A 59,644-nucleotide genomic window follows, 5' to 3' on the forward strand; every position below is an offset into this window, starting at 1 on the left:
CTTGTCTGTCTCATCCTGGGCTATGGAAGGCAAACAACAGCAACCACCGAAGACTATAAATCCCAGACAACAAAACACGGGTGTGTGAGGTTTTAAAATGGCCCACCAACATACTCTAGGAATCCTGTAAACAACAGGACCACCTTCAGTAATTCTCACAAAAACAGGCATAAAATTATTCTGGGAAAGGCCCACCAACCTCAGACCCAACAGGATCTCAACAGCTAAAGTTCTGCTAAAGATGATCTCACAGCCCTAAAATACAAAACACGTGAAGAAAGAATCGCGGCAATAGGAGTCGAAACAAAGAGTACACAGACAAGTGGAACGCCTAGAACAGCAGGTAACAGGACACTTTACAGAGACCATCACACGGGGATACTTAAACAAACAAGATGTCCAAGAATGTCTTATAACCTTATAAAGAATGTGCAGTACTTACAGGAGCCAACGAAAACTTCCACAAGTAAAAACAATGATTAGAATACAAAATTCAATAGGTCCAGTTGAAGATTACCCACAGGTTAATGAAAAAGTATTAAGTTAGAAGGTTTGAGGAAATTATCAATAATGAATCATACAGAGATATAAAGATGGAATTTATGAAAAAGAATGAAATAAATAGATCCAATTTATATTAGAAGCTTAAAGAACTTCTTGAACTTAAAGAACTAGCAATCATTCCCTAACGTGTTATTCTCTATTCCAAGTACTTCTTTTGTCTGTATTTTCAGCAAGATCTAAACATAAGTTCCAGAAAGAACTTGAACATGAGTTATAGTCCTAAATGTGAGACACAAAAAACTTGACAAATGCATAAGAGCTTATCTTTATGATACTGCAGCATGGAAAACTTACTTAAAACAAAAAAATCATAAAAAGATTAACACATTTGATGGTATTAAAATTAAAACCTCTGGGAGACTTCCCTGGCCATCCAGTGTTAAGACTCTGCACTTCCAAAGCAGGGGGGCATGGGTTTGATCCTTGGTCGGAAACTAAGGTACCACACGGGGTATGGTGTGGCCAAAGATAAATTTTAAAAGAAATAAAAACCAATTTAAAAATAAAAGTAAATTAAATTAAAACTTCTTCATGACAAAAGATACTACAATCAAAGTGAAGAGCTAATCCACAAGAGAGAGATATTTACAATTCAAACCATGTAACTCACAAAAGATTTTTTATCCAGGATATATAAGAATACAACCAATCAATATGAAATTAACTCAGCAATAAGCAAATTATATAAAATCAGAATTTCAGAGATGATGAAAGCCCAAAAAATGCCACAGAAGTAAATATTTCAAGCCCTCTCTAGTAATCTAGGAAGCCTGGTGTGCTGCAGTCCATGGGGTCACAAAGAGTCAGACATGACCAAGCAACTGAACTGAACTGAACTACTAATCGGGGAATGCATGCTACAGGAAAGAGAATACCTACCTCTGCCTGATTGACAAAACTTAGTGGGTCTCACCCCACACAGTGCTGCAGGGACAGGAAGACAGGCTGGCTCCCAGGCCTTCTGCCAGAGTGCCACTGGTTCAAATTCTTAGCGATTTGGCTGGGTCAGCATTAAAGATGACCATGTACTTCCCAGTGCAATTTCCCTCTGGTTACCAACCCTCACCACACTCATACTCAAATCCTATCAGAAAACCACAGGAACGCTCTGCAATGTGGACAGCAATAGCAAAACCATCTGTCCATTGGAAGGAAATGGATAAAAGTTGCTGATTAATATTAGGGAATATTATAGAGCACTTAAAATAAATGGATTATGTTTATATATATCTATCTCAAAAAATATCACATAAAGTGAAAACAAGTAGCCAAATCATATAGTATCAATTAAGCATATCAATAACATATTTATGTGGATATAAACTTAGGGGAAAGTCCCAAAAGATGTATGGAAAGTAATCAATGCCAGGATGTCTCTGGTGATTTCAGGATGGTTTTCCTCTGTGAAAGGCAAGAGGAAGAAGGATGAGAAAGAAGGTGGCTTTAAATAAATCTTTATATCTTATTTATTTTTAGTGAGAAATTATAAGTTAACAACTCTTTTATCTTGGTGGTGCCTTCCCAGGTGACTCAGTGAATAAAGTATCTGCCTACAATGCAGGAGAGACAAGAGACATGAGTTTGATCCCTGGGTCAGGAAGATCCCCTGGAGGGCATGGCAACCCACTCCAGTATTCTTGCCTGGAGAATCCCATGGACAGAGGAGCCTGGAGGGCTACAGTCCATGGGATTACAAAGAGTTGGACAGGACTGAAGCAACTAAATTCACACATGGGCCATCTATTAAAATATTTACATTTCATGATTGAAATGCTTTATCATTCAAAATGATTTTAAAACCTAAATGATTACAGATAAAAGGAATAAGGAACTCAGCTCCATGTAGAAACCCATGCTAAGGAGAGGAGCTGGTCCTCCAAAGATAAAAAGTGGGCAAGCGCCAGTCAGATGAAATAATCACTGACTTTATATATAATGCTCCTCTTATTTGTCTCACATCTGACCTTAAAGCAACTCTGAAGCACTTAACAACAAATGACCCTCTTATAACTGACCTGTCAAAGAATTATAAAAGAACCAGACTATGAATGATGATGTTGTGACAGAGGACCCAGGCTGAAGGAGGTTCAGGCACTGTTATGAGCCCAGGACTTGGGATAGGCTGCTAGGATCTGAACATGGGCTCCAACACTAACTAGCTGTCACCCACACAAGACAACTGCCTCAGTGACCCTCAGCTCTATCGCCTGCTGAATAGGGATTGTGCTGGTCTTACCACAGGGCAGTAATAAGGCTTAAATGACAGAATTATGTAAAGTGTTTCCTTAGTACCTTGGAAGAAGCCTAGTAAGTACTCAATAAATCTTAACTATTATAACTATTATTTTTGTTACAGAAGTTGAGCATATAGCTTCTAAGTTATAAACTTAACTCTCAGTTTTCCGTCAGTTAGGCTAAGCAAAAAAGTAAGTCAACCAGTAACATATATTCCATAACTTCAGATGGATGGATGGGAGGATGGATGGGTGGATAGATGAAGGATAGATGGATAGATGATGGATGGATGGAAAGATGAATGGATGGATGGACAGATGGATGGATGGGAGGATGGATGGACAGATGGATGAATGAATGGGTGGATGGATGGATGGACAGATGGATGGATGGATGGACAGATGGGTGGATGGATGGACAGATGGATGGATGGGAGGATGGATGGATAGATAGATGGATGGATGGACAGATGGATAGACAGATAGATGAACAAATGGATGGATGGGAGGAAAGTAATATCTTACTAGTGTGAAGGTTTTAATATATTTTCCAGTCTGAATTCTAAAAGGGTTTTGCATGGTTCTCCACAAAATGTACGTCAATCAATAAAGAAGGTATCCAATTCAATACAGAGAAACTCCAACTTCCTATCCCACTGAACTTGGCCCTGATCAACGCTCCAAAGCCCTGATGCACTGAGAGAGTCTCTGAGGCGCACACACTGATCAGCCACGACAGACATTTTACTGGAGGTTCTGGAAGGCGGGGTAGCTGAGTACGAGCATGAACAGGTGGACTAAAGCTTCTCTCCTTGTCCCTAGTGTGTTTCCATCACTAGAAAATGGTTTTCAGTGAGTAGCAAAATTGCAAGAGAATAAAACTTAAAAGATCACTGCCTTTCCAGCCTCCTCCCCAGAAAGTATCAAATCTTGGAATTTTATTCTTCCAAAGTTTTTCCATTGGCTTCATCACTCTAGCATTACATACAAGAAAAAATTCCTTTGAACAGGTGCCCTATTTAAGAAGACATTTATAGCTGCCATAAAAAAATACAGGAAATTTATTATTCCTCCTCCTTTTTTCATTTTTTTCCCCAAAAAGTTAGAACAGTAAATTGGGTCTGAATCACAAGACTTGCTGTATTTACTGTCCCTAAATCTTCACATGTACAGAAAACAAAGTTCATATTTCTTTTCCTTCCTTCATTCCCCCAGCAATTCTGACATACTTTCCCGGGGTTAACTCCAATTCTGAATTTGTAACGAGTCCTTGAAATGGCCAAAAATAATAATGAAATGCTCTCTTCAGGAAGCCCTGTGCTCAGTTTCACACGTATAAGTTACTGCTGCTGGCCGTAGAAGACTGAGTAATCAGGTGTTATCTTTACACTGAAAAGCACTGTACTCAAGACCTTAAAAGCCATCATTACGGGGACGGCCTCGTGAACTTGACAGTTACTTTCTTCATAATTACCTCTATCTCATAAAATCACAAGGACTTGATGACATTATTATATTTAAGGCTCTATTTGTGCTATGGTAGGGAGTTTTAAAAATTCCCAGATGTTCTACAAGCCATAGAAAAGGATGGGGAAAAGCAAACGTACTTGACTCATCTTGTTATTAAAGCAAACTTCTGTCTCCCCTTGGGCACGGCCATACACCAACCCTGTGGGAAGTGGACACTTGGAGAAGACCTGACTGGTGTTGAAGAGTGAGTCCCAAACTGCCTCCAGGCCACACGTCTGCAACATGCAGTGTGGTATCCCCATGGTCTGATTCCCAGTCATTTCTTCTTGTGTTTGGACTTGGCGACAGAGGCTGCAACCCAGAGAACAAGCAAACTTCCTTTCTTCTCAGAAGACGGCTTGGAAAGGGCCAGAGTCAAGACACTGTTTTAAGAGGTGAATTATCTGTGGAAGAAAGAGGGGCGGTGGTGGGTTTGGGGTTTCTGCATTGAGAATTCCACAGCACACTCAGGCGATTCCCCCCCGCTGTCCTCCTCCCAGGAAGCCCAGCATGTCAGAACAGAGCCTGGGTCTCGTCTAGAAGAGCTCAAAGGCAGCCGGCCCACAGACAAATAATCCGAAATAAATATTACAAACGAGAGGGTGAGACATGACACCTTGGCTAAGCCTGGGCCAGGGAGAAAGGCCGAGAGGCTATGTGAGTGAGGCGCGCACCAGCTGGGAAGCGGGGCTCGGGCGGAGGGCCTGACCCCAGGCTCAGAGCAGGCAGGCAGGGCAAGGATGTGCTCTGTTTTGTAACCTTATTTTATGGCTATCTGCTGGTGGGCCGCTTCGCCTGGTTCTGGTCTATTTCAACATCCATTTATGCTCTGCAGCCAGTTCCTAATAAACACATTCTTTCGTCTACCTTGCCAAGCAGGAGTCCTCAGACCTGGACCCACCCCCGTAACTGGAGAAGGTCTCTTCTCTTGGCTGGAGGAGCGAGCGCCCCTCCCCGCCGAGAGCTCCCTCCCCCTCCCAGGGCAGACCCGGACCCCAGCAACTTGGAGAACTTCGCCCAGTGGAATGCACGGGATGTGATCTAGTGCTGAAAGAATCCACCTTGACTCTCAGAGCCGAAAATGAAATCAACTAATGTTACTGGCAATTCCTATTCAATATTTTGTTCCTGATCTAAATCACAAAATAACTTAAGACACAGAAGAAAAGAATACTGCTCAGAGAGGTCAGTTCACAAAGAACAGCTAACTCCAACAAACGATGCCACTCAAATATCATGGTGCCTCCTTGATGGAGCTTGGGGGGCCATCTGGTAAGAGGCAGTGGCCCCAGTGTCAGAGCAGGGAACCTACACAGGTGACCGACAAGCTCTACGAAATGAAGTGGCTGGGGCTTCAAGTCTAGGAGATTGTTTATGGACTTGCCTCGGCCAGGAATAGAAGTTCTGACATCTAGGGTGAATAGGTGGTTTAACAAATGATATCATCTAGTATCTTTCCTCCATAAACAGGATTTTTGTGAAAATCATTGTTCCAGAAAAGAGGTACCTAAGAGGTTGTTAGGTTTAATGGGCACTGGACATACCAGGCTCTCGCCAAGAGACAAACACACTGAAAGAAGGACAAGGATGTAGTGGCGGAGACAGAGAAACAGATGTCAGAAACAGCCATAAAAACAAAGGAGTTACGGGAACACAGTTCAGAAAATGAAGGCCGCCTCCCCACGTATCATGGGCCCTGCCCTCCCTGGCCAGCGCTGATCTGCAAGGCCACGCTATGACCACGCCAGAGCATAACAAAGGGGACTGGAGAAGACTTCACACCGTTGAGTGGGCACAGATGTCATTCCCCTCTACTGGCTGAGCTAATGAACTACACCACTCACTCTCACGTAATTGCATGAAAAAAACAAGTCTGAGACCAAAAAACAGGAAAAGAAGCAGCAAGAATAGAAAAATGCAGTTCATTTCTGGGAATTCAATGTTACTTTCTGTTACCAACTTCTCTTAATCTAACTGGTTTCAAAAGGAGAACAAAATAAAAATGAAGCCATGGAGGCATGGTTCATGCCCCTACCCACCACCTGGCTCACTCCCCAAGTTCCTTTCCATTTACCATTTTAGTTCTTCCTACCTCCATAGTTGATGTGTTTGGTTTCAGTTGAGCCGCAAGATACCTTTGAATTTTTTTCTTCCACATCACATTTACAGCAAAACATGGGTTCCTTACAATTTAATCCAGAAATCAGATGACTTCCAAGTACCATGTTTTCAAGGACCTGTATTGAAAACAAAGTGTTTTGTCCTGAAAGGTGGGTACACCAGCTAGAGAGTCTGTGGCACCAACACCCCCACACTGAAATCATGGCTCCAAGATGGCGATCCCAAATGGCTCAGAACTGACCGCTCCACCGAGGTCTCACCAAAGGCACGAGTCAACTCAACAGGGCAAGATGCTAACCCTCCCTCACAGCAGTTACAGTGAATCCATTTTCTCTTCAGTGCTCATTTTCTCCATAGCATTAGAGCCATGTTATGTGTGTGTGTGTGTGTGTGTGTGTGTGTGCATGCGCTAAGTCACTTCAGTCGTGTCTGACTCTTTGTGACCCCATGGACTGCAGCCCACCAGGCTGCTCTGTCCATGGGATTCTCCAAACAAGAATACTGGAGTGGGTTGCCATGCTCTCTTCCAGGGGATATTGCTGACTTAGGGATCAAACTCACATCTCAGTCTCCTGCATTGGCAGGCCACTACTACCACCTGAGAAGTCCATGTGATTTATATTCTCAATCATTTTTTTTTAATTCCTTGATTTTATTTTACACAGCGATTTACTAGAACGTAATATAAACTCAGAAAAGTAATGAGAAGGTAGAGTAGGATACTGTAATTGTAAAGAAAGTAGCTGAAAGAGGGAACCATACAGACCTGGACCACTTTATGCATCTCCACAACGACACAGAGCTGCTCGTATCTGAGATGGTATCAGAGCGGTTTACTCTAGTAAAGAAAGCAAGACATGGTTGACACTTTAGTCTGAGTCCCTCTTTGGGAGCAGAGGGATCACCACACAAAAACTACACACAATTAATACTTAAGTAAGATAAAAAATATTAGTATAGGAGGCAAATCTGTGATTGAAGACACTAAGACAAAGTCAACTGACATGTCTAAATGTGTGATGTGTCCCAGTACCACTAACAATCAGATGAGTGCAATGTTCTCAAGGCTCCCTGGCTCCACGGGCACACGAGGTGATCATGTCTACCCAGATCTCTCTGAGGCCAAAGGCGAGCAAAGGACAGCTCTTTGAACTTCTGGTGGACTCAGAAACAAGGCGACGTGTGGACAAGCCATCAGTCGCCTCAGAATCTCAAAGAGTAGAGCAAGACTTTGAAGCAGTTGAACACATAATGATTCGTTATGATGAAAAAACGTGGGCCCCTTTATCACTCACTGGTGGAGAAATTGTACAAATTTCTCAATTCCCTTTCACAAAGACCTGCAGCCCGTGACAGATCCACTGCAGAAAAGTCAGGCACTCCCTGTGGGACAAACTCGTTGGTTCTTTACGATCTGCCCAGATTCTAGCTTTGAGGCACATGGACACTTGAATCTGCAACAATTCACCAGCTACACCCGTGAAATCCAGATCTGGGCACACAACACACTTCCATGTTCACAGCACACATCCTGTCAGCCAGCATCAGGCATCAAGTCTTAAAATCCCTACCAGGAACGGTAAAAATATTTAAACCTCATTTACTCGGGATCACTCAGTCATACAGTCATTCAACAAACAGTCACAGAATATTTTGTCCCCTAGAAACTATAGAAGGGACAAAGATGAATCCGACACAGACCTTGTCTCTAAAGAGCTGGCATTAAATGCAGAATAAACCACAAGGCAGAAAGTCACAAAGCCTCCAGAGAGGACCCCGGAGAGGCAATGGGGTCTCAGGGGAGAAGGGCCTCCTGCTGCCGGGCATTGTGTCAGCCGGCATTATACAAAGGCCACCTCCTCTAACTCTAAACCTCACAGTGGGACAGTTTTTCTCATCTGACAGCCAAGGACACTGACTAAGTTGTGTGATGCGGCCAAGGTCACCAGGCAGGGAGAAGAAAGGGCCAACCCTGAACCTTGGCCACCGCCGTGGTGACAGCCCGTGGCCCCATCCACCCAGGCCACTCCCATGGCCACCTCTCCCCAAAGCCCTGCTCAGCTCCAGACCCATACACCCACCTAGATATTTGGATAAAATCTGTAGCCTCTAGGCAGCCTGTCAGTTTTATTTGCTTTTTTTTTCAGTTACAGAAATCATCAAAGATTGGATTCGTAGTTGCTGCTCTCAGAGTTAGCAACAAACAGACTAAACAAACACCACATTTGATCAAACTCAATGTGTTCAAAAAACTCTTTCCTTCTCTTATACAAGCTTCACCATTCATTACTAAAGATGGACAAGGTGAAGGAATTCACATATTCAGGTCCAGTCTGGTCAGGGTTATTTATTACACGTATACACCATGATCTGCACAGGAAAAGTAACTTCAGGAGATAAATATGGTAGACTAGGATTTAATCCAAATAGTTAAACCAGTGACAGCAGAAACCAGGGGCCTTTCTTCAGTCAATGCAACAGAAAATGAAAGAGAGAGGGGTCTGGAACACGAAAATCAAGGTTTGAAGGTCGCTCTACTGAGGCAGAAAGACAAGGAATTCTGTAAGCAGTTTCACAGACAGACTAGATAATATTCTTCAGAAATAATGCAAGTACTTGGAGTGTTTAAGACAACAGGTATTTAGAGAATGGTGCGATTGGTACACCCATAAAGCACAGTGATAAAGAACTGACGGAGACCATAAGATCATGCATCTGGTCCCACCACTTCATGACAAATAGATGGGGAAACAATGGAAACAGTGAGAGACTTTATATTCTTGGGCTCCAAAATCACTGCAGATGAGGACTGCAAACATGAAATTAAAAGACACTTGCTCCTCAGAGAAAAGCTATGACAAACCTAGACAGCATAAGAGACATTACTTTGTCAACAAAGGTCCATATAGTCAAAGCTATGGTTTTTCTAGTAGCCATGTAGGGATGTAAGAGCTGGACCATAAAGGCTGAGATACAAAGAATTGATTTTTTCAAATTGTGGTGTTGGGAAAGACTCTTGAGAGTCCCTTGGACTGCAAGGAGATCAAACCAGTCAGTCCTAAAGGAAATCAACCCTGAATATTCATGGGAAGGACTCATGCTGAAGAAGAAGCTCCAATACTTTGGCCACCTGATTCAAAGAGCCAACTCACTGAAAAAGACCCTGATGCTGGGAAAGATCAAGGGCAGGAGGAGAAGGGGGCGACAAAGGATGAGATAGTTGGATGGCATCACTGACTTAGTGGACATGAGTTTGAGCAAGGAGATGGTGAAAGACAGGGAAGCCTTGTGTGCTGTAGTCCATGGGGTCATAAAGAGTTGGACATGACTGAGCGACTGAACAACAGTTATGTGCTTAGAAGACCATCGAGGAAGAGAATTGTGGATATTTTCACACAAATACAAAATGTTAAAAATCCATTTTTGTTGAATACTTTAAAACTTGTTTCCAAAATCCTGAAGTAAAATTCTTCTGGTGACAGGCTCCTCTGTCCATGAGACTCTCCAGGCAAGAATACTAGAGTGGGTTGCCATGCCCTTCTCCAGGAGATCCTCCCAACCCAGGTCTGCATTGCAGGAATTGACCTGGGGATGCATTGCAGGCAGATTCTTTACCATCTGAGCCACCTGGGAAGCCAGTCTTCTGGTACCAAATACACCAATTCAGGCAAAGCCAAAGTATTTGGGAAGCATTTTTGAGGAGGGTTTCTGTTTTCCTTTTCCTGGCCAAAGGTAGGGTTGGATTGTGGTGGGGGATGGGAGTTTGGGTTTTATGTTGTATTGTTTTTTTAATCTTTACATCTACAAAACAAAGGGACAGACAGCTAGTAAACCTCTGAAATGATACATTATTCCCTGCTGGTAAACCTCGGGATAGCTGGATAACTGATTGGAGGCTGGGCACACACATCCTGACTTCCCGCATCCGAACACCCTCAGGAGGAGGACCTGCGGACAGACAGCACGGCCCAGGCTTCTTCCCACTCTGGCATCACGACTGATCTCTCCTCACAGTGTACATACTTTAACAGGAACTTTCTTTCAGAGACAAGCAGCCATGCAACAACCTTCCAGACGTTCCACAGAAGCAAGAGATCCATAGAATAGACACACGGTCCCACGGACAGAAAGTCCTAAACTGGTAGGCTGCTTTCCTATCATGTATCCTACTAGATATTATATTATACTTTTTGCCTTAATTCCTTTTCATCAATAGTTTGACAAAGTTATTCATTTATGCAACAACTCGCATGTTCAAACACATGTATTTGTTTCAACACAAGGCGGAGCCCAAAGTCCCACCACCCCCTCCCTTCTATGGGCAGGACGCTGGTTTGTGTGACAACCCCCCCCACCTCCGCCCACCTTCTCCACTGGCCCTGCTGCAGCGACAAGGGGCCCCTGCAGGTATGTGTTCCCACCCACCAGAGCTCCTGGAAGGTTGGGAGCAAGACCCACACAGCACCCAACACCTCCCGGGCCCTTCATGAGGGTTTAGGATGACGACCTGCCCTGATGCGAGTCCCCAGGGGTCCCAACCAGTCAGAGGAGAATGGAGACCGCGGGGTTGGTGGGAGGAGGGGCTGGCGCTCAGAGGAGAATGTGGAAGGATGAGGGCTCTGGAGAAATCCCAAGCAGAAGCAGTGTTGTTGTCACTGCGAAGGCCCAGGTTCAAAGTTTCAGCATCACGGAAACACATCCCTGCGCCAGGAGGACACCACTGAGAGCTGCTGGCAAAACCCAAGGCCAGAGAAAGTCACCACACCCTCAAGACAGGCATCTTCAGAGAGGCACTGTCCCAGCTGAGTGGACAGCAGGCTGCATTCACAAGAAATCACGAGAAATCAACCAGCAAACAGGAGCTGGGAGATATCTGTGTTCCATAAACTGCATGGTTAGTTGACAAAACTGTGGACACCGCCTTCCCCATAAAGGGCACAGGTAAAACATCTAAACAGCATCTAAATTAACACAATACAGATAAAAGGGAGGAAATAATCATTAGCATCCAAAACAAAGCCATCTCGCTGTCTCCAAAATCAAGACAGTCACATTAAAGAGCTGTTTCATATAAGAAGACCTCACAGAGGCTCCACCTCTCTGCTAGAGAGACAAGCCCTAACGCAGCCTCCCTCACAACGCGGCCTCCCTCACCATGTGACCTCGAGACTCAGAGCATAAATTTATCCACATAAAGGGCTCGTGTGCCATTTTTTTCCCCTGGTGAATGCCACAATTTTGGCAAAAATGAAATTCATAGCACCAACTATTTTTGTTATGCAAACACACTAAAAAGAATTCTGGCTATTTTTCATATTGAATCAAAGCACGTTTTCCATCTTGGCATGGCTCTATAACTGAATTCACTTTCTCTTCTCAAACCCGACTAAGCCATTGTGAATTCACTTTCTCTTCTCAAACCCAACTAAGCCATTGAAACCTATTTTTTAATAACATGTGAAAAACTAGTCCAAGGCAAGCTTAAGTACCAGCCCTCTGAGACGCTAACCTGACCAGGCTGCTTGTGAGTCCGTAGGCGAGCTGAGATGTTCTGCTGTGAGTGAAAGCGCTCAGATATATTCTAAACTGCCTGCAGTATTCTGAAGGACACCTTCCCATCAGCCTCAAATTATCTTAGATTTAGAAGTTTAGAAGCACTGACCTGGCCATTTACAGTGGAGGTCTTACCAACTTTCGTGTTATGAAATAAGATTTTTGCCAACTTAACTAGCAAGGCATTCACTTAAGGTCACTCCTCATAATAATTTTATGAGAAACTTGCATTGTAGCTAGTCTCAGAAAACATGATTTGGCCCTTAGAAGATTCATATTTGTGTTGTGTAGCTGTGCTACATAAAGCTAAACAATAATTTTTAAGGTGGAAATTGAATAGGTTTTTTCCAGATTCTCCACCACTTTAGTCATTTACAGTGAGATGGTTCTATGTTTCAAGCTGTTGTTTCCTTTTCACAATTAGGACATTATAACTTCATAATTTTATGCAAAAAAAAAAAAAAAACCTATGCTGAAGGAGTGAAAGGCATGAACATTTTAACTAACTAAATCTTGAAAAACCTCTGCTTGTGCAAAGGAAGAAGCGGAACAAGTCATCTGCTATTACGTGGTGAAGAGAGACACTGTTCTTCCAAATGTGTGTAATCCTCATCTGAAGACTTCTCAACATCCAGGGTCACTTCTGTACATAGATACCGTAACATGTGCACTTCGTAAATATTGGCGTCATTCCCTGACACCTATCAATATCCTTAGGTGGAAAACGCTGTACAAAATGAGAAACGCAGTGTGCGCCAGGAACCAACATGGTTCTGCATCTGCTGCCGGCTTACCACGCCTGCCCGCCTGCAGAGACACCCAGCAGGTGGACTCTCGCCCGGTAATCCTGGCCCACGAGGACATCCCCTCTTGCCGGGCTGGACCACTCTCCCCCTACCACAGTCGTGGACCCTGGCTCTCCGAACAAGAGAGAGGCAAGCGGCACCTAAACATCAGAACAGGAATTTCTGAAATGACTTGACAGCTGTTATTGTTTAAAGCTTAGGAGAAATGATGAAGAAAAATCAGAATTTTGTCGTGTTCAGGTTTACAAGTGCTTTCATCCTGATGTACACGTTGCTGCCCAAAGGGGGTCATTGAGACTCCCTCCTCACCACCGAGGAGCTCTGGGGCCAGCCCTGTGTCCCCTGTCAAGTGCCATCCTGGGCCCTAGAAACCAAGAGCCCACGAACCTCCACAGCGAGCTCCCATGTTTATTCAAAAGATATGGATGGAAAATTCCATTTATCTTAGCTGAAAATCTTAACAGCTTACTTATTGAACAAAAATAGGACTAAAATTATAATATTCATTCATTTTGAATATACCACCATTTTTTAAATTCATTTATTTAAGTATTTCCTATTAAACTTAGAGTCTGCACTGTACTGAAACAGCAAAGAGTCTAAGAGACACTTCGAGCCATCAGGTGCATGAAGGGTATCACTTCCTACCAGTTGGAAGTGACCTACACACGCTCATACAAGCACACACACGTGCCAAAGAGACAGCAAACATGGTCGGAATATGTTGCCATGATCTCTCCTAAAGCCTCGCAGATTAAAAATGGATAACACACAAAAATCCAAAGTTTGGGGACCACGGTGACTTCTTCAATTTCCTTCAGCTTTTTTTTTTTTAAGCCAGTGTCAAAGTAACTGAGATATTGAATAAACAATCAAAATAAAGAAGCATTAGCACTTAAGCTCAAAAAACACATTCCTTCTCACAGACAGGGAAACGAAGCCCACAGAACCAAAGTAACTTGCTGGAAGTTGTATATAAATCAGAGACAAGAACTTGGAGGAACTGTTACATTTCCATCGTAATTACAATTTTTGAAACTTTAACATCTCTCTTAATCATAAAGTACAGTACTTCTTTCACTAACATGTTTTTATAAGTTCAGAGAGCTGAAGTAACTGTGAACTCCTTGGATTCCATTCCCTGTGATAGAATTGGAATGGGCCTTTTACAACGTGTTACAAATTCCAAAGGCAGGAAGGAGGGACGGTCGGACATCTCAGCTGGAAGGGGGAAGAGAGGTCTCCTGAGAGCGCCCTGCAGTCAACATGTCACTTAGATAAATTAATACTTCACTCCCCAAAGCTCAGCCAGATATTTTTATTTTGTTGGGGGGTGGTAATTTCTGATTTATGGAGAGTCTCAAGAATTCGTTGCTTAATTCTACTTTGGTAATAAAAATCTTTGGATATCCCTGTTTTGAAATCCCTCAGACAGTCCATCATGGAAAGCCCTCACCTCCTGAAAGGCACTCGGCCACCTCCTACTGCCTGCCTTCTCACTGACGGTCCCTCGAGAAGATGTCTGAACTGTAAACAGTCGGGATTTAAGGCCGTCACCATCAGGGAAACGTCTGTGTGCAGCACACCCACCCAGACCCTGAGCTCTCGTGTGCTGGCGTGGTTCTCTTGATGACTGTGCTATTGAAAGATGTGTGCTGTGGGGTCTCCAGGGGCTGGCAGCTTACTTTTGCACAGCACTCTGGATACACAGACTTGACTCTATACATTCCAAACTCAACATGGTAGGTGCTTCACTCGACACAGGAGACCAAACGGTGCAGCCAGACCTGGGGTGCCAGAGTTGGGGGGTGGGGGAGGCTCCTAAACAGTCCATGGAATTCTCCAGGCCATAGTACTGGAGGGGGTAGCCTTTCCCTTCTCCAAGGGATCTTCCCAACCCAGGAAGCGAACCAGGGTCTCCTGCATTGCAGGCAGATTCTTTACCAGCTGAGTTATCAGGGAAGCCCCAAAGGTCGTTAAATATGTAGTTAACTAGAGATTTCTGCAACCAAGTGGCACACACAAAGGGTGCTATTTTGATTAACCTAAGTGATCTGGGCTCCCCACATGGCATGGAAGCTACCAAAGAGACTGCCTGCGTGTGACGTACATTTCTAGTGAAGCATGTTGTTTGAGCTGAACACAAATGAAGACAGCAAACGATTACTTTCAGAAGTGAACACATACACAGCAGAGAAAATCCTCCGTGAGCTTCCTCTTCTGATAAATGTGAGCAGACGCTCTAATAGGAATCTCTGTTTTCATAACCCGAATAGGAAAATTACCTGAAACTGACACAAGAGAACTCAACATTATTTTGTTTTCAGAATGTGTAACTTTTGGGGGCTTGTCAAGTTTGGATGTTTCCACAAAACAGGAGACTTTTCAACAGTGTGCACCTCCCTCTGTGACCTCCTGACTCCACACCTGCCACAATTCTGCTTCCATTCACCTGCTCCACCTCAACTATTCCTTCCCAGAGGTCTCGTGCTGGAGACCCTGCACAGTGAGGACTGAGAAAGCCAAATGCAGGTGGGAAAGGTCCCCAGAAGCAGAAGGGCTGGCTCCCAATAGCTGGACACGAAGGCTGGGAGCAATGGACGAAGTGGCTGGACTTTCAGCACCTTGGACTGATGGTGGCTTGACTTCCACCAAAATGGTGAGGAGATGACCATTCGAATAGAATATGACCCCTTAAAAATGATAAAGGGCTTCTCAGATAGCTCAGTTGGTAAAGAATCCACCTGCAATGTAGAAGACCCGGGTTCGATTCCTGGGTTGGGAAGATCTGCTGGAAAAGGGAAAGGCTACCCACTCCAGTATTCTGGCCTGGAGAGTCTCATGGACTGTATAGACCATGCAGTTGCAAAGAGTCCAACATGATTGAACGACTTTCACTTCAAAAATGATAAAACAAAGCCTAAATTTTAAATTAATATTATAACTCAAGGATGGGAAAAAAGTGATAGATTAGTATCTTTTTAATTGTACTAATGTGTTAAGGAAAGAAACACACACCTGAACAGGTGCTCCCCAATAAGCCGGTGAGCCAAGGTCCAGAGGCTGGTTTACATGCAGAAGGCTGACTGGCAAACGGAGGCACTTGGCCTGGAAATGACCTCAGACACCTCACTGCCAGGCGAGCACCAGCTCCAGACACATGGGAGACAGCACCCCAGCCCTGCCCTCTCACACGATGGGATTCTGAAGGAGAAGGATCGTAAGAATTGGTCCCTGGGCTCTGGGAACCACGCGCTCCAGAGGGGAAAGCCTGATGCAGCCCCTGCCCTTCAGAGGTCAGCTTATCCCCAGGTCCCGTCCAGTCTGGGCGGCAGGATGCCGTCCTCAGCAACATCCTCTCAGCTTCAGGGTGGACATGTTTGCTCCGCTAAAATGCCATGTCAACCAAGAAAGGGGGCCCGCAGGGAATGACAGCATCAGCCAGCCTTCTGCCTCCCGCGCACGGAGCTTCAGCAGAGGCCAAGGTCCATGGGTGGCCGAGGGGAAGGAGAGGCAGAGACCACCTTCCCCAAACCCCAGGTCCCAGAGGCCCCTCTGCGTAGGGCCAACCACCCCCTCTCTTGTGATCACACCCATCTTCCTGATTTTTTCTCCATCTCATCCTCTTATTTTGACATGGAATTCAGAGTGCTCCCAGTTCATTCCCGGTCCCTTCTCTTCATTTCTGTGGTGGCATGTGTCACTCACCTGGCCTCTACCCGATCCCCGCCCACTGCCCAAGGCTGTAGAGCCAACACTTGAGGGCACAGGGATTTGCTTCTCATGAAATGAGGTGAGAGGAGACCCTAACGGTATCACCATCGGCGGCTATAGGACTCATCATGGACTAGTCCCCATCTGACCCTCCCCCACCCCACGCATGCTCCACAGGTGAGACATCGATCTTATTACTACAGTCAACATTTATGATCTTCTTTTATTCTATCTGACATCCCAAAAAGGGACTTTTTTCAGGTACAAGTATCCAATTTTAAGTATAGGTTCTCCTGAGTTTTAACCTGTAATTGTTGTGTTTTCCACTTTGCCCCTGGTTTAAGGACAAAGGCACTAATAAAGAAGGTGAGGCTGTAAATCACTCTGAATCAAAGTGGCATTCTTCATCTATATAAAAACCATTAAGTATAGGCATTCATATAAGCAAAGAATGAGGTTACATAAGACTGAGCAGAGAGATGATTTTATGGTGATATTTTATGATGATACTTCTTATGACTGCCAGCAACTTGGAGGCACATGACTGGAACCATATTATAATCATTTTGGTGAATTTTTTGAGGTCACAGATCCAGATTTTATAAGGGAAAATATTATTTAAACGTTGAGAACATATTTAATGAGAATATTCTTACTGGAAATGAACATGTACATTATTGTTAATGAAAAGAAGCTGGTTTTAAAAGTAAAGTTTGCGTTTTAAGGTATTATCAGAAATTCAGGGGGAACTAATTTATTTTTTGAAGTTAAAAAAAAACTATAGGAAAACAAAAAAAAATAAAATAATACATAATTGAGGCAAAGGAAATATTTAAAAATTACAAGGGATCCACCCCTTAATGGTCTTCATGGGGTTACCAGTCTAGTAAGCAGAGTCCATGTGCAATTTAACTTTCATTCCATCATCTAATACATGTTTATTAAGAGCAGTTGTGGAAACAGTGATAAATAAAGCAGGCATGTTTCTGAGCCCTCAAGGAAGAGGGTCTCAACAATGAAAGGGCAAAATAAAAATGCTTCAGGGAATTAAAAATCAAAATGAACAACAACGGTAAGAGATATAACCCGCCGATTTAAATGAATTCAAGTCTCTAGGTCTAAGTGGATTGCACTCAAAACGCTAAAAGAATGTGCAAATATGATGACAGAATCATTGTATTTCAACTTCAGAGAGAACAGACGAGGTGCAAAACATTTAGAAACAGGCAAGTGCCCTGACTTCCCAACAAAGGAAAAGATTGAGAAAAATGGCTAAAAACGGTCATTTAAGAGCTTATGTCAGCCTCCAGAAAAATTCTTGAGTACGTTATTAAATAGAGGGTAGAAAAACACTTTCATAAGTGAGGAGGTAGTCACTGGAAGCAGCACTGTTGCACCAGAAGTGAGACTCGACAAAGGAGGCCCATTATGACTCACTGGCCAAGGTACCAGGGCGGGACGGAAGGGAAGGCTGCAGACACCTGCGAACTTCCTCTCAGTCAGGTGTTTAGCCAAGTCTCCTGTGATATATTGTACGGGTGGGGATAAAAATTTAAAGATACAAATAAAGCCTTGTAGATTTCTAGCTTATTGAACTGCCAAAGATTGTTCATCAACAGAGCGAGGTCAATCTGAACTGCCAACAATAGGCTAAACTGTTGAATTGCCAACGGTATGCTAAATAGCAACAATATGTTAAGTCAGTTCATGGGCCTGATTTGGTGGACGCTTCAGGTTAAAAAAAAAATGCAGAAAACACAATATTTGAGCCAACGGGTGACCTTATACAATATGTTGCATAATAGGATCAAGATTCAGAAGGTCTCAATAGACTGGGACAAACAGCCAAAACCGACATTAGATACACTACAGGATAATCATAAAGTACTTCCATCAGACTCAAAAATAAACTGCCCAGCTTCCTCAGAGGCACCAAATACATAGCTACACGTGGAGTAATTTCTTTGAGGGAAATCCAGAATGTGCCCACACACAATGAGTGAGAAGATAACCCCACGGAACAGGACAGGAAATGCTGTCGTACTCACAGCATGAGTCCCAGCCCACAGGACACCGTGAGAGCCAGAGAGATCTCCAACATCCAGCCTGGCCCCAAGGAGGTGCTCCGCCATGCATCCCAGCTTTGAAGGCTCCCACCCAGCAGCTGGGCCACCAAGATATCCTGCTCTGAAAGCCAATGGGGGCTTCATCCTCAAGTCCTGAACAGGCACATGTGTGCTCTCCACAGCTGTCCCCAGGCTCAGCGAAGAGGGAACAGACAAAAACACCCATCTCTGCGGCTTTCCCTGGAAGGGGTTTGACCACATCATTTATAGGTGTCTGAGGGCCCAGCACCTAGTCAGAACAGGAGCTGACATTCCTGGGAATTTTTTTTAGTAAATTCCTGGGACATGGATAACTAATAAGAGAAATTTTTATTCATTCAAAATATTTATTGTGACAGACACTGTATTTAAGGATGGAGACAAAACAGAGACAATGACATGAGTGGCATGCTCCGCGTCCTCCAGGGACTTGGTCCAGCAAGCGAGATAGATGTGTGAAGTGAGCGCTGCAGGACAGCATGGTAAGACCCCAGTGGGGAAATCCACCTGGTGCAGCTGACAGGAGAGGGACCACTGAGCCCACTGGAGGAGCCCTGGTGGAGGGAGAAACTGGGGTGGGTCTGGAGAATGAGTATCATATCCCAGATGGAAGACAGGAGCCAAAGGTACCCCCACCCAGGGGAACAACATGTGCCAGTGAGGGAAGAGTGGACACCTGGGAGGCTCCGGAAGCCAGAAGCGGAAGGGGGCTCTGCCAAGAGTGTGACAGGAGGGCTCAGGCCCTCGGCAGAGAGGAAAGCAGACCCTGCTCTAGGTACTGGATCCCAGGACCAGAGACTCAGGGCCCAACACCTGCTCTCATGGAGCTCCTAGTCCTCAGGAGTTCACAGATCACTATGCAGTCACACAAATGACAGTCAAGGTGTGGGGGTGGGGAAAACAGGTAAAGGTCAAAAGATACAAACTTTCAGCTATGAGATAAATGAGCCCTGGGGTGTGATGTACAGCATGGCAACTACAGTTAACAATTCTGTCTGCATATTTGAGAGTTGCTAAGATCTGAAAAGTTCTGAGAGAAAACAAATTATGTAACTACGCATGCTGACGGACGGTTAACTAGATTTACTGTAAGCATTGCACAGTGTGTACAAATACTGGGTCACTACGCCATACACCTGAAACTAATATAATGTCGTGCGTCAATTATACCTCAATAAAAAAATAAAAAGACAGTTGTGACTGCTGCTAGAAAGGGCAGGACCAGGATTAAGGATGCTGATGAGGCACTGAGCTATAGCCTCCCCAGAGATGTCAGAGGAGGCGCTCCTGAACAAGCAGTGTTTGACCTGAGGTCTTCAGGGAGGAGGACCCTCCAGGAGGCAGGCGTTCTTGGCAAGTCCCCAAGGCAGGCAGGCTCATGGCACCCAGGAGCCTCAAGGAAGACCCGATTCCCCACCAGTACTCTCTTCACTCTCAACTGAAGTAAACGAAACTCTGTGAATACAAACTCTTTATACCATCCAGTATCCAGGGCGCTTTCACACACAGAAATTAATAAGTAGTGATTATTTCAGAAGCCCATCAACATCTGAATCTTCATGTCATCACTTGGTCTTCCTCCAAATTCTATCCACTTTTCGTGCACCTGTTCAGGTGGCAGCCCTGCCTAGCAGCCTGTGAACAGAGAGCAGAGACTCTGCTCTCGGCAGCCAGGCTCAGAGCGTCTGTCCTGCACTGGTGTTCCATGCGCCATCTTGCCCGATGGGACAGCAGTGGGAGGGCCTGAACAATGTCTCCGCTGTTCCTGTTCCCCCACGGTAAGTACACGTTTAACAGAGACTGACATCTGATTTATTTCTCACCTCATGGAACTTAGGCTTACAGAGCTTATAATCAAATCACAGAAAACACAGAAAAGCAGACATGCGATAGGTTTGGAAGGCAAATAGTATATTCACTGGGTTAAAAAAAGTTCCTCATTCCAACATTATCTCTGTGTACTTTCTACAGAAGTATAGAATAGCTGTCCTTGAAACGCAGGGGCTCTATCTCGCAAATGAAAAATGAATCTTCAGGCTAAGGATATAAAAACCTCAGGTAGGCCTTTCCAAATTGGTGTGGGAGTGAAGGGTTTGGAGGCAGTCCAGTCTAAGCACACAGAGACATTTATCACAGCTGCCCAAGTTCATCTTCACTGCTATGTTAATACGAAATGTTCAGCAGTTATTTGGGTTGAGTTAGATTTATTACTACTTTTAATTTAAAAGAAAACAATCAAGGAGAAGAGGGTCCTTTCTTCTCTCCCATTGAAACATTTGTATTCCAAAGACAGAGCGTTTAACGTGGGAGAAATCACGGCTACAATTCATTAGCGAGAGGGAAAACCCATTCTCATCACATGCAGTTATTACAGAAGGACAGTTCTCTCCATCCATGGACAGAACACCGTGAGACATTCAAAACCCAGGGCAGGTGATCTGCTAAGAGCACATGGGGCTCCTGCCCACAGCTTGTGGGTCTTGACCACGCCAGGGCTCAGGGCCCCAAGTTACTCAGAAGACCCTTGGAGACACCTCCTGAGGAAAGCTTCATCTGGGCTTCACTCTGCAGACTGCTCACCAAGTATTCTCAGGGCAGCAAAAGGCTTGTTCACATCGCCAAGAAAGAGAGAGATTTTTGAAAGCACAGCAAAACTGTCAGGCATGTTTCCAAATACAACCAAAGATAAAATTAGATGCTACCCGAAAAGCGTGTTTGTGCAAACTCTAAGCAACATGTGAGTGACCGTAACTGTGATGTAAGTGCGGAGGACTGGCCCAGTGGACGTGTAGAAATGCATACTGCTCAGCACTTGGTGTTCTTAGTGAGACTTTCTGCCTTGAAAGTCTCTAACCCTGACAATCTGGACATCCATCGGTCATGCCTTGCACATTACAAACAACACCCCACTTTCTGGAAAGGTGTCAAAGGGCCCAGCCAAACAGCTACTTTTCCCAAGTACAACTGATAGCAGATGACAATGTCCAGCTCTTCTCAAGATCCTGACAACTATGTAACAACAAATAAAAAACATCCCAGTGATTTACTGTTCTAATTCTACACTGTTGAGCTCTGTGTTTCTTTAAGGAAGGTGCAAGTGTATGTGTGAGAGTCGTGAAACACGGTGGTTGCCATGGTGATTATCTGTGTTTAGAGAGCATGTGAAGTAAAGGTCCATGTTGCGGTGGAAGAAGAGTGCATGCTAGCCATGGCTTTCACAAGTCTAAATCACGTTAAGTCCTCAGTTTCAAAGAAATGCTGAAAAAAGGGAATGTAAGTTTTATCTGGAAAGGCCCTAAGTGCCAAAGTGTGTTTTTGTTCCAGGGACAACTTTCTTCGCAGTACTTAGATGAGCTCTGAGAACTGAGGACAGGACCAGAGGGCTGGTACACCATGGAGAGGGGATTTTCTGATCAGAGAGCTTGCCATGCTGCTTTGTGGGGGCATCCACTGGCCCCCCTGGCTTCCTACAATCTGCTTTGCAGCCCTGTAACACTGACTGGTAAAGCCCAAGTAACCAGTCTACCAGAAAATACCAAGTCCTTTTACCTTAGTACCTGTCTGAGACCACACTGCACTCACAAAGGTTAGGAGATGCGGGGTGGCAAACTGATGGAGTTGCTCTCACGCTCTCACGTCCAAAACAGCAACTAACAACAACAACCTGATTCCAAAATGGGCAAAGGACGTATTCAGAAGAAGATATGCAAATGGACAGTAAGCTCATGAAAAGATGTTCAACCTCGCTGGTCTTTCAGTTCAGTTCAGTTCAGTCACTCAGTCGTGTCTGACTCTTTGCAACCCCAAAATTCGCAGCACGCTAGGCCTTCCCATCCATCACCAACTCCCAGAGTTCACTCAAACTCATGTCCATCAAGTCGGTGATGCCATCCAGCCATCTCAACCTCTGTCGTCCCTTTCTCCTCCTGCCCCCAATCCCTTCCAGCATCTCGGTCTTTTCCAATGAGTCAACTCTTCACATGAGGTGGCCAAGTATTGGAATTTCAGCTTTAGCATCAGTCCTTCCAAGAAACACCCAGGACTGATCTCCTTTAAGATGGACTGGTTGGACCTCCTTGCCATCCAAGGGACTCTCAAGAGTCTTCTCCAACACCACAGTTCAAAAGCATCAATTTTTCAGTGCTCAGCTTTCTTCAAAGTCCAACTTTCACATCCATAATGATCACTGGAAAAACCATAGCCTTGACTAGATGGACCTTTGTTGGCAAAGTAATGTCTCTGCTTCTGAATATGCTATCTAGGTTGGAAATAACTTTCCTTCCAAGGATTAAGTGTCTTTTAATTTCATGGCTGCAATCACCATCTGCAGTGATTTTGGAGCCCCCCAAAATAAAGTGTGACACTGTTTCCACTGTTTCCCCCTCTATTTCCCATGAAGTGATGGGACTGGATGCCATGATCTTAATTTTCTGAATGTTGAGCTTGAAGCCAACTTTTTCACTCTCCTCTTTCACTTTCATCAAGAGGCTTTTTAGTTCCTCTTCACTTTCTGCCATAAGGGTGGTGTCATCTGCATATCTGAGGTTATTGATATTTCTCCCAGAAATCTTGATTCCAACTTGTGCTTCCTCCAGCCTAGCGTTTCTCATGATGTACTCTGCATATAAGTTAAATAAGCAGGGTGACAATATACAGCCTTGATGACTCCTTTTCCTATTTGGAACCAGTCTGTTGTTCCATGTCCAGTTCTAACTGTTGCTTCCTGACCTGCATATAGGTTTCTCAAGAGGCAGGTCGGATGGTCTGGTATTCCCATCTCTTTCCGAATTTTCCACAGTTTATTGTGATCCACACAATCAAAGGCTTTGGCATAGTCAATAAAGCAGAAATAGATGTTTTCCTGGAACTCTCTTGATTTTCATGATCCAGCAGATGTTGGCAATTTGATCTCTGGTTCCTCTGCCTTTTCAAAAACCAGCTTGAACATGTGGAAGTTCATGGTTCACGTACTGCTGAAGCCTAGCTTAGAGAATTTTGAGCATTATTTTACTAGCGTGTGAGATGAGTGCAACTGTGCAGTAGTTTGAGCATTCTTTGGCATTGCCTTTCTTTGGGATTGGAACGAAAGCTGACCTCTTCCAGTCCTGTGGCCACTGCTGAGTTCTCCAAATTTGCTGACATATTAAGTGCAGCACTTTTACAGCATCATCTTTCAGGATTTGAAATAGCTCCACTGGAATTCCATCACCTCCACTAGCTTTGTTCGTAGTGATGCTTTCTAAGGCCCACTTGACTTCACATTCCAGGATGTCTGGCTCTAGGTGAGTGATCACACCATCATGACTATCTGGGTCGTGAAGATCTTTTCTGTACAGTTCTCCTGTGTATTCTTTCCACCTCTTCTTAATATCTTCTGCTTTATCGAGCCCATCTTTGCATGAAATGTTCCCTTGGTATCTCTAATTTTCTTGAAGAGGTCTCGAGTCTTTTCCATTCCTTTGTTTTCCTCTATTTCTTTGCATTGATCACTGAGGAAGGCTTTCATATCTCTCCTTGCTATTCTTTGGAACTCTGCACTCAGATGCTTATATCTTTCCTTTTCTCTTTTGCTTTTCGCTTGTCTTCTTTTCACAGTTATTTGTAAGGCCTCCTCAGACAGCCATTTTGCTTTTCTGCATTTCTTTGCCATGGGGATGGTCTTGATCCCTGTCTCCTGTACCATGTCATGAACCTCTGTGCATAGTTCATCAGGCACTCTGTCTATCAGATCTAGTCTCTTAAATCTATTTCTCACTTCCACTATATAATCATAAGGGATTTGATTTAGGTCATACCTGAATGGTCTAGTGGTTTTCCCTACTTTCTTCGATTTAACTCTGAATTTGGCAATAAGGAGTTCATGATCTGAGCCACAGTCAGCTCCCAGTCTTGTTTTTGCTGCCTGTATAGAGCTTCTCCATCTTTGGCTGCAAAGAATATAATCAGTCTGATTTCAGTGTTGACCATCTGGTGATGTCCATGTGTAGAGTCTTCTCTTGTGTTGTTGGAAGAGGGTGTTTTCTATGACCAGTGCGTTCTCTTGAGAAAACTCTATTAGCCTTTGCCCTGCTTCATTCCATACTCCAAAGCCAAATTTGCCTGTTACTCCAGGTGTTTCTTGACTTCCTACTTTTGCATTCCAGTCACCTATAATGAAAAGGACATCTTTTGGGGGTGTTAGTTCTAAAAGGTCTTGTAGGTCTTCATAGAACCGTTCAACTTCAGCTTCTTCAGCATTATTGGTTGGGGCATAGACTTGGATTACTGTGATATTGAATGGTTTGCCTTGGAAACGAACAGAGATCATCCTGTTGTTTTTGAGAATTGCATCTAAGTACTGCATTTTGGACTCTTGTTGACCATGATGGCTACTCCATTTCTTCTAAGGGATTCCTGCTCACAGTAGTAGATATAATGGTCATCTGAGTTAAATTCACCCATTCCAGTCCATTTTAGTTCACTGATCCCTAGAATGTCGACATTCACTCTTGCCATCTCCTATTTGACCACTTCCAATTTGCCTTGATTCATGGACCTGACGTTCCAGGTTCCTATGCAATATTGCTCTTTACAGCATCAGACCTAGCTTCTATCACCAGTCACATCCACAGCTGGGCATTGTTTTTGCTTTGGCTCCATCCCTTCATTCTTTCTGGAATTATTTCTCCACTGATCTCCAGTAGCATATTGGACACCTACCGACCCAGGGAGTTCTTCTTTCAGTATCCTATCATTTTGCCTTTTCATACTGACATGGGGTTCTCAAGGCAAGAATACTGAAGGGTTTACCATTCCCTTCTCCAGTGGACCACGTTCTTTCAGACCTCTCCACCATGACTCGCCCGTCCTGGGTGGCTGTACACGGCATGGCTTAGTTTCATCGAGTTAGACAAGGCTGTGGTCCATGTGATCAGATTGGCTAGTTTTCTGTGATTATGGTTTCACTGTGTCTGCCTTCTGATGCCCTCTCACAACATCTACCATCTTACTTGGGTTTCTCTTACCTTAGATGTGGGGTATCTCTTCACGGCTGCTCCAGCAAAGCACAGCCGCTGCTCCTTAACTTGGACGAGGAGTATCTCCTCACAGTTGCCCCTCCTGACCTTGAACGTGGAGTAGCACCTCTCAGCCCTCCTGCGCCCGTGCAGCCACCACTCCTTGGATGTGGGGTTGTTCCTCTCAGCCACCGCTCCTGACCTTGGGCATGTGGTAGCTCCTCCACTGGTCTTTAGGGAAATGCAAATCAAAACCACAATGAGATACAACTTTACACTCACTAGGATGGCTACTATTAAAGAAAAAAACGCAGAAAACAACAAGAGTAATTAAGAATGTGAAGAGATTGGAACCCTTGTGCACTGCTGGTGGGAATATAAAATGGTATAGCCCTGTACAAAACAATATGGAGGTTCCTCAAAAATAGAATAGAATTACTGTATAATCCAGAAAACCTACCTTTGGGTGTATATTAAAAAGAAGTGAAAGCAGAGATTCAAACAAATACCTGCACAAACAAGTTCACAGCAGCATTATTCACAAAAGCCAAACAGTAGAAGCAACACAAGTGCCCACTGGCCAACGAACAGACAGTCACGATGCGATATAAACACAGGGTGGAATGCTGCTCAACCCTAGAGAGACAGGGACAACCCTGACACAGGCCACACCAGGGACAAGCCTTGAAGACATGCTGCATGGAATGAGCAAGTCACAAAAGATGAATACTGGGTGATTCCACATGGATGCAACACCTGAAAGTCAAATTCATACAGATAGAGAGTAGGACAGTGGTCACCATGGGCAGGAGGGTGGAGTGGACAGAGAGGTGGTGTTCAGTGGAGACAGAGGTTCTCGTGAGAAAGATGAAAGAGTTCTGGAGATGAGGGTGGGGATGGGTGCACGACGATGTGCATTGCTCAACGCCACTGACTATACACTTCAGAATGGTTAAAATGGTAAATTTCATGCTATGTACAATTTCATGTTTATACTACAATTTTTAAAAAGGAGCCCCAGGTGCAAACAGCCTTTGGGTGAACGTTTGCACGGCGTTATTACTAACAAGCAATGGAACGTAGATGTAGCTGGAGTCATCCTGTTTGTCTAACAGTAAAATGGTAACATTCCCCAGCTAATGGCTTTCATTATAAATGCCCCAAACAAAAACTTTTGCAGCTGAGCGATATTTACAAAACTAAGATCATGGCATCTGGTCCCATCACCTCATAGCAAATAGATGGGGAAACGATGGAAACAGTGAGAGACTTTATTTTGGGGGGCTCCAAAATCACTGCAGATGGTGACTTCGGTTCAGTGCAGTTCAGTTCGGGCTTCCCTGGTGGCTCAGAGATTAAAGCGTCTGCTTGGAATGTGGGAGACCTGGGTTGGATCCCTGGGTCTGGAAGATCCCCTGGAGAAGGCAATGGCAGCCCACTCCAGTATTCTTGCCTGGAGAATCCCAGGGACGGGGGAGCCCAGTGGGCTTCCGTCTATGGGGTCGCACAGAGTTGGACACGACTGAAGCAACTTACCAGCAGCAGCAGCAGGCTACAGTCCATGGGGTCGCAAAGAGTTGGACATGACTGAGCAACTTCACTTTCACTTTCAGTTCAGTTCAGTCACTCAGTCGTGTCCGATTCTTTGCGACCCCATGAACCCCAGGCTTCCCTGTCCAACACTAACTCCCAGAGTTCACCCAAACCCATGTCCATTGAGTCAGTGATGCCATCCAACCATCTCATCCTCTGTCGTCCCCTTCTCCTCCTGCCCCCAATCTTTCCCAGCATCAGGGTCTTTTCAAATGAGTCAGCTCTTCACATCAGGTGTCCAAAGTATTGGAGTTTCAGCTTCAGCATCAGGCCTTCCAATGAATATTCAGGACTGATCTCCTTTAGGATGGACTGGTTGGATCTCCTTGCAGTCCAAGGAACTCTCAAGAGTCTTCTCCAACACCACAGTTCAAAAGCATCAATTCTTCACCGCTCAGCTTTCTTTATAGTCCAACTCTCGCATCCATACATGACCACTGCAAAAACCATAGCCTTGACTAGACGGACTGCAGCCATGAAATTAAAAGATGCTTGCTCCTTGGAAGAAAGTGAAAGTGAAGTCGTGTCTGACTCTTTGTGACCCCATGGACTGTAGCCTACAAAGCTTTTCCATCCATGGGGTTTTCCAGGCAAGAATACTGGAGTGGGTTGCCATTTCCTTCTCCAGGGGATCTTCCTCACCCAGGGATGGAACCCAGGTCTCTAGCATTGCATGCAGATGCTCTACTCTCTGAGCCACCAGAGAAGCTATGACAAACCTAGGCAGAATATTTGCAGATATTACTTTACCGACAAAGGTCCATCTAGTCAGAGCTATGGTTTTTCCAGTATGGATGTGAGAGTTGGACTATAAAGAAAGCTGAGTGCCAAAGAATTGATGCTTCTGAACCATGGTATTGGAGAAGACTCTTGAGAGTCCTTTGGACTGCAAGGAGATAAAACCAGTCCATCCTAAAGGAAATCAGTCCTGAATATTCACTGGAAGGACTGAATCTGAAGCTGAAACTCCAATACCTTTGGTCACCTGATGGGAAGAACTGAGTCATTGGGAGAAGGGGATAACAGGGGATGAGATGGTTTGATGGCATCACTGACTCGATGGACATGAGTTTGAGCAAGCTCCAGGAGTGGTGGTGGACATGCAGGCCTGGTGTGCACGGGGTCACAAAGAGTCGGACATGACTGACTGAACTGAACTGAACTGAACTGATATTTACAAAAAAAAATTCCTCCTTCCAGGTCCTCAGACCAAGTGGCCAGTCAGACAATGATGGGGCCTCCCCGTGGGGCCGCTCTGAAGGCAGGCAGGAACCCTCCCCTCACTGCACTGACTCAGCTTCAGGAAAAGGCTGCCCTGAAGCTTCCTCAATTGTTTCATGAGGTCTGAGAAAGTTATTCCTAAGACTCTACAAGCTGGGACAATGAAGATCACAAACTGATTTTGAAAATATAGTCATTCAAAGGATAAGTGGGTGGAGGTGCAACAGACACCTCCAAAGGAAGCAAGCAGCTCTCTGTCGTCTGAGGTCAGGAGACCTGTGCATCCCTAACAGCCAGCAAGCCCGGGGTTTAGGTCAGCAGCACAGGGCTGTCTTTCCTTCGGGGGAGGGGAGAGTCATGGCATGGGAAGGAGTTGGAACGTTGCTGTAAGAAGCTGAGTTTGAAGTATGAGCCGGAAGCACAGAAAACTAAAGAGACACAAAATAACCAGGACACAGTGACATGTGACTGCATATTCATGCAGGTAAACGTGTTCACAGACTCCTTTCACCAGAGCCAAATAGTGCCCCCCAGAGAGTGCTGTCCACGTGAGGGGGCACTTCACTCCAGAGCACCTGACTCATCCAGGTTCAGTCCCAGGACAAGAATCCAACATCTGACTGTCAGGAGGTCCATCGGTAAGAAACTCGCCATTGTGTATTAACCCTTCAACACTGTGATCTTCATGCCACTGAGCTTCGTTCACAAGAATTTATTTTAGGGGTTGGAAAAGTTCACACTGCATCTGGTAGTGGTTCCATCTCACTGACTTCAGAAAACATTCAAGGGTGTACCCCACGGGGACTCCCTTGGGAATGAAACAGAACTGAACCAGCCAGATCTTCTTAAAGATGAAGGTATCAATACTTGGTAAACACAATTTCTGGAATCAAAGCACATTTAAGCCTCAGCCTGTACTGAAGAGAAAGACCTTTTTAAAAAGAGTGAGGGGAAGTGGGCTGTTCCTTTTTTTCCCCTCATTTGGTTAAAGAATAAGACAGCATATGGTACATAGTGGGTGGCTGCTCTGAGCTTAACATGGATGTGTTTAATCCAAAACGGTTTTTGTTGCATTCTCTACATAGAACCAGCTGTTAAAACTGATCGGTGGCTGAAAAAGTAGGAGGAAAAGAGTTCAACATCCTGGGATTCCCCAAAGCAATGTTCACCAGTTGCCCTTCGCTCTCAACACCACCTTATCGTGCACTTGTGGGCGCAGCCCAGCTGACTGAGTGCGGACGGCATGCCAGGCACTGTGCTCCTGCCTCACGTAGACCTTGCACCATACCTGTGAAAGAACATAGTCTCCATCACCCGGAGGAGGAAACCAAGACCGCTGCTAACTTGCTGAAGCCATTCAGTTGCTAAGCTGCTCCTGAACCGCAGAAGCCAGCCCCTGGCCCGACTGGCCCTCTGCATCCAGGGGAAGGAGACAGCCGGGGAGCTCCCTACCAAGCACTTCTCCACCCTCAGCTGAACTTAGCACGTTCCTCCCACGTGAATCTCTTTCCACAAATGGACCAGCGTTTCTAGGTGATAATTGGGTAAAAGTGCTTTAGGAAGTGATTCTTCCACTTCACCCCAGGGCATCTGGTTAAAGTGCAAGTTCTGGTTGAGCCCGTCTGGGAGGGCGAGCGGCTCCAAGAAGCTCCTGGGAGACACTGCGGGAGTGAGTACAGGCTGAGTACAGGGAATCGGCCGTCACTGGGACAGGTCCCAGACCAGCACGATGTCAGGCAAGACACAAGACTGTTCTCAGCACCTCAGAAAGCTTTCAGAGGGCACCCAGTCTACAGCCCTCCCCCCACGGCACCCCCCACCCTGCCCTCATCACCCTGAGCCCCCACCCTGCCCTATCACCCCAACCCTCCATGTGCCCCCATCATTCCAACCCTCCATGTCCCCCATCACCCCAACCCTCCAGTCCCTCCATTGCCCAAAGCTTCCACGTCCCCCATCACCCCAACCCTCCAAGTGCCCCCATCATCCCAAGCCTCCACATCCCCCATCACCCCAACCTTCCATGACCCCCCATCACCCCAACCCTCCATGACCCCCCATCACCCCAACCCTCCATGACCCCCCATCACCCCAGCCCTCCAGTCCCTCCATCACCCCAACCCTCCAGTCCCTCCATCACCTCAACCTTCCATGACCCCCCATCACCCCAACCCTCCATGACCCCCCATCACCCCAGCCCTCCAGTCCCTCCATCACCCCAACCCTCCAGTCCCTCCATCACCTCAACCCTCCATGACCCCCCATCACCCCAACACCTCCACATCCCCCCACCCCACCTCGCCCCAGAAGAGACAGCAGTCATTCTAGGAAGCAGACAGGCAGTGGTCTGTCCTCTCCAAGAGCTTTGGGGCCAAATCCAAATAAGCATTCTGGACAGGGGATTCACAATGTTCACAACTTGTACAAAAGTGGTGCGTTAATTAAATAGTGATTCTAGTAGTCGAGGACTAGACAGCCAATGACACAGTAAAAGAATATTTCACATGAAAAGCTATTCACAGTAAGTGGGAAAATGTGGTTATAATGTAATTATACATAAGATAAAGAAATAGTAGAAGATCCCACATCAAAACTTCAATGGCAGCTATCAAGGGCTAGGATGTTAAGATGCTTTTATTTCTTTTGCTTATGTGTATGTTGTAAACCTTTTAATTGTCTCAATTCTGAATAAGAAGAACCATAACTTTGACGGCATATCTGAAAGATGACTCGGAGCCCACCGTGACCCTCAGCAGCAGGGAGCTGGATGAGCAGGTGTCGGGGCTCCGGGCACAGGCAAGCAGAGCACCTGGGATGCATTCCTGCCGCACACGGTGAGCCTGAAGGCAACTGGCCCTCCAGAGCCAACCTCCACCTGCAGGGAACACGGCCGTGAGAGGGCGAGTTCAAGGGCTGAACATGGAGCCAGAGGACAAGGTCAGAACAGGGGACACTGTGGAGCAGCCCAGGTTCTGCGGGAGTTCGTGAGGGGCATGGTCTGCTCTGTGTGCAAAGACTCAAGGGACGTCATGAACAAGTGCCGTGTGTGAGAGGGTGTGGGTGCTCCGGGCTGGACGTCTGTGTCCCCACCGCGTTCACGAGCTGAACCCCAACCCCCAGCATCACAGCATTTGGAGGCGGATCTTCGGTAGGCAGCTGGGTTTAGATGAGATGATGAGGGCAGGGCCCCATGATGGCACTGGTGCCCTTATAAGACGAGCTGGGGACCAGAGCCCTCTGTCACGTGAGGCCACGGCAAGAAGGCGGCCGTCTGCCAGCCAAGGGAATGGTCTCACCAGATCCCTAATCAGTCAGCACCTTGACTGTGGACCTTTCAGCCTCCAGAGCTGTGAGAAGTGGCTGTCTGCCGTTCACGCCAGCCCAGCTCTCATGTTTTGTCACAGCCTGCTGAGCGGAGACCCGCAGCCCCATGCGAACAACCAAGCATCGGGGAACAATTTTAAGCCAATCAGGGTAATTTAGTTATGTAAGTAGATCAGTGTTACTAATTCTAACACTGGCCTCATGTCACCTAAGAAATGTCCATAGTTCTTAGAGATGCAGTCTGAAGCAAGCAGGAGTAAAACGGAATATTGCTCCAGGTATTTCTTTACCTGTATAAAAGGAGAGCGTGGGCAAAGCAGCAGAGCATAGTCGCTGTGGAGTCGGTTGACGGACTCACCAGTGCTCACACTCCTCTTCACTCCTCGGCTCTGTGTCTTAGGTTTTCCATGATGAAGTATTTTAATGTGGTCAGGGATTCCAATCTTTCTCCACTCAAGCACAATCCCAAGGTGAGCTAGGACACAGAGCCACCTGAAATACATGGGTGCCTTTACACTGAAAAAAGAGCTTCTGTGCAAAGTGAACTTCAGACATCTCACATACACTCACCTGAGCATGGAGACGGCTGCAGGAAATCTAGGTTTGCAGAGCTCTGAGGAGGGAACTATGTCGTAATGAAGCTGTCGTAATGACTGGATTCTGAGTTCAGAAGCAGTTTGCCCAGAAACACAGAGACAACAATGGGGGTAAGAGCCGGTATTCATGCCATGCTTTACAGCTTGTGTTTCTTCATACGTCATTTTATCTCAATCCTTTCTCATTTAATCCCTTACTTCAATTCTAAGATGTAAGATTACTCTCTACCTTTGACAGACATTCCTGCAGAGTCGCTCAGAGCAGGGAATGTGAGACAGACATGGCCTCGGATCTGTCTGCTTGGCACCTCTGTGCCTGGCAGATGCAGACCTGACACATCACTTCCCAACCTAAAGTCCCTCAACCCGCAGCAGCCAGGTGGTGGGAGCAACCATGCGTCCACAGAGACGAAGGTGGAACATCACTCAGTCTCAGAAAGGGAGGGGACTCTGCCAGTGACTACAACATGCACGAACGTGGAGACATCACACCGTGTGAACTGAGTCAGACACAAAATGACACACACGGTATGATTCCACTTTACACGAGGCCCCTAGAGCAGTCAGGCGCGTAGAACTGGCATGCCAAGGGCTGGGGAGGGGTACATGGTGAACTCCTGTCTCATGGGGTCAGAGTGCCACTTTGGGAAGGGATAGAGGTTCTGGAGGTGGGGGCAGTGATGGGAGCACAGAGTGGAGGCGCTCCATGCTGAGTGCTGCGCTGTGAAGTGTGAAATGTCACGTTCTGTCTGTTTAACCTCTGTGCTCAAAATCCTTCCACAGCCATCACCCAGAGGAGCAGTGCTCTCCCCAAGGCCTGATGTCAGGAGCCCACCCTGGGCCGTCCTGCAAAAGCCCTGTGAAGAGGTCACCCTGGAGGCAGACGTGTCCAGCATCCTCACCCCGGGCTGCACACGGACCATTCCTTCCTCCTGGGGTGCGCCCCTTCCCCGGTGAGCACCCCGCTCTGAGCCGCACCACCTGCCTGTCACCCCTGCTCTGCCCCCACTACACACCAGCCATATAAGTCGCCACCTTGCAGGCCTCAGCTTCCTCACTGCAAAGCGGTGTGACACACCTGCTGGTGTGGCGATTAAGTGAGCAGGCACATGTACAGCCCTTAGAACGGGGCCCGGCACAGGGTGAACACTTGTCGCCCGGAGACTATTCTCAGACAGGGCTGCGACCCATGGTCTCAGCAAGAGGCGGTGCCCCCTTCCTCTGCTCCCCACGCCGCATCTACACACGCTTCTTTTTCTTTTGTTAAAGAAGTAAATAGTGGCATTGTGTGTGTAAACGTGTGGAAGCCGTTGGCCTGTGGGCCCTGGAGGTGAGACGCGGTCTGTCACTTCCTCGCCCAGCACAGCAGCCCAGGCCCACCCCCCACCCATCCAGCTGCTGCAAGACTCCGTGGAGGCTGGGAGACCAGGGCCTCGGCATGTGCACCTCAGGACGAGGAAAGCAGGGCTCGCCTAGCCAGGCGCAGCACCCCCAACCTCACCAGGAAGGTTCACAGCCTTAAATAATTCAGACGTCTAAGCCCCACACAAGTTAAACCACTGCTACGAGGCACTGAGCAAGCACCGCACTGGCTGTGTGGGCACCGGGGTGCCCTGGGGCAGCAGATCGGGGCCTGCCTCTGGGCCCTGCCCCTCTTGCCCGTCCCTGGGTCTCGCCTCCTGAGCAAAGCTGCCCTGTCAGAGTCTCAGGGCGGGGGGCAGGTGGGGGCCAGTTTGGGATCCGAGTGCCCCAGTGAGGCGGCTGTCACTACCCACGACACGTGTCAAAGGGTTTCTGCACTGCTCACCAAAAGCAGCGGCTCTGACTTTACCTTGAACCATAGGTAGAGCCAAGGTTTCCACTTACCCCACTCCCCCACCCCGCCCTCCTCACAGGATATGTTAAGCCCAGGAAGAATGCCTTAGTAAACATCGTTTTCTGTTTAAACATGTTAATAATTGTCAAATTTGGTTTGAGGGAATGTTTTATTATAATGGCTGTTAACAGGAAGGTCTCCAGCTGTCAAATCACCTCACATGCTTCACAGAGAAAACTTGAGGAGTCCCAAGGGTGGTCCAGGACCTCGGCGTGGATTAGCAGCAGAGGAGATGGAGTTGGGGGGTGTGTGGAGAACACTCAGGACAGAACAAAGAGAGACTCAGACTCTCCACTCAGGGGTGCCTGCTTGTTCCCAGGCCCTGTCCTGACACGTCCCCAGAGGTCCGGTCAAAAGGCAGAACCAGCTCTCTGGGGGCGGGGGCTGGCAGGCGAGGCCAGAGACCCTCCCAGGCCAGGGGCTGCTCAGTGACCACCCTGAACAGCCAGGTTCTGCCACCAGCAAACCTTCCCGGATGCACTAATAAGCACTGATTCTTTCATCCTTTTAGAAAAACAATCATCACCTTCAACCAATTTGGGAGCAGTTTTGAAGAACTTTTGAGGAGAATATTTTCAACATCTATTTCCTCCATGAAGCCCTATGGAGGCCTCTAGAGTTGGTCCTACATCTTGAATCTTGAGGGAGCGCTGAGAGAGGAAATACTGAATTGGGAACAGGTGCAAGGGGCTGTGCCCAGGAAAGAGTTGAGTTTTGTGTTAAAACCTGATTAGCAAACCCATCGGAGAAGGCAATGGCACCCCACTCCAGTACTCTTGCCTGGCAAATCCCATGGATGGAGGACCCTGGTAGGCTGCAGTCCATGGGGTCGCGAAGAGTCGGACACGACTGAGCAACTTCACTTTCACTTTTCACTTTCATGTATTGGAGAAGGAAATGGCAACCCACTCCAGTGTTTTTGCCTTGAGAATCCCAGGGACGGTGGAGCCTGGTGGGCTGCCGTCCATGGGGTCACACAGAGTCGGACACGACTGAAGTGACTTAGCAGCAGCAGCAGCAAACCCATCCCTTTATCCACTTTGAGAGCTTCTCCCAGGGACCCTGGCCAGAAGAAGGGAGGCCTTGCTTTCTAAATGAGATGAACACCTTAAAAGCTGTAAGTTAAACACCTTCTTAGGTTTCACAGCCTTTGAGAAAGACTTCTTCTTAGAAGATTCCTGTTGTAAATACTTTTGTTAAATAAACAGTGTTCTTAATCATGTAAATCTGAGTTGCCCCGAGTTGGATGATTTTGAATGAAAAATCACTCTTATTTTTCCCACCAAATATTCAAGACCTTTTGACTCTCTCGAACCTAAGACTCCACTAAATCCAGACACACGTTCCCCCAAGAATTTGGCTGGTGTCCCAGGAGCCCTGCAGCCTTCCACAGCCTGGCCCTCGTTTCAGCCGCCCCCACGGGAACATTAAACACAGGACAGCACACGGCACGCACAGAGCCTCGCTCCACAAGACATGAAGCCATGGCCGGGCCCCAGCCCAAATGCGGCTGGCCACCAGTGCGGGGTGGGAGGCTGTCTCTGCACACACCCCTGTGACCCCGCAGGTCAGGGGCCAGGACAGCAAGACGGGCGCCCAGGGCCCTCTCCTGGACCCGGGTCACTGCTGGCCACCCCGTGGGCCGAGCAGCACCTCCTCCCCTGACTCCGATCCTAGCTGCACCATTTGGCCTGGAGGACCCCCACCCCAAGAGTGTTCAAGCAGGCTCCCCAGAGGCAGGGGAGCGCGCCTGGGCCCCCAGTCCCCACCCCAGGGCTTTCACCAGCTAATTAGCCCTGGAGCCACTTGCCTTTGTTCCCTGCAGTCCTGGAGGAACCTGATGCCAAGCTGTGAGCCCACCAGGCAGAGCGCACATTCCAGAACCTGGGCTGCCTGCCAACCCGCCTGCCGGAGGTCCCCACCCCCGAAACCCAAGCCCAGGGCGTCAGCCCAGCAGTCCCGGTGGGTCCCACTCTGGCACTGCAGCCCAGGGAGGGCTCCCGGCCCCGCCCCCACCCCGGTTACCACTGCCACAGAGCAAAGGTGGAGCGGCCCTCACCTCTGTTACCAGTGGCCCAGCTGTGGCTGGGGCAGGGCTCTGCTGACTCGGGGGCTTTCTCCTCTCATTGTTTCCAGTACCTGAGCCCTGACCCCAGATGGTGCTGAGCCCGGCCCTGTCCATCTGGGCAAAGTTGAGGCTACCTCTAAACCTCATCAAGTCTGCTTTTGGTGAGGAATACCCGAGTGGAGGCCTTCATCACCACCAGGGACACCGGGACCCCAAGATGTCAGGAGACAGTACCAAGAGGACAAAGCATTCTCCTGAAGCTTTCAACACCTGCCTTTGCTCATGGCTCACGTGCTGGTATCCTCTCTCCTCTCTTGGGTCTCCTTGAATTTCAGTGACCCCACCTCTAAAAGGAAAAAGACCATTTGGGACCCTTTGGGGGTCTCATCTTCTCTGAACCCCAAGACGCTTGGAGGCAGCACCTGACTCCATCGAGGGTCCCCCTTCTCCCCACACCTCCACCCTGCCCCTCCCACTCTGCCCTCACCCCACTGAGCCCCAACATGCCTTGCACACAGACACCCCGGGCTTCCCTCCAGACTGACCGTCCTCCCAGACCACGCTGTGACAATCTGGGCCGGAGGCAGCGTGTCTGAGGCCAGGTTCATCCTCTAACAAAACTGGCTCCTTCTTTGACCGTCTGCTCTCTGTCAGCACCACCACCTCCTCAGGCAGCCGGGCTTACAATCCCACCCTGGTCACCCCCCTTCCTGCCACCCCCACATCCACCGTCTCTGAGCACCCACCAGCCCAACCTCCCTCCTGTCCAGCCCCAGCAGTGCAGACTCTGGGCTGCTGGCGTGGACAGCTGGACGGACCCCTGAGTGGACCACTGAACGGACCCCCCAAGTGGACCACTGTCGTCTGGAATCCGGAAGCACTAGAGCAGAGCTGGGCCAGGGAAGGCCCATCTCCCCCTGACCCTGGGTCCCACCTGAGGCCTCAGTAGGGTGGGTGTCAGGCTCTGGACTGGGTACTGACTGTTAGGATATCAGAGCCGAGACTCTCGTGCACGGCGACGACCAGATGCCAGCCCACCCGTGAGCACGGCCAGTCCCTCCTGTCCCCATGGGCTTCCTTTCACCCCCTTCCCTGGACTCGCTCTTCCCAGGGCCCCCACTCCCCTTCCTGCACAGCCGGCTCCGCCCCCTAAGAAGCCCCTCCTCCAGGAAGCCCACCACACCCTCCGGCTCCTGAACAAACATTTTCTCGACCTCCACCAGGACACATTCCCCTTCAGAACCACTCTCTGTCCTGCTTGAAACTGTGGACTGTCGGCTCCTCTTCCATCCTTTATAGAACCTTTCATCCTGAATAAGGAATAGAGAAGCCAAGTGGCATTGCGTGGCTCCTGCTATGTGTGTAAAAACACAGAAGCTGGGGGCAGTCCCCAGCCATGGTCTCCCCCAGCTCCACCCCAACTGGGAGTGACCCAGGAGCGAAGGAGCAGAGAGGTAAACCCCCAGACAATGAACGCAGGCCGCTGTCCTAATGGACAGCCATGCATGCCAAGGAGCCTGGGCAGCGGGTGGTAGGGTGAGGGGGGACTTACCCAGGCTCCAGGATGCAGGCTGGCTGCCCCCGGCTCCTGGGTCAGAGGCCAGGCCTGCCCCTGTCAGCCTGTGGGTGACTACAGGCCCACCCCGCACCCAATCGTCCTCCCCACTACAGAAAGACTCACACACATTCATCAGAAAGGACTTCGCTCACTCTGCTGAGTTGATATTGTAGGTTCTGTTGTCCTAGAGCACCAACACTGAACAACAGGAGGAAGCATTTTCATGAGAAAACAGAGAGGCAACCTCAAACTCCTGCCAGGCTCACATGGCCAAAGGTAGGTGCTGCTGGATGGGGACACCCCCAAGCAGCAGACCAGCACGGCCACACAGAAGGTGTCCCCTCTTAAGGCCCTGTCACCACGGGTGCACCCCTCTGGCTCCTGTCTGTCACAGGTCTGAGCCCAGTCCCTTGGGCCATTTCTCCAGAAGCCGATGGTGGGGGTGGGGGAGTTCAGGGGCGGGATGCGGCTGCTTCAGAGGAGGCGCACCCCCTCTGCTGACGCACTGAGAGGCAGAAGAGCTGGCTCTCCACTAGCACAGGCTCCCAGCCCCCAAGCTATTTCTACAGAAATACAACGTACCCCTGGGTAGAAATAGCACTCGTGGCGACCAGGAATTTTCTTTTCTTTTCTCTGTCCCTCTACAGAAGCTAAAGATACTCGCACCATAGGAAGAAAGATGAGCGGAGAATAATTTAAGATACCTCTGAAGCGCCTGCTTGGGCTATTTTTACTGTTTCTCATTCCATTGAGACAGAAGGCTCTAAAAACGGACGAGGAGAAGCCAAGTGTTGCTACAGCCATCTGGTGAGTCCCTCGAGTGAAGACGCCCGCTGCATTCCTGGGTCCCCACAGGTGACACAGACGGGACAGTGCAGGGATGCGGGGTGGGGAGGCGGGGAACGGGGTGACCCCCCAGAAACAAAGGCTGAGGTGGACCAGAGGGAGCTAATTGTTCACAAAAGAAGAGACCGCCTTTAAAATCAGCTAACAGAAGGAAGGTGGAGGAGCCCTTTTAAAGCAGAATTCCAGACAGAAACGCTCCTCAGGCCTGAGGTACGGCCCAGCTCTCCTGGGGTTTGCAGTCTGCACCCTGCCCAGCTCCACCTCCTTCCCAGGATGGCACCTCACACACCCAGGGCCCTGCATCCTGGGTCAGGGGCCTCCTGAGGGCACTAGCACAGCCCCTCCTCTCATCCTTGGACCACCCTGCGGTACAGCGCCTGCCACCGCCTTACAGAGAAGGGAGCCAGGCCCAAATGGGACAGTCCACCACCCAGTCACAGAGCAAGAAAGTGGGGAGCCAGGCCCAAGGGGAGTCCGTGTGTTCTGGCCCCTGGGACCAGGGCTTCTCTAGAGAAACTGGCCCCCACCCTCTCCCCCGCCCCCTCTCCCGTTTCTCCTCTCCCTCTCCCCCCAGATCCCTGGGCAATTCCCCGCATCCACCTCCACACCTGCTTATACCCTTCTCCCACCCAGGACACCCTCTCCCATCCTCCAGGTTGCTCTTTCTGAAAAACTGTCTGAAAAATCAGTAAGAAGTTCTTATCTAGGCCGTGGTGGTTGTTTAGTCGCTAAGTCACATGTGACTCTTTGTGACCCCAAGGACTGTACCACACCGGGCCTCCTTGTTCTTCACTAATCTCCCAGAGCTTGCTCAAACTCATGTCCATTGAGTTGGTGATGCCATCCAGCCAGCTCATCCTCTGTTGTCCCCTTCTCCTCCTGCCCTCAATCTTTCCCAGCATCAGGGTCTTTTCTAAAGAGCTGGCCCTTCACATTAGGTGGCCAAAGTACTGGAGCTTCAGCTTCAGCATCAGTCCTTCCAATGAATATTCAGGGTTTATTTCCTTTAGGACTGACTGGTTTGACCTCCTTGCAGTCCAATGGACTCTCAAGAGTCTTCTCCAGCACTACAATCAATTCTTTGGCATTCTGCATTCTTTATGGTCCAACTCTCACATCCATACACGACTACTGAAAAAACCATAGCTTTCACTATATGAACCTCTGTCGGCAAAGTGACGTTTCTGCTTTTTAATACACTGTCTAGGTTTGCCATAGGTTTTCTTCCAAGGGGCAAGTATCTTTTAATTTCATGGTTACAGTCACCATCCACAGTGATTCTGGAGCCCAATAAAAGAAAATCTGCCACTTTTTCCCCATCTATTTGCCATCAAGTGATGGGACTGGATGCCATGATCTTAGTTTTTTGAATGCTGAGTTTTAAGCCAACTTTTTCACTCTCTTTTACCCTCATCAAGACACTCTTTAGTTCCTCTTCACTTCCTGCCATTAGAGTGGTATCATCTGCATATCTGAGGTGGTTGATACTTCTCCCCCTCATGGATCACAGTCTTGTCATAGTCAAGGGGCTTGTGTAACTCAATGAAGCTATGAGCCGTGGCGTGCAGGGCCACCCAAGACAGACAGGTCATAATGGAGAGTTCTGACAGAACATGTTCCACTGGAGGAGGAAATGGCAAACCAATCCAGCATTCTTGCCTCAAGAATCCTATGAACAGTGTGAAAAGGCAAGGCCTGGCATTACTACTAAGTTTTTTCAACCATCGTTTGCAGAAAGTGCTGAATTCTCTGAAAATGAGGACAATGCTTCACTCTCCCCCAAATGCCTAGAAAAGGGCTAAATGTGAAGTATCAGGTCCACTAAACCGGAAAACCCCAGTTTCCGCAGAAGTGATGGAACCCCGAGGACAGGTGGGCTGTGCCCCTCACATTCAGCATCCAGACAGTTCCTCCAGGTGTGGTGGTTTCTAAATCACTCCTCAGGGCTTGTCCCTGACGCGCTAACCCAGTCACAGCTGTTTGGGAAGCAGCCGAGGACCCGCTCCCAATCCTGTAAGGCGTCTCCTCAGCATGACCAGCAGAGTCTTCTTGTGCAAAACACCCGAAGGAAAGAGAGTCTAGAAATGGGGAAGGAAAAGCACCTTTCTCTCCTTTCTGGGGAAAACTAAGTTCTCTCAGCCAGCGAGGCAGGCACGTCTTGTGATCCCAGGGCCCCTGCCCCAGGGCTCCTTGGGGGGAGGCAGAGAGGTCATGTGTTCTTCACGAGTAAGGGGTGCTCACTCCCCCACTAACTCTGGCCCTGCCCTGAGCACCTCGTAAGGAGCAGCAGGACGTGTCAGCCAACCAACAGCCCAAGGCTCCACCACAGGAACAGGGACATGGAGCATGTCTAGCAAGCCCTGGTGCTGGAGGAGCCAACAGCCTCATGGTTGCAGCCACACAAACCATGACAGCGGTGCCAGGTGGCTTCTGGTCCAGGTCTGACACCAAAGCGGCTGAGGGGAGATGAGAGAAACTCACACTGACGCTCCTACCACGAAGCTCACTGTCACAGCCATGCTACAAGACAGATACTCTCAGCAAAGAGAGGGTATATCTCCAGCTGCTTTTTAGGGCCAAAGGGAAGAAAAGTTAGTGATTTTGTTAATCATTATGATCACAGTCATGCCCCTGACAAAATATAAAAGAATGAGGGTATATCTCCAGCTGCTTTTTAGGGCCAAAGGGAAGAAAATTTAGTGATCTTATTAATCATTATGATCACAGTCATGCCCCTGAAAAAATATAAAGAATCAACAAATTAAAATAATTTCCACTTTGAGTCAAAATAAAACTCATTAATTCAGACTCTACAGAGACAAAGTCATTTTAAGAAAATCAACATTATCCTTTTATTGTAGAAGACACAAAACTGCAGAGAATGCTAAGACACCCAAGAGGGGAGATGTGGGATATTCTTAGGAACCTCCCCAGAAAGATGAGCTGGGAGCTCTTGACTAACACTGCTGAGCCGGTCACTCGCCTCTCAGTCACTCGGCACATGGGTACTCAGAGTCCTTCAAGTGTGGCCTGATCCAAGACACTGCTGTCCCACAGCAGAGCAGATAGACATGCTGCCGAGCCTGGAACCTGAGACGTGATGACACATTTCATGACGAAAACAAGATCCTACAAGTCAAGTTCATGAACAAAATCAAATATGTGGAAGTATTCTTGAGCACTGAAGGGTTATCCTGATGCTAGCCAACTTCATCCACATAATCCCAGTTGTCTAGTTCTTTAAGCAGCAAAACTTGAGTCGGTTCTCAGATATTCCAGCCGGCAGATATTTCCCTTGATTTGGATAGAACTTTCTCTCCATTTAATTTGTACTAACTCTGATATGACTGTGTGTCTAGAAGAGATTTGAGGTTCTGGAATCAAAGATATCATTTATCACTTCAGAGATAAGGAAGATGAGGTCCAGGAAAATTAAGTGACCCTCCAAGGTCAAATAGCAAGCTGGCAGCCAAACCAGAACAAAAGCCCAAGTCTCTTGATGAACCTAAAGGTCTTTTTTCCACAAACTGCTTGATTTGTCCTCTAGTAAATCACACAGAGTGAAGATAACTTACAATACAGGTTCAAGAAAGGTTTAGGATGCATAATATATAAATATCTCCTATGAGCAAATAAGAAATCAAGAGAGAAAATAAAAACAGGCAAAGATATCAACAGACAATGCCCAGAAGAAGGAATCTAAATTTTCAGAAAAAAAAAAATAAATAAATAAATTTTCAGAAAAATATCTGTAATATATATCACATCACTAGTAATCAGGAAAATGAACAATGAAGCAAAACACAACTTCACATTCATAAGATAAGCAAACATCTGAAGTCTGGGAACAGCTCTTGAGGCCTGGAGTGTGGAGCAGGGAGACCCACTCCCCGTGGTGGGGGGCTGGCCAGGAGCTTCCACGGGTGCAACCACACTGAACAGCAGCCAGCAACACCTCAGCAAGTCAGAGGGGGCACCAACCCCAGGCCAGGACACACCCCAGAGGAGTGACGAGCACGCTGCACAGGGGAACACAGACAGCAACGTTCTTTGCATCATTTTACCAGGGAAAATACTGGAAATAATTTAAGATAACAATTTCCTTGATAGAGTGGAAAATCAATTGGGAATGTATAAATAAATTCTGACTCATTCATACAGTGGTACGATGAAGAGCATTTAAAATGAATTAACTAGCTCTACACATATCCATAGGAATAGGTCTCAGACACACAATTATGAGAGGCAAAAAGGTGCAAAACATAAGCTGTACAGTAGGATACTATTTGTATGATTTTTAAATACCCTCCAAAATACCATATATTATTTTAATTTGATACACACTTACATGGTAGAGATGAAAAGAGGAATTTGCTTCGCAGTGAAGGTGCTAAAGCACAGATATAAACAGTACACCCCTGCTTCAGGATAATGATTACCTGGGAGGAAGGTGAGAAATTACAGCCAGAGGCAGGGCTGGCACCATGGAGGGCATTCAACTCTGCCTCTATTTCTATTTTCTTTTTAAAAGTTAGGGCAAAGGATGGAGAGGGCATATGTGTAACTGTGGCTGATTCACATTGATGTATGGCAGAAACCAACACAATATTGTCAAGCAATTAGCCGTAAATTAAAAATAGATAATTTTTTTGAAAAGATAGGGCAAAATGTTGTATTTGTGACTGTACTCTGTATTTTATAATCAATTGAGAAAATAAATTCTTAATAAGAAATACTTAACACAACTTGTCAAATATACTAAAAAGCAATGTCCCAGGCAGAATGTGCATCTAAACAACAGGTGGTGACTGGGGAAACCTGCTCTTTCTGAGCCCCACATATTTCCTGCTGGGATCCATAAAAGGGTCAAACTTAAGCAGAAGTCTTTAAGGAAGACTGGTTCTTCCTGGTTAGGCTGAGACACTTGGACTCCTCAGCCTCAGTGACCTTCTTTTCAGAAGACAATGTTCCTAGAACTCTTACTGGCTGTCCCAAGCTGCTCTTTTATTCTTATTTCATAAATAGATAATAGACAATAGATTTATAGATATAGCTCTATAATAAATGATAAATAATAGGTATATATATATGATAAAGATCAATAATAGATAAAAGATAGATACTGATGATAGATATAGATTAATAATAAATAATAGATAAATGACAGATAATATATCTAGGTGGACAGATAGATACAGACTGATAATAGATAAAGATGATAGATAGATGATAAATATCAGATAAAATGAGTCACCTATCCCATGAGGCTCTCTCTGATGTTGGCTTTCTCTCCTTCCGATTTATAAGATACTGGAGTTGGGGGGTGGGGGGCTTGGGATACGAAAGGTAATAGAGAGAAAAGGTTGCAACCTAACTCCCCTCTTCTTGAACATGGGCTGGACTTAGTGACCTAATTCCACAGAACAGAGTGCAGAAAGTGGAAATGGTAAGTGTCCAGTGAAAGGGCTGAGCAGACACTCTTAACCAAGCGCACGTTCACCTCCACCAGAGACAGGGGGTAAGTCAGACGTGCCCTCCTCTGATAGAATGGGCTCAGAAGGAGCTTCACACCTGTGGTATTCTGTCCAGAAACCCGCAAACCCAGAGAGTCAGAAACTGCTCCATGACTTTCTATCTGACCTTAAGTGTGACCACGACTCCTGAATGCCACCTCCCCAGAGGTGCTAAATGATATTACCGTTGAGTGGAGAGGGGGCCAAAAGAGCTTTTGAGGTTCTCTTTTCAAACCTTGAGACACAAGTCTATACATTTGATGGTTCTCACAACCAGGGACTGTCTGATACAAAATGCTGCCCTTGTGAGGATTTTAATCATCACACAGAATTCAGATCAAATTTTCTGGGGCCTGGACTGCAACTGTCTTTGGAAATTAACTATTCCATAAACTACTGATGAAACCTCCTGACTGATGCTTGCTTGTCCCCTGGCACTTACTGGACACTGCTGCTCTTGGAGGCTGGCCCCCAACAGGAGGGCACCAGTGACACAGCACCCCCCACCCCCGCAGGATGCACCCAGCACACCCAGCCACATCCCGCCTCTCCAGCCCCCAAGCCTCCAACCTGCCCCTCACCAGACAGATGCTTTGGTCTCAACACTCATCCCTAACTCAGAAAGCCCTCCCCTGGCTGGTCCTGGCCATGTTCTGGAGCCTCTGGCCCTCCATGTCTCCACAATCATCACAATTTTCACCTCATGATCACTGTCACACCCCCACAGTCCACCTTCTGCTCTGTCCAGCCTACGAGCCCCAGAGCCACCTGTGCCAGGCACCTGCCCAGCACATCACAGATGTTCACCTGATCACTGCTGAAGGAGATGGTTTACACACTCCAGGTAGAAATCCCCCTGAAAACGAGCAGTCAGAATTGACCATGGAAGCAGGCAGAGCGGTCATTTCAAATGAGAGGCATGGAAAGGTCTCCCAGACTCCAACCTGTTAAAACCTTGCTTTGGGGGGAGGAGGTAGAAATACAAAGCCCATTTTTGGGAGAATAATTAAGTACACAGGAGCGATGACATGTATGCATTATGACTAGACTCCCTAAGTAGATAACTTGAAAAAACAGAATGCAAAGTCAGGGGAAGTCCTCCCCACAACTGTGCTCCCCTTCAGGGCACTCAGTCCTCTAAAATACAGTCAAAACCTGGTCCCAAGAGCAGTGCTGCCGGAGGAACTAGAGACATGTCACTATCCGGAAGCCACTGTCCTTGCTTTCTTCTGCCACAGCTTACTGGAACCAGTATAGAAGCCCAGGTTGAATCTCTGCTTTGAAAATTAATTTGAGTAGTGTAAAAGACTTCCTTCCAAACCTCTTGCTTTCTGATACAATTCAATGGCATCGTTCACTCTGAAACAAAAACTGACAAATTCAGCCTTAAGAACCTACCTAACCTGTGCATCTAAAAAAATATTGAAACTCAAATATTTCAGGGTTAAAAAGCATCCTTTTAGGCATATGGTGCAGCACATGGGGCCACAGACCATGAGAGCAGCTGTTGTTGGTCAGAACGTTCCCCTCTCCTTTCTCCGTGGCCACAGTCAGGAGAGAAGGGACCAACTCTCCGTGATTTTCCGCGTGCACGGGGACTGTGAATTCCACAAGTTTCCAGGCCCCGCCCACCGCATCCCACTCCGGCCAGAGAGGGTCGTTAATATTAACCAACTAATGCTCCAACTTCCATCATGTGAGGGAAAGACATTACTTGTTGCCCAAATAGCCACATACCAAATGGATGAATTCACGGTGACTCTTAGAAACAGCACTTGGAGAAATTTCCATGGCTGAGCACAGACTGCACCGTCACCCCTGCCAGACTCCAAGGACACAGCACCACGCTCACCACTGGGGCACCAGAAGGACAGCTGGACCCGCTTCCCCGGAGGACTGGACATCCACTCAGGATGCCCTAGGCACCCTAGCAATGCCAGGCTACATAGTAATAGATCTTCCTCACAGATACTTCTCCCCAAGTGTCAAAGTGTACAGAAAGGTTATTCACCTTTTCACTGTTACTTATTACATAATTATCTTTATGATGTTTCTTATTGCATTGTTACTTATTCTGTTGTTGCTACGATGTTACTTATTTTGTAACAAGCAGTACCCCTACCTCAGGGTGCTGTGTGGCTCAGAAGTCAGCCTTCCTGGGCTCACATGATGAAAGAATTTTGTTTGTTTGTTTTTTGGTCTTTGGGTTTCTCTACAAAAAAAAGAAAAAATTCATTAAGAAGAGAATTGGTCTTTGGCCTTCTAATTTACACATCTTAGATTCCCACCCAAGCTGTCAGCCTTGGAGAAGACAGCCAGTGAATCCTGCAAGTCTGATAAACTACAGACTGATCCAGCAGAGCACTTTGCAGTCCTGGGTGATATTGCGCAAGGCCAAGTGAGCAACAATCATCTCTGTCGAGATCCTGGTTAAATGGCCCAAATGTCTCCAGCCTCAGTTTCCGCACCCACTCAAGGTAACCAGCCTTCTTCAGGGACTTCTGTGAGCATTTAAAGCGACACACAGAAGACACCGTACACCCACCACTCCCTTCCCCCCAGTTTCTCAGAAGAACTCCCACCTAGGAGTCAAGAAGATTCCGAGAAACTCCCAACAAACCTCACAACCTAAATGCAAGTCAAGTGAATGCTTTTATACTCACTTTAAATATTTATAAATTCATTTGGATTCTATTAATTCACACGCTGTGATCATTTCATCAAGGACCTTCCTTAGGAAAAGAAATCTGCTTCACAACTAAGACAAGTTACAGTGCCAAGAATATCAGACATAGGATATTTGTAAACCCCAGCAGTGTTTTCCTGTATCCTGATGCAGTTCAGGAACTCAGCTCCCACATGCTGGTTGTTGGTCCCTCTTATCAACCACCAGTGTAGGTGACGACAGGGAGCGCTAGGTTAATGAGCAGGAGCCAGGATAAGTGCAGAGCAGCAGAAATTCATTTTCGCAACAACATTTATAATTGGAATATTTAATAACTTGGTCTTATTTTCTCTATGAGGACTCCAAATACAGGCTCACACAGACAGCTCAGCCTCCGAAGGAAGGACAAAGAGGCCAAGAGCCACCCTCTTGCCCAGACCAGCACTGCTCGTGTCCAGTCTCCTGGCATCTGGGAGCTGATGCTGGCATGCCCTCCACACTCCACCTGGGTGCAAATTTGCATGTCACCTTCCCAGTCCTTGACCTACTTGTGCAGCCAGATCACTGCCTTAAACTGTTTACCCGAGATGTGTTTTGACATGCATTTTTCTCTTCGGCAAAACCCTCTGTGATTTATGGGAAACTAAAATCATGTGTTTCTCGTTAGTTTACACTTTAAAACACCAAAAATGTTATTTTGTAGAGCTATTTCAATGTCCACAGAGTTTTTCAAAGACTTTTTTCTTGGAAACAGAGGTCAACATCTTGCCCAGGGAAACAACCCCCAGACTCTAAGGACCAGGTTTGGCTCCAGACCTCCAAGTCTTTGAATCTGCAGAAGGCATTCTGTCCAGCAAAGAAATGCCACCAGCAGAAGAGTCCCAGAGTCTGCTCAGTGTACCATGAGGGCAAGTCTGCCATTCCCTCCAGGGTGCCCAAAGAGTTTACATCCACCCTCCTGGGGGACCCTGGGGTGGGAGTCATTTTGCTCACAAAATCAGTAACGTAGAGTCCATTTTCCCACTCAAATGCATCTTTTGAGTACTGCCAGACAGCGCTTGAAAAGATGTACTTGAAGAGATGCCTGTTCTGTTTCAAAACTTTAAACTTAATTACAAACTGTCTTCACTTAAGAGTGTTTTGAGGTTCCTATCTAATTCAAATTGGGTGCATTACTGTGAAACCAGGGAAGATCTGCAGACAGGAAAGTGTGCCCCTCAGCACTGTCCAGCCTGCACCCCTGCCTTCCCTCCTCCTCTCCTCTGCAGTCCTGTCTCCCCCCGGCTTCACTCACTGGCCTGCCCTGGCCCGTCTCCAGCAGTGTGACCAAGTCTCCCTAAGTCTGAAGGACACCATCCCTACCCTGGGAGACCACCCTGAACCACAGGCTCTAACAGTGGGTGAACTTGGCTGCCTCTACTTTAATGCACACTGTAGATACTTTTGCACCATTTGGAGCAACTAATGGCCTGTCAGACACTTGGGAGTTATTCATTTCTAAATACAGATTCATTTTAGATACATAATGTATGGTAGGTTATAAGATGCATCTTAGCATGTTATAGAAGAATGCTCATCTCTTTTCAAAAGCAATTATCTAACAAAATTACTACTATTAGCTGTATATGGAAGTTGTTATAAAATCATGATTTATATTTCTTTTATAAACGCACTAGAACTCCTAGAGTGTCCTTCAGGGAAGCCACAGGAAGCACCAAAGGTGGCCGTAAAAAGCAAAGACACAGAAAGGCTGCCTCAAATGAGGCAGGAGACCAAAGAGGAAACAAGGAGCAACCCCATCTAAGAATGTCCTGCCAGCTCAGAAGCTCCAAGCATCCACCGGGTGTCAACTTACCATTAATGACACTTTTAGAACTGCGCTGTGAAACCAACCCAGGCAAGCACTGTCATCACAAGAATTCACTTATTTATACCCTGTCCTCTCATAGCGGCAGCCATACCTGATTTCATATGTAAGGATTTCAGATGGAGAATGTTGATTAAAGGTCGCCATGGCGACCACACATTTGTGTCTCCATGGTGACACTCACAAATGGGAAAGACCCTTAACTTTAATTTTATTTAAAGTTCCAAAAGATGTTTTCTCCTCAGACTGCATAATATAACAAGGCTAAGTGGATCTTGCTCTCTGCTCCACTTGTTCTTGGGAAAGCAAAGGGAGAAAAAGGTAAAGGGGAGGGAGAGGTGAGAACTCTTTAGAATAGATAAGATGCGGATTCCTGTTTCTTGCCTGGAACACAAATCAATGGCCTTTGATGAATAATAACAGTGTCCAATAATTAAGCATCTCCTCTTTTATAGCTGTCTTCCTACTGAATCTTAATGGCAGAGGTCTGTCCTACTTTACAGATAAGAAGACTGAGAAGCAGGGAACGGGTTGGCCTAAGGGTGTACTGCTGGGAAAGGACGGGACTAGGGAAAGACAAGGCTTTCTGACCCCAAAACTCCTACCACTCACTCAAGGGTCTGAGCCAAGCTGCCACTCACCCAGCTCAACTGAGATGGGAAGAGCCTGGATGAGAAGCAAACTAAGTCCTGAACCTCAGCACCTGCTCTCCAGACAGAGATTTCAGTGAGACTCCGTCAGTCATACCATTGCAGGGAGACGTAGGCAAATGAACAAAAATTGAGCGGGGGAAAAAAATGGTATTGCTCTCAGAATACCCAGCAAGCCAAGAAGGTGACTAGAAGGTGGCATGACAGTGACATATAAGACAGAAAAGCCTAGAACTCTTGGGCAGGGAGAAAAGCCTCTCCAACTTTGTAGACCAAGTGTATGCAGAGAAGCTGAAAACAAAGTTCCTTGAGACAAAACCCAACTTTTCATTAACTTTATGTTTAAAGTATAGCTGCATGTGTGCTAAATCACTTCAGTCCTGTGCAACTCTGTGCAACCCCACAGACTGTACTCTCCAGGTACCTCTATGGGGATTCCCCAGGCAAGGATACTGGAGTGGGTTGCTATTCCCTCTTCCAGGGGATCTTCCCGACCCAGAGATCAAACCTGTGTCTCTTACTTCTCCTTATATCTCCTGCAATGGCAGGCAGGTTCTTTACCACTGAGCCACTTGGGAAGCCCCAAAGTACAGCTTTTTATCCCACATGTCCTTCGCTGTTCAGTGGAAGCCTTGAGGAGCCTCTTCAATCCCTCTGGGTGGAAGGCTGAGCTGAGTCCCAGAGCCCTGCTCTGTGCCCCTGTCTCCAGGAGGGTGGTCAGGCTCATCCAGGAAAGCCCTTCTGACCTGAGTGTCTCCGTGTGACCACTGAATACATCACCTCAGAGCCCCGATATCCCACTCACGGTCCTGCTCATCTGGTCCCTTCTGACCCTTTTCGTGTGGGTGCTCAAGCCCCTCCCCCAGTCAGCGTTCATTGGGAGGGATGTGTCCCCTCAAGACTTCCTGTCTAGGGAACTATACCTGATGTATGTTCTATCCGACATACTCTGCAAACTTCCTATTTTCTTATAACATATTCATGTAAAAAGAAGGACATCTGGAGAACATGTTCTCATGTTTTCATAATACAAACTTTCATTCTGCAAATCCATCTACTGCATAAACAACCCTCAGGCGAAAAGTAGAAGCAACAAGGAAATAGCCAGTCTTCCTTCCTCACTGCCCCCACTCCCTTGACTGTTCAGTTCAGTTCAGCTCAGTCTCTCAGTCATGTCCGACTCTTTGCGACCCCGTGAATCGCAGCACGCCAGGCCTCCCTGTCCATCACCAACTCCCGGAGTTCACTCAGACTCACGTCCATCGAGTCAGTGATGCAATCCAGCCATCTCAACCTCTGTCATCCCCTTCTCCTCCTGCCCCCAATCCCTCCCAGCATCAGAGTCTTTTCCAATGAGTCAACTCTTCGCATGAGGTGGCCAAAGTACTGGAGTTTCAGCTTTAGCATCATTCCTTCCAAAGAAATCCCAGGGCTGATCTCCTTCAGAATGGACTGGTTGGATCTCCTTGCAGTCCAAGGGACTCTCAAGAGTCTTCTCCAACACCACAGTTCAAAAGCATCAGTTCTTCGGTGCTCAGCCTTCTTCACAGTCCAACTCTCACATCCATACGAGACCACAGGAAAAACCATAGCCTTGACTAGACGGATCTTTGCTGGCAAAGTAATGTCTCTGCTTTTGAATATGCTATCTAGGTTGGACATAACTTTACTTCCAAGGAGTAAACATCTTTTAATTTCATGGCTGCAGTCACCATCTGCAGTGAGTTTAGGTCACCTATTTTCTGGCCTCTGTAATGGGGCCAAGGAAATGTGAACAGTAAACAGGAAGGCAGTGCTGTGCATGCGGGCAGCCCCCAGAACAACCACTGAGCAGAAGTGACAGAGTGTGGCCGGGGTGCAGGGGACAGCCCAGGGGGGTGGGGGAAGCTCTGTGGTCAGCAGGGGGAGTGAAGACACTGCTGACTCAGCTTTGGAGGTTACTTTTCAGTAACAAGTATTAATGTAACCAACACTGTGAAGAGCACCTTGCTGCTCTCATCAAAGCCCATGAGGCTGTGAGTCTAGACGTCTGAAACACAGTGTATCGGGGGCCCCAGAGAAGCAGAACAAACAGGAATACAGATACAGACACAGATACATGTGACATAATACTCAGAGACAAGGGAGGGGGTGGTTTCAAGAACTGGCTTGTGCAGTCATGCGTTAATGGGACAAGCCTGGAGTCTGCAGGCAGCCCGCAGCTCCCGGGAGGGGTAATGCTCTGGTCCAGGGGCCACGGCCCTTCTTCTCCAGGAAACCTCAGCATTTGCTCTTCAGGCCTTCAACTGATGGATGAGGCCGCCCACATTGTCAAGCATAATCTTCACTTAAAGTCAATTAAAGCCAAAGACGTCAGCCATATCTGCAGACTACCTGAACTAGGTTTGTTTGTTTGTTTATGTTAGAATATAGCTGATTAGCAATATTGTGCTAATTTCAGGTGTACAGCAGAGTGACTCAGTTATACATGTACATGTATTTATTCTTTTTCAACTTCTTTGCCCGACCAACCAACTGGGCACCACAGTCTAGCCAAGTTGATACAGACCCAACCATTGCACAGGAAGAAAAATGGTTTTCTTTAAAAGGAAAGTGCCTGAAAGGGCAGGATGTCCCTGGGGCAGGCATGTGCCTGGGGACAGGGGAAGCAGCACAGCAGGTGCGGGGGAGACGTGGGGCTGAAGGGGGTGATCCGCCACAGCCAGTCCAGGGGTCTCCCTGGTAAAGGTCACAGACAGGAAGCCACCAGCATCCAGGAGGTCAGCAGGTGTTTTGAGTGCATTTAATGGACAGTCATTTCAAATGGCCAAACAAAGCGTCACCAAAGCAAAGCAGTGACTCCCTTGTGGGTTCCCACTACCTATGACTCTCAGTCAAAACTAAGACCTTCAAGCCAGTTTCCTATGCTTCATGACAATGCAGTGGCCTCTAATTTCTCCATCTCTTTCACTTTTTACCACAGTGAACAAGCCTCGAGCACCCAAGGAGCTTGTTTGGTGCAACTGTCAAGGCTGAGAAGGTCGCTGGGAAGATGGGTGGGTGGGGGCAGGCCTGGGAAGATGCACACAAACACATTAACACCTTAAAAACCCTTCTGCAGGAAACTTCATTCAGTTTGGGGTGAATTGAAATAGAAGTGACTAAAATACACAGATTCCTAAGACAAGAGCAGCATCACGGTAAGAATGCCCTTATTATCCCAAATTAGCTGCAAAAATCCCTTCAGAGACTTGACAGAGAGGTAAAAAAGAGACTTCTCACAGCATCACAGAACAGGAAAACCCCAAGATAAGAATACTCATACAATACAACTGTTTCATAACACAGTCACACAGGCTTTTAATACCCAGCAATTACAGCAAAGGAGAATTAAAATTGCTGCGGGAAGTGAGGACGAAACATTGGAAAGAATTCACACTAACAGTGAAAGAGAAAAAGGAACTCTGGTTAAAGTCTTAGGAATCCCAGAGTCAGGAGGGCGACATGAGGAGGGCAGCTTGCGCGGGACCCGTCTTTGCCCCCGGCTCACCCCCTGCCCCACAGGGCCTTAAGTGACCAGGCTGCAGAGCGGACTCAGAGAGCAGCCATGGTCCCTGCCTTCAAACCTCTTAGCATCAAGCCAACGTCCTCTTTTTTCTGAGCAATCTTGTAGTTATGGAGTATTCTATCCTCCCCAGAAAACTGAGTGATTAAAAAATAAAAAAACCGGCAGGAATAACATCTGTGCAGCCTGATATCAGTCAACTGACCCTGCCGTGTCATGTCCTAAGCAGCACACACTTGGGGTGGCCAGTCCTGCTCACCGTGGGTTGTCCACTGGATTCTCCTCAAGACCCTGGGGTGCAACAGGCAACAGACACTGGAGCAGCCCATGGGGATGGGAGAGAAAGCACGTCCACGCAGCTGAGGACTGCAGATGGCTGGCATGCCAGCGGGCGATGCAGAGGTGCACACAGAGGTACCGTGAGGGCACCAGAGCCCAGGGGAGGAAGGGAACACCTGACTGAGAGCTGGGAGGTTCGCCCGGGGAGAAGAGGAGGAAACCCACCTCAACTGGGGTCTACGACGTGGACCAATGTCGTGCTGCAGGCACTTATGCTGGGACTTAAAGGGGAGCTGAGCTTCAGGCAGAGAAAGAGCGTGTTCCAGGCAAAAGGGCAGGACAAACATAGGCACAGACACGGAAGGTAGGGCAGGCAGGATGTCAGCTCCACCTCAGGAGGACCCAGGGGTTCATCCCACAGCCTCCGTTAGCCTCAGTGTCCAGTTCATAGGCAGCAGATTAGGTCAGGACACATCACGTCAAACGATGAGGACTCAAGGAAAAATTCGCACCCCTCCTGACATCCAGCTAGGCTATGTGCTTGCTTAAAAAATTAACAAAGATAAAAAATAAACCACATGACAACCTTACGGATCTTTTAATTAGTTGAATTAGACTCCTCTGGCTCAACTTCATTTCCCTCACTCAGTATCCAATGGGCCTGCTGTTCTCCAGGTATGACATTCAAACCAAGTGCCCGTGGATGTCACTGCGGTTCACACGTTTCCAGATTCACAGCCACCTCCCCTAGGGCCCCACCGTGAAGCTAGTGCACAGATGTCCCAACACAGCCTCCAGACGCTGAAAAGTACTCGTTGTCACCACTGTCTGCTGGGCAGCCAGGAAAGAGGCACAGAGATGCTGTGGTGCCTGCTGACTACTGGGCTCTCCCTAGAGGTAAAGATCTCGCTCCTGAAAAGTACTGACATGCTCCAGCAGAAACCTCTGCGAAGTGTGAACCAGGTCCCTGAGAGCTGAGATGCCTCCCAGGCTGGTGTCCAGACCTACACTTAGGAGGCTACCCCGGGGAGGAGCTGCGGTTCAGCAGGCATAAATCACCACGTAGCTGCTGCAGGAATAACATGACAACTGCTACAGGCATGTGCTGGCAGACTCGCCAATTCCTTCATCTTACACATCACTTCTGCAGTATTTTCCCCAAACCCGGGTGAAAAAACACAAACTTCACTAAATGATCTATTCACATGATTGAATAAAGGTGGATATCAGTCAGCCTGTAAGTGTGTTTTAAAATAATAAGAAGATAAGAGGGCTGATGACCTGAAGAATACTGAGCGGTCTAAAGCCACTTTTTAATTTAAAATTTTTACACTTTCCACTGATTAAGAACAACAATAAAAGCTCCTCTGATCCAACCCAAAGGCAACCACATGCTCATCCTCTCTGAGCTCAGTTAACAGGCTCTGTGTGTGTGAACCATGTCCCTGCAGGAGTTGCCTACATAAAGACGGAAAGATACACACACACAGTTGGGGATTTGTAAACTACAGTTTCCTGTGTAAACCTGCACTGATTTTCCTCTGACTATATGATAAGAGGTGTGATGAGGATGGATGGTGTCCTTGGCATATGCAGATGCCACAGGCAGTTCGAGGACGAGATGGTTGGATGGCATCACTGACTCGATGGACAAGAGTTTGAGTAAGCTCCGGGAGATGGTGAAGGACAGGGAGGCCTGGCGTGCTGCAGTCCATGGGGTCGCAAAGAGCTAGACACGACTGAGCGACTGAACAACAACAATAGCCAACCTTCCTCAAAACATATAGACAGTGTCCTTCTCCTTCAATACCTCACTTAAAGGACAGTAAAGTAATAAAGGGTTGATAAACCAACAATGATGCACAGACGGAGGGGGTGAGAGGTAGGTGAACTTAAAGGCGTGAGAAGCTACAGAGAGGAACTGACAGTACAGGAAGGACACTGGGAGCCCCGGTTCCAGGGGGCTCAGGAGGGCTTTCCTCCAGGTCGACCCCAGAGGCTTGGTGTACCAGGGTATCAGAGCCAGGAAGGACCGCACCGAGGAAACAGTGCAACCAAACCAGAAAAGCAGAGGCAGAGGCAGAGGAGCGGGCTCTGGGCAGGAAAATGAGGAAATAACTGAAAGTTATTATATTGTAGGAAGGTATTGACTCCACATGCATTGATTTCCAACCAGATAAATACCTCCAAGCCAAAACGAAAAAACAAAAAATCTAGAACTTTACCCTAAAACATCTGACCACTACAGAGGAAAGAACTAATCATTCTAGTATACAGAAGTCCCCAGTAAAACATATTGTCACATCTAACACCCTAAATCAAACCCCATCAATTCACAAACACCATTGGTTTTTAGCACCTCACTTCTAAATTAAAAGGTCAGCCAAGAATCACCAACATAAAGCCTTCATCTTGGAAAAAAAGGCCAGGATAAATAGGAAAAAATACAGTGGAGTATTCAGGAATAATTTGAGTGCTTCAATTTGTATAATCATTATAAATGGTATCATATTCATAAAGCAAAGACAATGCAGTAAGTAGAAAAATTAGAGAAAGATGAAACTTTTAGAGCCTAAAACACATGATAAATTAATAAAAAGAGTGAAAGATATATTAGGAAAACCTCTCCAAAATGAGAACTCTGTCTCCTAAGGAGACAAATCTCTATTATCTATTGAGATAACAGACAAGAAGTATATAGAAAATTAGTCTAAGAGGTCCAAGATCTAACCAGTAGAAGTTTGGAAAAGAGAATGGGGAAAAACAAATGGGAAGAAATTATCATTGTATTCAAGAGACTTTTCCAAAGATTAAAAGATACAATCTCCAGGTTTAAAATGCTCCCACATGCCTAGAGTAATAATAGGTGAGACAGGACCTACACCTGTTGTACACCTAGCTACAACATTGTGAAATTCAGAATACCAAGAATGGGAGGACGTTGTCTTAAGGAAGAAAAATCAACCACAGTGTAGAACAAAAGGCATCGGGCAGCTTCCTTGTCAGTAACAGCAGATGCCAGTGACAATAAGAGATCCTCTCCAAACTCTGAGAGTTTCTTTCTACCTAGAGCTCTTTTCATAACTGCAAACTGAGACTGAGAATAAATTGTCAATATCTTCAGAAATGGAAGAAAGAAATCTTCAGAAACTTTTTCCTGCACTCACTACACCAAAAAGGTATTAGAGGAGAGGCTGGCACATTCAAAGGATCAACCAAAGATAAAATCTCAGGATCTAGGAAGCAGTAAAACTAAACCAGGGAAGCAATGAAAGAAAGTCCCAGGACACCAGCCTAGCAGCAGGCCTGGAAAGAGTGATGTCCAGATGGAGGAGGGAGACCCTTTGTCTGGGGCTGGGAAGGTCTCTGGGGACAATTAGATTGAACATCTGATTAGACAGACTGGGCAAAGTTGGTTACAGCTGAGAATATAATAAAGCAAAAGGCCAACACAAAAGTAAAAGCAATTATAAACTCCAGGAAAAGCAAAAGGATGTACAGGAAAGAAAACCTTTGGCTCTGCAATGAATAATATTTGCACAGTCACAACAATAAATTATATATCATTTTCCTACTTAAATATTTAACCCAAAGAGATGAATGGATGAGATATTTATGGTTTCAGAACAAAATTAAAATGTTATAACTCTTGATATTTTAAAAGTAAGAAAAGAAATGACAGAAGTTAAGAGAAGAAGGAGAGCCGAAGGGTAAGGGATCAGTGTCAGGATGTGCCACCCTTACAGCCCCACAGAATCCCCCTCACCACCAGAAGGACCCCACACATGGAGTAACATGCTTTGTCATCATCTTGATATTCATAATACTTTTTAAACAAGGGGCTCTGCAACTTGTCCTGGGGCAGAGTGCACAGTTAGAAGCTGACAAACTCCCTGTTCTTAATGCAGCAAGAAATCAAGCTCTACTTATGCTCCTTAAAGCACCAAAGTAACCTAGCAATGAAGGGACTCAAAATGTGGATGACTATCTTGAGATACTGGGAGAAATGTTGATGAGGATGTGTAAATCCTCAACTATCCCATCAAAAGAGAGAAATAACAGTGTAAATCAATATTTAGGGACTGACAATAACAGAAGAAACAGCTGAAAGAGAAAACAGTCGAGCCTGAGTAAAGGGATGAAGGATGAGGTAGGGTGAACCCAGAGACCACTGCTTCTTTTTGTAGTTCCCAGTGTGATCTACCAGGGGAGAACTAATAGATTCAATGGATTAGATCTGTTAGACAGAGTGCCTGAAGAACTATGGATGGAGGTTCATGACATTATATAGGAGATGGTGACCAAGACCATCCCCAAGAAAAAGAAATGCAAAAAAGGCAAAATGGTTGTCTGAGAAGGCCTTACAAACAGCTGAGAAAAGAAGTGAAGTGAAAGGTAAGGAGAACAGGAAAGAGATATCCATCTGAATGCAGAGTTCCAAAGAATAGCAAGGCAAGCTAAGAAAGCCTTCCTCAGCGATCAATGCAAAGAAATAGAGGGAAACAACAGAATGGGAAAGACTAGAGATCTCTTCAAGAAAAGCAGAGATACCAAGGGAACATTTCATACAAAGTTGGGCACAATAAAGGACAGAAATGGTATGACCCTAACAGAAGCAGAAGATATTAAAAGAGGTGGCACAAATACACAGAAGAACTATACAAAACAGATCTTCATGACCCAGATAACCACAATGGTGTGATCACTCACCTAGAGCCAGACATCCTGGAATACAAAGTCAAGTGGGCCTTAGGAAGCATCACTACGAACAAAGCTAGTGGAGGTGATGGAATTCCAGCTGAGCTGTTTCAAATCCTAAAAGATGATGCTGTGAAAGTGCTGCACTCAATATGCCAGCACAACTGGAAAACTCAGTAGTGACCACAGGACTAGAAAAGGTCAGTTTTCATGCCAATCCCAAAGAAAGGTTATGCCAAAGAATGTTCAAACTACTGCACAATTGTACTCATCTCACACACTAGCAAAGTAATGCTCAAAATTCTCAAAGCTATGCTTCAACGGTACATGAACCAAGAACTTTCAGATTTTCAATCTGGATTTAGAAAAGGCAGAGAAATCAGAGATCAAATTGCCAACATCTGTTGGATCACAGAAAAAGCAAGAGAGTTCCAGAAAACATCTACTTCTGCTTTATTGACTATGTCAAAGCCTTTACTGTGCGGATCACAACAAACTACAGAAAATTCTTCAAGAGATGGGAATACCAGATCACCTTACCTGCCACCTGAGAAATCAGTATACAGGTCAAGAAGCAACAGTAAGAACCAGACATGGAACAATGGAATGGTTCCAAATCGGGAAAGGAGTACGTCAAGGCTGTATACTGTCACCCTGCTAATTTAACTTATATGCAGAGTACGTCATGCAAAATGCCAGGCTGGATGAAGCACAAGCTGGAATCAATATTTCCAGGAGAAATATCAATAACTTCAGATATGCAGATGACACCACCCTTATGGCAGAAAGGGGAGAAGAACTAAAGAGCCTCTTGATGAAGGTGAGAGAGTGAAAAAGCTGACTTAAAACCCAACATTCAAAGAACAAAGATTATGGCATCCAATCCCATCACTTCACAGGAAGTAGATGGGGAAACAATAGAAACTTTATTTTCTTGGGCTCCAAAATCACTGCAGATGGTGACTGCAGTCATGAAATTAAAAGATGCTTGCTCCTTGGAAGAAAAGCTTCGACAAACCTAGACAGCATATTAAAAAGCAGAGACATTACTTTGCCAACAAAGTTCTGTGTAGTCAAAGCTATGGTTTTTCCAGTAGTCATGTATGGATGTGAGAGTTGGACTACAAAGAAAGCTGAGTGCCAAAGAATTGATGCTTTTGAATTGTGGTGTTGGAAAAGACTCTTGAGAGTCCCTTGGACTGCAAGAAGATACAACCACTCCATCCTAAAAGAAATCAGTCCTGAATATCCGTTGGAAGGATTGATGCTAAAGCTGAAGCTCCAATACTCTGGCTACCTGATGCGAAGAACTCACTCATTTGAAAAGACCCTGAAGCTGGGAAAGATAGAAAGCAGGAGGAAAAGGGGATGACAGAGGATGAGATGGTTGGATGGCATCACCGACTAATGGACATGAGTTTGAGCAAGCTCCGGGAGTTGGTGATGGACAGGGAGGCATGACATGCTACAATCCATGGGGTCGCAAAGAGTTGGACACGACTGAGCAACTGAACTGAACTGAACTGAATGTGATCTACTTTTTTAACCTTCTATACATATTACTTTCATTTTTAAATCAACTTTTAAAGGATAATTTAAAAATCATAATACAGCAAAGATATAAATGTATTCTAAAAACTAAAAAAAGCAACTAATTCACATTTCTAATTTATCTAATACAAATGTTATATGATTTATATTTTACAACAGGAAATGGCAAGCTCAGAACATGTATGACATAGTTT

General features: G+C 46.6%; 1 long non-coding RNA gene across 1 annotated transcript; it reads right to left on the minus strand.

Annotated features, from left to right (window-relative positions):
* Positions 1-3,836: 3,836 nt before the first annotated feature.
* LOC133258414 (uncharacterized) lies at positions 3,837-48,870 on the minus strand. The gene is made up of 5 exons (XR_009740013.1): positions 48,717-48,870; positions 46,319-46,408; positions 7,195-7,266; positions 6,400-6,544; positions 3,837-4,711 (listed from the first exon to the last, which is right to left on the minus strand). It is a non-coding gene; the product is annotated as an uncharacterized LOC133258414 (long non-coding RNA).
* Between the last annotated feature and the right edge of the window lie 10,774 nt (positions 48,871-59,644).

This window comes from Bos javanicus, chromosome 12 (genome assembly GCF_032452875.1).
Source record: "Bos javanicus breed banteng chromosome 12, ARS-OSU_banteng_1.0, whole genome shotgun sequence".
NCBI classification, from domain to species: Eukaryota; Metazoa; Chordata; class Mammalia; order Artiodactyla; family Bovidae; genus Bos; species Bos javanicus.